Here is a 58,582-nt window from a genome sequence, read left to right as displayed (position 1 = left end):
CATAAATATCGACCCACTTCCTACCTTCATGGCATGCAAGCATCTTCATACAGTCTCTATCATTTCTAATAGGCTAAATGAATTTGAATTGGCTTATATTGCAACAAATAATATGACCGATCTCCTTATCCAAAATATTCTACAATACCCTCTATCTCAAAATATGAAACATAATCTTTTTTAAAATTATAATAAAATCCTAACTTTTCATTAATGTACCTCTTATGAAGCCTATTAAAACATCTATCCATGATGCACTCAAAAAGAAACCACACTATCTAGGATCTGACGTAACTACGAGAATACAAAAACAGTGATATAAAGAAATATACATATATATGAAGTCAAAACAAGCAATACATTCACATGCTAAGCACTAATATTGGAGTGGAATAAATTATATTTTGTGTAAGTATGAGTACACTAATTTAATATTATATGAATTAATCGTGCTTGCAGTACCCATATTTTCTACATTGCTCATAGTGATCACAGTGTCTACAATATTTATTGATTTAATATTCTACAACTCTTTAATGTAACAAATACCTGTAATAGCAATCAAAGTACATGCAAAAGAATAAAAAATCAATACAAATAATTCATTACACGTCGTGAACATGCGAATAAAAAAATCTAATTATACAAACCCTAAATTTGAAAAATCATATATACAAATCATCAAGAATAAACTTCAAGTAAATGCAAATGAAATATAATATAAATCATCAATAAATGTTCAGATTATTATAACATATATATCCCCTACATTTTAATATTTCGATTGCTTATTGTATTTGATGAAATGGAATAATCTCCAAAAAATCCAATTTGAAGATTGGAGTGAAACCTCTATTCCAACTTCTCCAGAGCAACACTCTAAACAAAACAACATATCATAAGGAGGAATTTGGTTGAAAGGGATGGTAAAAGTAATGAAGAAAAGTTGAAAAAAAGGTGAAAAATCCTTCGACTAAAAAGGACTGACACATGTAGTTCACATAATAAAGGATATTTTGTTACTCCCCTTCATCTATGTCAGCTTCTATCTACTCTAAAAAAAGGAGAAAATAACTGTGTTAGCAGGTAACTAGCCACATAGGCACTGGATGACATCTCTAGCTCGAATAGAGAAGTCTCTAAGTGACATTGCAATAATATATAAAATGAAGGATAGACTTTACAACAATTAGATGTATATAGGGGTCATTCTAAACTGATATAAATGCAAAAGTTATTATTTCTTTTTACTCGAGAATACATGACAGAGCATGTAAATTGAATTTTCACTAGATGAATTATATTTCATATGTTTTATAACATAGTAAATTTATATTTTTTATATTTTGAAGATTAGATTATAGTAAGCATGGTATCATAATAGGCTAAATAAATGAAAATATATAAATTTTAGTTTCTAGATATTTTTAATAGTATAGATAATATTCAATTGTGTTACTATTTATTGTCGTATTTACTTAATGCATAAGTTTTTGTTGACCAAAATGGATAACTTCTTCATTTCTAAGTCCTTTAATGGTATAGATTATGAAGAATGAGATGAATCTTTGATTTTTGGATTTGAGAGAAGTAAATATAATATACTTTTGCAAGTGTATTAGCACTTATCATTGAAAATGAATAATGGAAGGCTTTACATTGATTACTTGAGTCATCAGATATGATCTATTATCTTTACACTATTAAATGATATTTTTTTACTTCTTTTTTTTGCGGTAACTAGTTTAAAGATAGTTGATTATATCACATATCATCAGGTTGGAACCCTCATCATCCTGTCTAGACTAACTTCACACATGGTAATATACTTGATATAATTGTATAAATATGTTAGAATGTATTTATAAATAATGCAAACTAAGAAGCCAAATACATAATGGTACATGATTGATAGCGGAGTTCAATAGTTGGTGCACTGTTTAGGAGAAAACTAAAGCATAATCAAAATACATTAATTGAAGCTGCTAAAAAAAAATCTTAAAGATTATTTAATGCTTCAATCTCACAAATGGCTAAAATGGAAGCATTATCTTGATTCTCTTCATAGCTTAGAATCCTCGTGAAACACTATAAACAAATTAAAGAACATTGGATCTATTTGGATGTTAGAAGATTTTATTGCACACAAGATCTTCCGATGAGGAACTTTCATTAAAAATGGGAAGTTTATGGAGTTTGAGGCCATTGGTGATTGCATGTCTCTAATTTTCAAGGATAGTTAACCGAATGAAGAAATAGAAGTTAGTTATGTTTTGGGCTTTTCTATCTTTTTCTACCGCTTTGAATTCAAATGCATCAATGTAATTATAATTCATTGCTAGAAGATCTCATCTGACCAATAGTATCTTCCAGCAACCAAGCAAGGCTATGGAGATCGAGATATTAAATAAAAAAAAGAAAGAAAGAAAAGAAGAGCATCTCTATTATGCCTATTAAATGGAAAGAAAGAAAAAGTTAGACCGCTCTCCAAAAAATCAAGAAAATTGAAAGAAGTTCCTAGAAAAAACTAGAAAAAAAAATAAGGGAAAGCATGGCTTAGACTTTTATTGGGTATTTTACATAGAAACACTTTTGACTTGGACTGTTAATTGAGATTTCCATTAAAGACAAAAATGGGATTTCCATAAAAATATGAATGTGTGTTTTAATTAAAACTATGTTCAACTTGGACTCTTATTAAGTATTTTACATAAAAACACTTGATAAGAAATAATCTAGATTTCCATGAAAAATAAGAGAAGTTACAGGTTTGTAAGACAAGTCGCATGAAATATAACACCCGTGTTAGATGTATTTATACTAGCATGTGGATATTCTCTATGCACACCTATTAAAAATAAATTAGGTAAAAATAATAAATAATTTTAGATAAATAAGAACATAAAAATTAAAATAGGAGATAGAGGTTGGAGGTGGATGAACTTGTTAGAGTGGTAGAGGAGAAATAAGTTTGTTAGAGAAAGAAGTTTTTCAAGATAAGAGAGAAATTTGAGGCATTACAAAGATCCCAAAATGTTAAGTATTCTTTTTTCGAAAGTACCCAGCCGATGATTGTTATATAATAAAATTTTATTTGGGATCAAATAATATTTGCTAGACTTAAAGAACCTCCCAAATGCTCTTTTTAATACAGAAAAGATCCTGCATAAATGAATATAAGAAGTTTTATAGTCTTGCTTGAAAAAAATATTGCAATAATGTCCTGAATTAAAAGATGCAAATTAGGATTTTAAAAATTGAGACGTCAATTATCTTGATGGGTGATGACGATTGAGATGAATAAAGATATCAGTTCATCTTCATTAAGATGAAATGTGAACCAAGGATGATATAAGATTTTTCAAAATCTTGGCCATTATTATGGATTTGTTTGATTCACAAAAATAGAGGGAGGAAGCAATTCTTAGAAAGTAGAGAGGAGTCATCTAGTTTGGTTAGAATTTTAAGAGAAAAGAGGATGGAAAGCTCTTGTCATGAGAAAATATTTTTCATATTTTGTGGAGAGTTGAATCTATGGAAGAGGTGGATTTTGGGACTTTCTATGAGATAAAAATTGATGATCCTTTTTTTTTTCCAAAATATCTTTTTAAGTTCATGACTACAATTTTAATATTTTATGTTAATATAATATAATATAATTTATATTATATTAATATTATAATATATTAATATTAATTAAATATTTATATGAACATAATATATTTATTAATATCAATCTAATATTTATATTAATATATTAATATTTATATCAATTTAGTATTATATTTAGATATATATTAATAAATTTATTATATTAAATATTAATATAATATTAATACATATATTAGTATTATATAATATTATAAAATATTATGATTAATGTTATATTATAATATATTGATATTATATTTATATTAATATAAATATATTACTATTTATATAAAATTTAGAAGTAAAAATATATGATTTTATATCTATTAAGGGTATAATAGGTATTTTATATAATTTTTATTGAAAAATAAATGTTCAACCAAACATAGATCACTCTGAAATAAGCTACTTTTTCATGGCCAATCAAGCATGCTAAAATCATATATTCAAGAAGTAACTTTCTAGAAAGAAATTCTAATGAATTAAACAAGTCTTATAAATTCGAGATACTGGAATTTCGACTAGCATAGTAGATCTTGGATTACCAACCATTTTCAAACTTTGATTTTCATCTATCAACTAAATACTCTTTTTTTAAGAAAAAATAAATTGTGATAGAAGAATATTGATAAATATTTGTATACCCATCGGCCTATATTTTAAAATCAATTCATATCAACAAAGATGATAGGTATTGAACATTGACATCACCCTTGATTTAAGCCAAATCTTAGTGCAAACTCAGTCTTTGAGTGGTTGTCTAAAGTTTGTCATCTTAATCTATAATTTTCTAAATATCAATTTTATGATCTTTTTGGTGGGGATAACAATGGGTTAGGGCTGGCAAAAAATTCTCAATATATACCTAAATCGTCTCTATTCAAGTTTAAAGAAAACCATCCACATCTAATTTTTTTATTTTTATGGACCCATAGTCACCCTGCCAACCCAAATAGTGCTTCACTCATTGATTATATATTTTAAAAAATGAAATGAAAATAGGATAAAATATTAAAAGTTTAGGATTGGATATCCTAATGAAGTGAAAGATTGAGGAGAAATATTCAGATGTTGAATAAACTAGATGAATTCTAAAAGTATGTAATTTCTTTCACTTTTTTCAAATATATTTTATATATATCTTCTTAACATTAATTATGAAGTCGTCCTGATAATTTGGAACAATCCTTTACTAAGCCATGTCATGGAGGTAGATGATGATTTTTCTTTTAATAGAAGAACTTAGAGGAAGTAAGGCACTATCCCCAAGGGTTTGATTGAGGTGCATGGATCCTCTGCAGTGCATCACATGATGCAGTGCATGGTGCACGCCATCCATCGTACGATGGACAACACACATACGGTCACGTGCAGCCATCCATCATACGATGGATGGTGTGTGTGATGCACCGCATCATGCAGTGCATCACGATATCGCAGAGAATCCATGCCTAAGAGGTTAGTGACCCACAAGATACTCGACCAACCTTTGGTGGGGTGTCAATTAATATAGCCTAGTTTCCCACCCAGCTTGTTGCTGTGCATAGTTGAAGGTAGTTTCACATGTTTGCTCAGCTTTGAAAGAGGTGAGTTTTGCATGACCCTATCCCGTTGTGGAGTTAGTCTCCCATGTTTGGAGAGCTTGCCTTTTCCCTTGGTATTTTCTCCTTCTCCCAACTCACTGAAGGTATAGCGTCGGATCATTGATGGCATATTAAGATGGTTGAGCTTTAGAAGTGAGGTGCGGATGTTGCTATTATCCAAAGAAGACATCCATTCTCACAGTAGGAAGGAAGCGAGGTCTGTGGTAAGGGTGGCTTCTTTTGCCTCAAAATGATAGATTCTATGGTTCCCTTCATTTCAAATACACCAGCACCCAATTCAGATGAGTATCTCAACACTTGGTCTCATTATCTTGATAGTGTTGATAAGATAAACTTAATTTGAATTAGAAATTCAAGTTGGATAGTTATGGATAGATAGAGATAAGGATGTTATCTTAATAGAGTTGGTTGTTATCCTATTTTCGTAAAAAAAGTCTGATTGTTTCATTCCTTCAGGGTCTCATTCTTTTTTTTTTTCCCTTCTTTTCTCTTATTTTAAGATTTCTTCTTTTATCAATTTAGTATCAGCCAAATCGAGATTACGAATGGTATGCAGCTTGAAGTACCACGCCTCATGAAGAAGAATTATGAAAACTGAAGCATTTAAATGAAGGCCCTACTTGGATCGCATGACATCTGAGAGGTGGTCAAAGAGGCTATGTTGAGCCTTAAGATGATAAGATGATTCGACGCTACAGGTGGGGGAACACGATACCCTATGAGATTCAAGGAGGAAAGACAAGGTTACTCTTCCTCATCTATCAAGGCATATATGAAACCAATTTTGAGAAGATCTCTGCCGCAAGAACAAAGGCCTATAAAGGTATTGATAAGGTAAAAAAAATTGCCTTCAAATGCTGCAAGGAGAATTTGAAACCTTACAGATGAAGAAATCTGAGAGTATCTCGAACATATCACTAGACTTCTGATGATCCTAAATCAACTTCAGAGGAATGACGAGAAGTTGGAAGACATCCAGATAATTGAAAAAATTTTGCGATCATTAGATGATAAATTTGATTATATTGTTATAGCTGTTGAAGAATCGAAAGATCTTGAGAAATGTTGGTAGATAAGCTTATGGGATCATTGTAAGCTTACGAGCATCGCATCAATAAGAAGAAGCAGGAAGTACTGGAACATGCTCTTCAAATAAAGCTCTTATTAAAAAAAGCACAGGAAAGCTCAAAGGGTGATGGAAACCCAAGCAATTAGAGCCATGGTAGAGGTCGAGGTTACTATAGAGGCTATGAGCGAGGTCATGGTAGTGGAAAAGGAGGACGAGGCAGAGATAAAGTAAATCAAAATAATAGATATGGGAGATCAGATATAAAAAGTTAGAGGTATAAATCTAAGGTTCAATGTTATACTTATAAAAAATATAGACATTATTCCTCTATATATTTTTATAATAAAAATAATCAAGTTGAAGAAGCAGTTAATTATGTTAGCACTACAAAAAAATTGACTATTAGTGACTGCTAATTACCATCGCTAATAGCCAGTTTGTCATCACTAATGTAAGCCATCACTAAAAATCCAATGAAAATATCCTAGTCACTAATTGCCATTATTAGTGATGGCAGAATTACCATCACTAATAATGATAATTAGCGACAGTGTTGCCGTCGCTAATAGTTTTTAAATTTTTTAATTAAAATAAAAAAAAAAACTATTAATGATGGCTTAACCATCACTAATGCCGTTGCTAATAATTTTTTATTTTTTTAATTAAAATTTTAAAAAAATTATTAACGATGGTAGTGCCATCGCTAATGTGTTGCTAATAATTTTTATTTTTTTAAAAAATTTATAATTAAATATTTTAAAATTTATTTTAAATTATTTTTTAAAATTATTATAAATAAAATAATAATTATTTAATATAATTATAAATAAAAAATTAATTATATTATATTAAAAATATAAATTATATAATTTTATAAATCTGCTTTATAAGTTTAAAAATTACATATATATAAAAAAAATAAGTAGCATATCGATGTAGCATCTCTATGAGTGAGCATCTTAACAAATTGAAATCTAAAAAATAGATACAAAAAGAAAATATACTAGAAAAATTATGTATAGGAATGCAATCAAGATAATAAAATGACACTGAGTGACATAAACCAATTAGGATGATTATAAAAACTATAACATATTTCAACATATAAAAGAAAAAAAGCAAATCATTAGATGCTAGCATTAACAAGATAGAGATTTTAATGATTTGCTAGCTCATGCATGCTTTTGATGTAATAAATAAAAATAAAAAATAAAAAATAACATATATACAAATTGATGCTCAACACATCATAACTAATTATTCCACATCATCCAATTTAATGTCTAAAATTAAGAAATATGAAGTTAATATGAATATCTGAGAGAAAAGTTTATCCTTTTCGAGATATCAGGATCGGCATAGATAACAACAGCCCTTCCAATAATAAATTTGGTCCACTGAGAGGAATACAAAAGAGAATAAATATGAAAGAGTTTAAAAGATAGAAAGAATAATATCTCATTAAAAACATATTAAACATAAGAAAAAAATAAATAACATGCTTGTCAACAATGCTAAAATTAACAGTCCTGAAACATCAAACCAAAATCAATAAACATCTAGTATTCTAGTAACCAGCTATGCATAATGCTTCACTAAAGCTGCTCAAGTATAAGTAAAACACTACTTTAATACCAAGTTGTTATTTTTAAATATTATGGAAACAATACTACAACATTATAAAGTGATCATGACAAATAGATCATACTATCTTCACCAGCAGTCACATTTTCAAGATCACCAGCATGGGGTTCTCATCTTAGGTGCCCCATGTTCTTCCTAGTAGGATTAAAATGTAGCCCTGCATTTGAAAAGAACATTAGAATAATTCACAAATCAAGCATTTTAATCATAGATAATATTGAATCTCAAAATAAGAGCTCACTACTAGTAGACATGCAATCTTTGGCGGTGTCACCAAGAGCGTGAACATAGAATCCATGGGGCCTTGAGCCCAGAGATGTTTGCAATAATCTTAGTAGGATCATGATCGGGACTCGGGGAGACAGGAGGTGGCCAGGGGCTCGAGGAGGCGGTCGGGTGCTCGCAATAGAGGCTCAGGGAGGTGAGAGGTGGCCAGGGTCTTGCGACCAAAAGCTTGGGAGGGGGAGGTGGCTGGAGGCTCGAGGAGGCAGGAGGTGGTCGAGGGATCTGGGATGCGGTCGAGGACTCGGGAGGCAGGAGGCGGTGGGGGCTCGAGGAGTCAGGAGGTGGTCGAGGGCTGGGGAGGGGGGGTAGCTGGGGGCTTGCAGTTGGGGGAGGCGATCGGAGGCTCGCAGCTGGGGGCTTGGGAGGAGGCGGCCAGAGGATCGATCCAGCAAGGGAGGCAGCGAGGCCCGATCTGACAAGAAAAAGGTGGCGGGGGCCGATTCGACAAGGGGAGGGGTGGGAGGTGATCCAGCAAGGGGAGGCGGTGGGGGGCCGATCCAGTAAGGGGAGCAGTAGGGGGAGGTGGTGGGGGGCCCGATCTGATAAGAGGATGGGAGGCCGATCCGATAAGGAGAGGCAGTGGAGGCTCAATCTGGCAAGGAGAGCGATGAAGGGAGAAGGGGGAGGTGGTCGACAGCCCGATCCAGCAAGAGGGGCTGATCGTTATTCTTCTTGAAATATGATATACTTTTAATATTTAAAGTTTATCTTTATCATTCATTATTTAAATAATTATCATTAGAGTATCATCATAAAAGATCATCTCGATCCGATAGCCCTAGCTATGTCAATCAATAAAATTTAATTTCAATGATCATGAACGACCGCATGATGATCTGATAGATAGAGATCACCGATGGTCCGAAAATTTACAACGATGATCTCGATGCTATCTAGAGCACACCATCAAAATTTTACTTTGATCAGCTATTATTATCATGGTCAATTTAGCATAGGATGATTTCGATCGTTAAATAAAAAATGAGTGATCAAAAAGCAAAACAGCATCCGATTAAGATGATTTTTTAGCTACTACTTTAATTATTTGTACGTGGTGATCGCAAAATTCAAATTGTGCATATATGAACCATCCACGTTAAGCAGATCTTACAAAAGCATAAGTATAATTACTTAAGGCTTTAAGAATGAGTATCTAAAGATGTATAGTTTTGGATCATTCATATATGTACGGTTTGAATTTTATGATCATCACTATATAAACGATCAAAGTAGTAGCAAAATCATTTATCTAAAAAATTATCTTATAATCAGACATCGTTTGACCTTTTGATTACTCATCTTTTATTTAACGGTCTAAATCAGCTCATGCTAAATTGACTATGATAATGATGTTCGATTGAAATACAATTTTGATAGTATATTATAAATATCATCAAGATCATCATTGTAAATTTTCAGATCCATCGATGGTCTCTATCTATCAGATCATCATACAATCGTTCGTGATCGTCGAAATCGAATTTTATTAATCAACATAGCTAGGGCTATCAGGTCGAAGTAGTCTTTTATGATGATACTATAACGATAATCATTTAGATAATGAATGGTGAAGATAGACTTTAAATTTAAAATTATATCATATTCACAGAAAAAAAAAAATATAGATTATTAATGATGGTAAATGCCATTGCTAATACGCTTCCTACCGTCGCTAATAATTTTAATAAATAAAAAAATTATTAGAGATGGTAATAACCGTCACTAATACTCTTTTGCTGTCACTAATAAGTTTAATAAATAATTTTTTTTTGCAATGGCTAAATCCAGACTAATAGTACAATCATTGATGATTATTAGTGACGACAATGGCCATCACTAATAATCTTTTCATCATTGTTAATAAATTTAATAAATATTTTAATAAATTTTATAAATTATTATCGATGGAAGTGTTGCCATCGATAATGCCATCGCTAATATCCTTTATTAGCGACAGTAAAAATACTGTCGCTAATGGCCATCGCTAATACCTTAATTTCTTATAGTGTAGGAAAATAGAAGAGGATCCTTTATTATTATTAGCTTATAAAGGAGATGAAGCCAGCGAGCAAAAAAGTTGGTATTTAGATAGCAGGGCAACTAATCACTTATGCAATCATAGAAGTATGTTTGCAGAGTTAGATAAATTGGTAGAAGAACAAGTCTCTTTTGGAGATTCTTCAAAGGTTTCGGTGAAGCGAAAGATAAAATTTTGATCTATCTCGAAGATAATAGACATTAATTTATTCTTGATGTGTATTATATTTTGAATATAAAGGATAATATTTTGAGTTTGGGACAACTGCTTGAAAAAGAATATGATATCCATATGAAAAATAAGAAGCTTTATTTGAGAAATAATATGAATGACTTGATTGCCCAAGTGGAGATATCAAAGAACAGGATGTTCATCCTTGATATCAAGAATGATGTCATCAAGTGCTTGAAAGTTTGTGTAAAAGATGCCTCATGGTTGTGGCACTTGAGGTTCGGTATCTCCACTTCGTTGATCTCAATATATTATCAAACAAGTAGATGGTCCACGGCTTACCTCATATCACCCACCCCGACCAGTTGTGCAAAGGTTGTGTTCTCAGCAAACAACCTAAAAGATATTTTCCACATGAGGTGAGATATAGAGCAAAGAAGCCGCTTGAACTCATTCACACAGATGTATGTGAATCTATTGTCCCTTCATCATTTGATAAGCATCAATATCTTCTAACTTTTATTGATGACTATACAAGAAAAACCAGGGTATATTTTTTGAACGAGAAAGTAGAAATTTTTAATATGTTCAAGAAGTTCAAGGCAATTGTTGAAAATGAGAGTGACTATTCTATCAAAGTCGTTCACTCAGATCAAGGCAGCAAGTTCACCTCCAATTTATTTGAAGTATTTTGTGAAGAGAATAGGATTCGGCATCAACTGACTACCCTTACTTGCCCCAGCAAAATGGCATAGCGGAGAGGAAGAACCGACTATTCTTAATATGGTGCGAAGCATTATTAAAACCAAAAATTTATCGAACAAGTTCTGGGTCGAGGCGGTAGCTTGCACTATCTATATTTTGAATCGGTGTCCTACAACAAGTTTGGAGAATAAAACCCCACAAGAAGCATGGATGGGAAGGAAGCCTAACATCTGCATATGAAGGTCTTCGGATGTGTAGCTTATACGCATATTCCGGAGCAAAGGAGAACCAAGCTAGATGACTAAACTCAAAACTCATCTTTATCAGGTACAATACTAAATTCAAAGCTTATAATTATTTGATCCTAACAATTTAAAAATTGTGATTAGCAGAGATGTGGAGTTCAATGAGGAAGATGAACGGAGTTAGCACAATAAGGTTGGCTAGATCATGAGAGAAGAGCCTGCTTAGATTGAAGTTAAAAATCTTATCCACCACTATACCGCCATCAACATCAATACCTTTACCGACATCATCATCATCCACTTCATTGGATTCATCATCGAATGGGAGTCCAAGAGCACTACAAAAGATAAGAAGTCTAAAAGAACTATATGAGATAAAGATGAAGTACACTTTATTTGCCTCTTGCATATTGTGAGTCTATTAAGTATGAAGATGCATAAAAATGAAAAGTGGAAGCATGCCATGGATGAAAAGATAAAAGTTATCGAGAAAAACCGCATATGAGAATTGACTGCTCTTCCTAAAGGAGAAAAAGCTATAGGAGTGAAGTGGGTATATAAAGTGAAAAGAATGCAAAAGGCATAGTGAAGAGATATAAAACCATATTAGAAGCTAAAGGATACAAGCAGAAGGTTAGAATTGACTATGATGAGGTATTTACCTCTGTTATTCATATAAAACTATTCGCTTAATTTTATCTATTACAGCACAATATAAATGGCTGATTTTCTAAATGGATATAAATTTACTTTTCTGAATGACTATTGATGAGGAGATCTACGTGGAGTAACCGACATATTATATGATAAAGGGACATGGATCAAAGGTCTACAAATTAAATAAGGTATTGTATGATCTAAATCAAGCACCAAAGGCATCGAATGCAAGAATTAATGCACATTTCAAAAAAAATGGCTACATCTAGTGTCCATATAAAAGCACCCTTTACATAAAATCTAATGGAGAGGATATTTTATTAATTTCTTTATATGTAGATGATTTGATTTTTATAGATAACAAACCAGTAATGTTCAAAGAATTCAAGCAAGCCATGATTTGGGAGCTCGAGATGACGGACAATGGCCTCATGTCATACTTTCCTAAGATTGAAGTCATGCAAAACAAAGAGGGCATTTTTATATCTTAGGAGGTCTATGAAAGGGGATACCGAAAAGATTCGAGATGGAGGATTGCAAGCCATTTGCACACCGTTGAATGTGGGATCAAATTATCAAAGCACGACTATGGAGCGACAATCAACTTGACATATTTCAAGAGTCTTGTTGGGAGCTTGAGATACTTGATATGTACAAGACTGGACATCTTATATGGTGTGGGGCTAATTAGTCACTTTATGGAGGAGCCAAAGTCAACATATTTAAAGCCTGTAAAGCGAGTTATGTGCTACACTAAAGATGCTCTCAATCACGAACTTTTTTGTTCAATTTCTAACGATTTTCGTTTAGATGGCTACTCAGACAGTGATTGGAGTGGAGATCTAGAAGACCGAAAAAGCACGATCGGATTCACATTTTGTTTGGATGACATCGTATTTACATAAATTTCAAAGAAACAATCGATAGTGGCACTTTCAACACATGAAACTGAATATGTTGCGGCCTCTTCATGTGTATGCTATGCCATATGGCTACGAAATCTTTTGAAGGCAATACAACAACTACAAGATGATGCTATTAGAATCTATATTGACAATAAATCGATAATTACACTAATCAAGAATCCAATCTATCATGAACGAAGCAAGCATATTGATGTACGTTTTTATTTTATTTGAGATCAAGTCAAGAAGAATGAGATAGAATTGGAGTAAATCAATTTCGGAGATCAAATTGCAGATATTTTCACAATACCCCTCAACTCTGAAGTATTTTGCAGATTGAAAGATTCACTTGGAGTCATTGATACAAAGAATTAAGTTTAAGAGGAGATGTTGATAAGATAAACTTAATTTGAATTAGAAATTTAATTTTGAATTAGAAATTCAAATTGGATAGGTATGGATAGATAGAAACAAAGATGTTATCCCAATAGAATTGGTTGCTATCCTATTTTATCTGTTTGATATTTTAAATTAATTTTTAAGGCTATATATATTATGTATTGTATGGAATAAAATCAATCCATTAAAAAAAAAAAAAAAAAAAGATGACGTTGTTTTATTCTTTCCAAATCTCATTCTTTTTTCTTCTTTTCCCTTTATTTTAGGGTTTCTTTTTTTATCAGACAGATGGTGACGATCTCCACGAGTGCCAGAGGTCATGGTACTTTTCTGGGAGGTGAGGGATGTTGAGCTTGCCGAGGTAGGTAGTTCCATACAGATGAAGTACAGTTACAGGGCGTCATCAAATGGTCAACAGTTTCCCGGCTAGATCATGGGGACGGGATGATGGTCCGTGGAACCCTTTCTTTTCCAAATTTTCAAATACGAGTATCCTGTTATGATAGCAAAGCCGGTTGAATAATTTGACTTTCTCTGGAATGGGAAGCTTCCATATCGTGGAGCCAAAGGGTGATGTTAGTCCACCATGGATTAGGAAGTGACAGCATTGCTTGAATGTGAAGGCTTTTGATGCAGACCACTTCCATATCCGACTGTCAGTGGATGGGGAGAGTTGAACTGATAGCAGCATGGCATTCAGAGTCTGGACTTTGGATCTGACTGTCGAGGGAATGGGTTCCTGAAGTTGGTGCGCCGGTCCCTTTGCATGAGGAAGCTAGCGACGCTGACTGCTTGGTTATTGGCGAACGTGAATAGGTTGTGGCATATCAAAGTTGATGGGATCGGTGCTGGCCCAAGAGTCGAACCAAAAGGATGTTTGTTGGCCACTGCCTATGGATGCAGATGAACTCTGCTGGAAGTAGTTGCTGAGTTTTAGTATTCCTCTCTAGAAGGAAGAAGCCATCTAAAGCAAATGAGAGAGAGTCTGAGACAATGGGTTTCGATGGTAATATGGTGTGGGGACCATGGTTTTCCTTGGTTTGAATAGAATTTCCACCACCACTCCGTTAACAGCGATTGGTTGAGGGTAGTTAGGTTGGATGTGCCATGACCGCAGAGTTTTATGAGGTGACATACTAGAGACCATTTTGCTATTGTTGCACTGTCCCTGGTCTGCCCACAGGAAGTTCCTATAGAATTTGTTGATCTGGTGAATGACTTTGGTAGGAAGTTTGAAGACCGACATCCAGATCCAGTATGTAGGTACCGCTTGAAGCACCAAGTTGATGAGCATCTTTCTCATGACCATCATGAGAGGTATTCTTGGATATTTTTTCTAATAAGAGCTTATTTCGATGTTTGAGCCCAAAATCTCTTGGGATATTCATGGATTGAACCAGTACAACTAGAAAAAATCAGTTAATTTCGATTAGATTTATGTTTATAAATACCCATGGATCTTTGAAGTGGACTGGCCTGGATCTCATAGCAAGAAAAAAAATCTCAATATGGATCTTTTTTTTTGCTAGGATTTGAGCCAGTCTACTCCAAAGGTCCCTAGATATTTGTGAACATAAGTCTAACTTATGATGGTTTTTCTATTTGTGCTAACCCAATACATCAATCCTATAGGATTTTGGGCCTAGACATTCAAACAGGCCCTAAGATGTTCCATTCACTTAGGCTTAGAGTTGAGTGGTGGAGGGAGATTCCTAGATAATTGATTGGGAGATGCGCCACTTGGCACCTGAACATACTGGTAAGCAGGTTTTCTCCGTTTGAGAAGCCAAGACCCACCGTTTCTGACTTGTGGAAGTTTATTTTGAGCCCAACTAAAAGCTCATAGGAGTATAAAATCAGCTGTAGGATGTTTGGTTGGTCCCTTGGAGGCATTGCAGAAGATCAACATGTCATGGATGTATTGCAAGCATTATATTTGGCCAGTTGATTCATAGGAGGCAATCCCAATGATGAGGTTCTCAGAACCTACCACCATTGGGATTTTGCAGAGACAGTACACCACCAAGATAAACGACATACGAGACGTTTCAATCCACTTCTATGCAGAATTACCTTTTTGCTTACTATTGATTTGGGATTTTTGTGGGTATACTGAAATATTGGATTTTACTTGATATTTATATGTATACCCTTCTAATTAATTGTTTAGTATGTTTATCTTTTTTTCTTTTTTTTTTTTTTTTTGTATATGTGCCCACTCCATCTAACACCGTTAAAAAATTAACAGATTTAAATTAAATAATCAAAATACCCTTAAAGGGTAGATATGAAAAAAAAAAATATATTTTTAAGGTTATACATGCAAATATAGAACTTTGCAATGATACTTATGTAATTTTACATATTTAGAAGGATATATATGTATAAAGAATATGAAAAGAATTCAAACATATTAATTAATATTGTAGCCTTCATAATTCTATATTTATTAATTAATGTCATAGCCGGTTGACTTGGAAAAGCATATGACTAGGTCTTAGTTATCCAATTTCACCTTCATCAATTATTTGCTTACTAATATGCAGTAACTGTTGCTGATTCTCCTTTATAGGTTGACTCCTAACAATAGCATGGCATGCGAAGGCACTATCTGATTTTTTATATGGTTGGGTTTTCTAAAAGAATTTGCAAAACAAGTCAAATCTCCATTCTTCAGCATCATTGTTATCTAACGAGAAAATAGCTTCCGATGATAAATGCTCCAAGCCTAGAACTAGTCGTTCACCATGTGTATTGGTATTGGGTTACATTTGAATACTTCTGCAACAACCTCAAAAGATAAGACCGATCACTCAAGAGACATTGGTCTTTGGGAACAATTAATTAGCATGCCATGACCTGTTGGCCCCTTTGCCCCAACAATATCTGGGTAGAAAAGCAAGTCCTTGGAAAAGGATATGAGTTCTACCAGAAATGAAGTCCAGAACCTTCAGATTATGGATGACGGGGCATCTCCTTACATGCTTGGTAGGATTTGACAACAGTGGTCCCAAATTTTGAACCTGCAAGGGTTGATCTACGCTCAAAGTCATGTTGTCTTTTATGAACTGATATGATAATATTTCAAGGTAATTAACCAAAATATAAATATAAGTGGAATTTATGTTTGTCAATTGATAATTGCCAGGATCACAGCAGAAAATTCAAGGTAGCTCAAATGGGTCATTGACTTCAATACTAAATGATGATAGCTCTCGGATGTAGCAAAAAATATCATCTTGCTTATTATAGAATAAAATAAATTATTAGAAAAGAAATTAGATCCATATCAATATAATCTCTACTGCTCCAGCAAAACATGCGATCAAATCTCCAATTAAATTAAATATAAGAATTAACTCTATATCAATAAATAAATTATATTCGATAATAATTGTGACTATGATCCAAATAACTTGAAATCAAATTAACTACAAAAATTATAATATGTATATCAATCGCATACCAAACAAGATTGTGGATAGGCATTATCTTCTCCAATTGAAGCTTCCATTCTTTTAGCTTGCTTGCAAAGTCTTCTTTATTTTTTTGCCCTCTCAGTACTACGAACACTACATGTGTACATCCCGTAATTGACACTCTTTCTCTTGAATTATTTTTCTTAGGTCTAGCTGTAATATTTCAATGATAAGTGATAAATGACAAACATCATTAAGTTAGAGTAGTGCAATATATTACCTCCTAGATTTTTTTAATGCAGACGATAAGGATACTAAAGCTTGAGATTCCTCTACTAGATTTTTGCAATTTTTTGCATGATGCCCAAGCTCACCACAGCACTTGCATCTGAGCATCTTCTTCGATGTATTTTTATATATACTCCTAATTCTCTTCTTTTTTGATATTTTTGGAGATCTTAGATTGAGAATAGGGGGCAGCACCCTATACCCAATATCAATTTTTATGTATTGGATCTTGTCAGATAATGATCCAACTTTTAATGCATAAGTAGTATTGTACTTTACATCAGTGAAGTACTCCGAGATATAATTTTTTAATTTTGTACCTCTCATACTATAAATGAAAGCTGCAGAATGTATACAAAAAAATAACTGACACCTATCACAAACGACAAGAGCACCTTTATTTATTGAGGATTATTTTATATCTTTCATTAGTCTCAATTATTTTTGCTTTGTAATCACTTGTTTTGTAAATATTATAATCATCCAACTTAAGACAATGTCCCTTATATATTTAATTGCCATAGGAATCAAATTTCTCTTCCAATGAGTAGTTATTCTCCTTCTTGCTTCCCTCTTCACCATAATTGCTAGTTTTACAACATTCCAATAAGTCAATTATTGATCTATGTCTAGCCTCAGAAACCTAGATATTGAATGACTCTAAAAGATTGTTTGTTATATAGGAACACTTAGCCACAATACCAAATTTAGATATAGTCCATAAACCAATATTTTTAGCATTAAGATACTTGAATGCCTCCAAGCTAGCCTCCTTAATTTGATTCATGATATCATCATGTTGAACATTTTTGTATTCCCTTGTAGCTCCCAATACTTCAATTTTAAGTCAGTGTCCTAGGAACTTTGTTTGAAAGATTTTGTACAGATGCCTCATGCATTTTCTATGTTTTGCTTGGGGGTATATCTATTGTACCACTTCTTCTAGTCCCTTTTCTCAATTTGATGCAAATCCTAGGCCTTCTGGGGTTTTAATTGATTCTTTAAGTGCCTTCAAAAATCAAGTCCAGCTATTACTATTTCAGATTATATTATATACCAAAGACAACTGAAAATAAATCATTATATTTATCAAGTGCTGTAGCAACTATCATCATACCTCTAAACTTTTTCTTTAAGTGGTAGCCATCCAAATCTTTGAAAGGCCTACAACTAGCTAAGAAGCCCGTAATGCACGCCCATAGATAGATAAAGAAGCATGAAAGTTATGCTTATCACCAATCATATCTGATTTTAGCTTTACTACATTACCTGAGTTTTTTCTCAAAAGCTCCTCCTTGAAATCCTCCATTCTCTCAAAAGAATCTATCCAATTACCATGATTCAAGGATATGGCGAGCTCTTTTCCTTATCAAACTATGTAATATGAAAATTCAAGATGATGGAACTACAACAATCTCCTTCTTTGTTTAATTGGAATAAGTCACCTTCTTTTCTTAGCCAACCAATCATCTTATCATGTAGCCATCTTATTCGCACACTTATTCACAGATGAGCATATATGAGGCTCGTTCAATTTTTTGACCTACACATGTAAACAAAGCAATATATTAGTCCATGCAATATTTTTCATACACATTATAGAATAAAAGATTAATATTTCAACTATAATACCTGCAATATATGACCATCATATAGTAGTAAAGCATGTAGCCTCCAATTATAAGTTTAATCTTTGCAAGTCACTATCATTTTACTTGGTTCACTTTTGAGAACTCTTATAGTAAATTTATTTTTATAGAATATTGGCTTAATGCCATCTTCAACTATTCTCAACTTGCATATTTTGCCTCTATGACCATGTTAGGATCCTCATTATCTATCTTGTATATCTCTCTCTCCTATTCTATGATATTTTTATCATCATCATCGTCAGAATCAGTATTATAAATACTATGATAATTGCTTTTAGAATCATAAATTTTAGTATCTATTTCTTACTCTTCTGAAAATATTGTTTCATCATTTATCCCAATATAGTCATTTTTTTCAATAGCAGTAATTGGGTTATCAATGCTTATGGTAGCTAGAGGCTCACTTTGATTTTGCCTTTTGTTCTCTCTTAGCTCATCCGCTTGAACTTATCATATTATAGTTGCAATACTTCTATATGTTTCAATTTGATCTTAGTTGCCTAATATTGATTAAGAAACTCATATCAAAAGTATAATGAGGAAGCTGTGGGCGATGGTATCAAAAGTTTTCTCAAAAATCATAAATGGTATCTTTTAACTTGGCTCTCTTATAATGATGTATGACTTTAGTTGCTGCAAGATAACTTTCAAAGATGAGCCTATTTGTGATGAAGGCCAATTAAGTTGGGGATATCAAGAAATTGATTACTTGGCTTAGTCTTGTAGAGAGGACCTTAGAGACTATTTTGATGATTCTATGTTTAATGGTGATTGGTCAGAAGTCTATCACCACGGGGTTGTTGGTCCTTTTTAGTATAAAGACAATGAGGTTGTAATTGAGTCAAGAAATATATATCAATCTTTTGGATGTATAAGTTACTGAACAAGAGGAGAATATGGGCCTTGATGGTGTCCCAAATCTTTTGGTAGAAGGAGATGGAAAAACCTTCTGGACTAGGTGATTTGTCCTTAGCAAGACTAAAGATCACTTGCCTTCTTGTTCTAAGAATTGTTCATCAAATGTGAAGAGGTTGAGATGATCCTCAGGAAACAATCTATCCCAATATACATCAATTTGGTTGTGTGCTTCAGACCTAGGAGAGATGAGCAATAGTTAAAAAGATTTTTTTATGTCTGTCTATTTTTGGTGTAGGCTATTCCCATGCTGAACTTCATTAGTTAGATTTCTTCGCCTTCTATTGCATGCAGCAATGTGAAAAAACTTTGAGTTGCGGTTGCTTTCACAGATCCATTGCTTTCTTAAATATTATTTTCAATACACCTTTTACTGATAAAAGCAATTCAAGCTGCGATTTCACATTCGGTTTCTCCTCTCTTTCTTCTGAAGAAAGAGATCTCAATTCTTCTTCCTATCTGGAGTGTTTATCCTGTAGTTGATATGCCTTATCCTTTATGAGATATTCTCAACATTTTCATTGTACTATGTGCATAATTTAGCATGCATTATCAAAGTTTTGTCACTAGGTTGGCTATTGGATTTCTAGAACTCGAAAATGTTTCCCATCAATGATTGATTTGGTCATTGCTGCGAGGATTACTCTTAAAGTTCATTCGATCCATGGTGACCCATTTAGGTTGCAGGGCCATGATTAGTTTTAAAAAATTCCATTCAATGATAAAACATTTATTGTCGAAACTCATTTGGAAGAAGATTGCATTGTTTTCTTTTAAAAAATATTATATGATTTTTCCTAGTAAATGGAGTAATCCTAATAGGACTCAAACATGAGAGTTAAGATATCTTCAATTGCATTACTATCAAATATGAAACTATATTCTAATGAGAATCAAAAATAAAATATTTTCATAGAAACCTCTAATATAGAAGTATCGATCTCTAACCTCATAGTATGGGAACTCCTAATATCCTTCAACTATATATGAGTGGCTATATTTCTTTCCATAATATCCCTAATTAGATATTTCAATCACCAAAACCACTGAATTAGATTTTTCTTTAGTGATTTAAATCATGCTAAGCTTCTATAAAAAGGGAAATGTAGGTGGATTCTAAGGAGTCTAAGGAGGTGGGATTTCAATAATTTTATATTAAGTCTCTCTTGTCCATCAAAAATCCAAAGTTGTGGTGATAAAGTGGTATCTTTCTAAACTTATCGATCTCACAATAGTTGTATTAGGTTTCTCTTAGGTAGGATTGAAAATGGGTTAAATACTAGCATATCATTATCTATATTTATTTTATTTAATGAATATAGATACAGATACAGATGTTGGTTGGATGTAAAAATTTTGATCCATATTTGATTTAAATGGATATGAATATAAGTAGGATACTAAAATTATAGATATAAATATGGATATAAGTCGAATGATTAAACTTTATGATCATAAAATAAAAAATATAGATGATGAATTAAATTAATAGCATGTTAATATAGTCATTTATTTTTTCTAAAAATTCATGAGTGCTACATAAAATTGAATAGAATTACGAATAGAATCAAATATTCAGATACAAATAGATAGTTGTCCATCTATATGCATATCTATTTTTCTTTAACAGATATAGATATTAGTTAGATGTTTAAATTTTTATCTATATCTAGATAGATTTGAATATAAAAATGAATCTGGATGAATATTATCTAACACACTTTCACCCTTACACTTAAGAGATACAAAATATGCTAAACTTTTGTAGAAAAGGATCTTAATATTGATGAACTTTGAGAAATCCAATGAGAGAGCTTTTGTTGAGCTTGGATATTCCAATGTTTCAATTCTCATAGTAGAATTTATTAGATTTATTTCTTTTATTTGTGTTAAGAATTAGATTTTATTTTTATAAATCATACATTTATAAATATTGATCTTATTTTTTTTGGTAACTAAATAATGATCTCATTTGATGAACTGAGAAGGAACCCAAGGAGAGAGTTGTCATGGACCTAGGATTTCCATATTTATACATGTAAAGAGTCCCAAATCCTTTAAAATATTGATCATAGCAAATTAGAAATATAACATTAAATAAATATTAAATAACAATATCTTGCCAAATATTTGTCTAGCTCTTTCACTAACTTTTGTTCTCTACTAGCAAATTCCTTGTACAACTAAATAACTAATAACTTCATCTCTGAAATGAACTCGGAGAATGCCCATTCACCTGTCCCTCCGTAATTGTTTACCTAATGGTCCTTCTCAAATTATAGAATTATGAAAAGATTCTTCTGTTCCCTCCACATTTTTGATGCTTTTAAGTTCCCACCAAATGGAGGACAATTAAAAGGGTTATACATCTGTTCAAAATTAACAATCTTATAGCATTGCTAACTATTAAATAAAAAATCTCCACTTGGATATCAAGATAAACCTATGCATCGAATCTCATATTTGACAGTCAACCTTCCTCAACTAAATAACTTCAGCACCACACTAGAAACACAAATGGAGGAATAGGTAGACAACTTTATAAATTATTTCTAAACGAGGATCTTTCTATAAAATCTATTGTTTCTAAACTAAAATTTTATGAAAAAGGATCCTGATATCAATGAATTTTGAGCTAGGACTTTCCAACTTTTCAATGCTCCTGGTAGAATTTATTAGATTTATTTCTTTTATTTGTGGTAAGAATTAGATTTAATTCTATAAATCATACATCTTTAAATAGTGGTCTCATTTTTTTCTAGTAACTAAATAATGATCTCATTTGATGGACTGAAAAGGAACCCAAGATGAGAGCTCTTGTGAAATTAGGATTTTCATAATTTACATACATAAAAGAGTCCCAAATCCTTTAAAATGTTGATCATAGCAAATTAGGAATATAATATTAAATAAATCTTAAATAATAATATTTAGCCAAATATTTATCTCTTTCACTATCTTTCATTCCTGACTAGCAAAGTCTTTGTACAACTAAATAATGAACAACTTCATTTCTAAAACAAACTCAGATAATGTTTGTTCACCTCTTCCTCTGAAATTATTCACTTAAGTAGTCCTTCTCAAATGACAAAATTAAGAAAGTGTTCTATTACCCTCCATATTTCTAGTGCTTTTAAGGTCCCACCAAATGAAGAATAATAAGAAAACCTTACACATCCATTCCAAATTTAGAATCCTACAACATTACTAACTACCAAATCAAAAATCTCCACTTGGATATGAAGATAAACCCATGCATCAAATCTCATATCCGGCTAAATAACTTTAGTACTACACTAGAAACCCAAATGGGAAAATAGGTGGATGCTTTTATAAATTATTTTCAAACGAGGATCTTCCAGTAAAATCCATTCATTTCCAAATGAAATTTCATAGAAAAGGATCCTCATATGAATGAACTTTGAGAAGTCCAATGAGAGAGTTCTTCTTGAGCTAGGGTGTTCCAACTTTTCAATTCCCTTGGTAGAAGTTATTAGATTTATTTCTTTTATTTGTGGTGTGAATTAGATTTAATTCTATAAATCATATTTATTTAAATAGTGATCTCATTTTTTTTGGTAACCAAATAGTAATCTCATTTGATGGATTGAAAAGGAACCCAAGGAGAGAGAGCTCTCGTGAAATTAGGATATACATACTTATTTACATAAAGGATTTCTAAATCCTATAAAATGTTGATCATAGCAAATTAGGAACATAATGTATTAAATAAATCTTAAATAATTATATCATGTCAAATATTTATTCTTTCACGGCCTTCCATTCCTTGCAAGCAAAGTCCTTGCACAACTAAATAACTAATATCTTTGTCTTTGAAATGAACTTAGACAACATCAGTTCACCTATTATCCTAGAACCATTCACTTAATCGGCATTTCTCGAATGACAAAATTAAGAAAGGGTTCTTCTATTATCCTCTATATTTTTAGTGCTTTTAGGTTCCCATAAATGGAGGACAATCAGAAAACCTTGCATGTCTATTACAATTTAACAATCCTATAGCATTACTAACTATCAAATCAAAAATCTCCACCTAAATATCAAAATAAAATCATTCATCAAATGTCACATCCGACGATCATCTTTCTCAACTAGATAACTTCAGCGGCATATTAAAAACACAAAATGAGGGATTAGGTTGATGCATCTATAAATTATTTCTAAATTAAGGGCTTTCTATAAAATTTGTTTGTTTCCAAACTGAAATATACTAAATTTTCGTAAGAAAGGATCCTAATATTGATGGACTTTGAAGAGTCTGATGAGAGGGCTTTTCTTGAGCTAGGACCTTCCAACTTTTCAATTCCCTTAATAGAATTGATTAGATTTCTTTCTTTTTCGGTGGTAAGAATTAGATTTTATTTCTATAAATCATGTAATTCTTTAAATAGTGATCTCATTTTTTTTTAACTAAATAATGATCTTGTTTGATAGATTAAAAAGGAATTGAAGGAAAGAGCTCTAGTGAAATTAGGATTTCTATATTTATGTATATGAAGGAGTTCCAAATCCTTCAAAATTTTGATCATAGCAAATTAGGAATATAATATATGGAAATAATTATACCTCGCCGAATAGTTGTCTCTTTCAATGCATCTTTCATTCCCTAAGTTCTTGTGCAATTAAAAAACTAAATAATTTCGTTTCCAAAGTGAACTCGGAGAATGTCTGTTCACCTGTCCCTCCCGAATCATTCATTTAACTAGCCCTTTAAAAATGACAAAAAGGATTCTTCTATTTCCCTCCATATTTTTAGCATTTTTGAGTTCCTACAAAATGAAGGACAATCAAAAGAACGTTGCACGTCTATTCCAAATTAACAATCCTATAGCATTATTAACTACCAAATCAAAAATCTCCACCTGGACATCAAGATAAATCTATCCATCAAATCTCACATTCAACGGTTAATTTTCCTCAACTAAAGGAACTTGAATGGCACACTGGAAACATGAAGAGGGGAAATAGGTGGGCACATTTGTAACTAATCTCTAAATGAGGAGCTTGTTGTAAAATTTGTTCATTTCCTATCTAAAATATGCAAAACTTTTATAGAAAAGGATTCTAATATCGATGAGCTTTGAGGAGTCCAATGAGAGGGCTCTTCTTGATAGAGGATCTTCCAACATTTCAATTCTCCTAATAGAGTTGATTAGACTTTTTTTTTTTTATTTGTGGTAAGAATTAGATTCTATTTCTATAAATTATACTTCTTTAAATAGTGATTTCTTTTAAACTAAATAATGATCTGGTTTGATGGAGTGAAAAGGAACCCAAGAAGAGAGAGCTCTCATGAAATTAAGATTTTCATATTTATATACATATATATATATAAAGGAGTCTGGATCCTTCAAATATTGATCATAGCAAATTAAAAATATAATATATTAAATAATTCTTAAATCATTATATTTGGCCGAATTATTCTCTTTTACTGCCTTGTGTTCCCTACTAGCAAAGTCTTTGCATAATTAAATAATAACTAAATAACTTTGACTTTGAAACGAAGTTGGATAACGCCTGTTCATCCATCCCTCCAGAATTATTCAAGGCAGACCCATGCATCAAATCTCGATTCGACGGTCAGCCTCCCCAACTAAATAACTTCGCCGGCGCACAGAAAAGACAGAGAGGGGCATGGGCGGACGTCTTTGTAAATTATTTCCAAACTTCGGGCTTCATCCAAAATTTCGTCGTTACCAAACTGCCTGAACCGCCTCTTCTCTCCCTCCATTGCGGGCCCACGTCCGCTGGATTCTCGGACGCTTTGCATCACAACCGCACTCGATGTTCGACACGTGAAAACATTCGAAGTCGTGTTTCAGGAAATTACGTAATCTACTGAAATTACGACTGCCGATGTCCTCCGTGTATTGCGTCTTTTCTCCAATAGGATTTAAGTTTTCCGCTTGGAAGCCTACCGAGAGCATTCCACCATTCTCCCTCTCCCATTGAAACTGGGATACCGCGTTCTTGAACCGCTATTAAAACGAAACCCTCTCGCCTTCTCTTCTCCACATATTTCGTGCTTTTCTTTCTTCGTGCTCTCTCATGGGTTCGGTTGTGGAGGCAAACGAGGCGGCGGAGAGGTCTCCCGGAACCGCGGTGCCGGCGGCGGCGGTGGCGATCGATCTTACCATGGGCGACACCGAGCCCAACGTGGGCGACGATGGAGACGAGGGGCTGGGGAAGAGGGCTAAGGCTTTCGGGGAGCGACTGCCGATGAAGCGGCCCAAGTTGGAAGTGGAGGACAGCCTTATAAACATGCTGCCACTCGGTTTCCTTGACCCCCTCACGCCGGAGATCCAGCCGATGTCGATGCCGGCGCCGATCCCCATGCCGATGCCGATATCTGTTGCATTGCCGGCGACGTCGGTGGCACGGGTTTGCCGGAAGTTCTGGCAGGCAGGAGAGTACGAGGGGCTGCCGATGGACGACTCGGCTTCCTTTTCTGGTATTCTTGATTTCTTTCTCTTAATTTTTTTTCCCTTTGGAAAAGGTTTCATTAAACTTTTCCCAATCTTTTTTTTTTAATGCCGTAATTTCTAGTAGAATTAGATTACTAGTGACTTGCTCGGGTTTGCAATGTTGGAAGATTATTGGCGTACTATTGAATGCTATAAATACTAATTTTGTGGGTGAAAGTCTTTATCAACACAAAAATTGTTTTCGTGGAAAGAAAAGCAGGGAGTGTTATAAAGTTGACACAGAATTATTGTTATAATTAACTTACAAAATTGCTACTTTGGTAAGGATCACAGGTGATTGTAGCATTTAATATTTCTCCATACAAATCATTAGCTTTTTGATTATCATGTTTTGGAGTGTTACCACGAAACAAGTAATGTATGATTAATAGTATTCGGGTATCTTTGAACTGAATATGTAGTAAGACAGTTTTGCTAGTCCTATTTGTCTTTTTTATGCACATATTAATTGGTCAGAAAGCTTAAAGTCAATGCCTTATTTTGGCAGCTGGTATGGATCATGTGAGGGTTCACCCCAAGTTCCTACACTCAAATGCTACAAGTCATAAATGGGCTCTTGGAGGTAATACTTAACTAGTATATCCTATCTTTAATTTGTTTTGCCCTATATTGATATGCCTTTCTGTATTTATAGCTATAGCTTCCATCTGTTGCATATATATTTTATAATGATATATGCACACTATTCTATACTGAAGACTTGTTAGGCATTTAGCTAGCATGTATATTTACTTTTGATAGCCATATGTCGCATACCATTAGGAATCTTTTACTCTATATTGATATGTTGCATTTACTCTTTCAAGGATGGCGGTGTAGTATACATATCAGATTTTTTTAATTTTTTTTTAAAAATTATATCTATACGTAGTATAATTATCAGGAAATTTTTTACTCCTTTAAGGGTGGCTCCTTCTAGACAAACCTCCTGGTTGTTCCTACACCCCTACCTCCCTTACCACTGGCAGTCATTTAGGGGCCTTATTTGGTGATCCAAGCTACCTCCCTCTAGATGATGAAGCTTATCCCCCATCATCTCACTAGCCGACCTTGAACCCTATTATTTTGGGGTCATATTTGGTATTCAAAGTTTGCATTGATTTGGTACCACTCTCATGGCTGCATCAAAATAGTACTTTACCATTAGATGTCTAATCAACTGCTGCACCGCAACACATTTTGGGGAGAAGCATTTAACTCTAGTTCGAGTAGCATTTCACTTCTAGCCGGAACTCATCCATTGATTCTTTTACATTAGTGGGTTTGGACCTTAGATTAGTTTTACCCAAGCTTCATCCTAGTCATGGCAAGATCATCTAGGTTTTGGTTCATAAATAGTGATAATTGCCCTATGAAGACTAGGTTTCGCTATGGCTCTAGCAGGTTCCCTTAATCAAGCCACTGCATATGAGTTGTTGGCTCATTCTTTAACATGCATATGGTCAGAGATCACATTCCTTTCTCACTCCTTGGGAGCAAATAGTTTCATGTTTTATTTCACTCCCTGATGGAGGTTATTTTTTCCTTCACCGTACTACATTATCATCACCTAGGAGTATTTAGCCTTCGAGGGTGGTCCATGCTGATTCACATGAGATTCCATGTGTCCTATGCTACTCAAGCCAGAGCGTGAGCTAGTGTGCTTTTAGCTGCTAGACTTTCATCATCTAAGGGTGCAACGTTCCACCGCTTTGCCTAGTAGTACAACACTTGTATTGCTCTTCCACAACCCTATTTTTATGGTTTAGCTTGCTCTTATTTCACTCACTATTACTACAAGAACACACACACATACATATACATAATTACACACACACACACACATATATGTATGTATGCATGCACGCATATATATATATATATATACATATATATATATATGTACATACATACATATATGTATGTACGTACGCACGTACATGTATGTACGTACTTACATGTACATACGTACGTACATACATGTATACATATATACATACATACATATACATTGTACGTACGTACGTACATATACATGCATACACACACACACATATTATATATATATACATGTATGTACGCACATACATCTATATATATATATATATATATATATATATGTATATGTATACATGTATGTACGTACATACATGTATACATATACATATATATATATATATATATATATATATATATATATGTATATGTATGTAAATGTATACATGTATGTACGTACATACATATATACATATATCCATACATATACATATACATACATATACACACACACACACACACACACACACACACACACACACACACATATATATATATATATATATATACATACACACATATATATATATATACACATACATATATATATATATATACATACACACATACATACATATACACATACATACATATATACATATATATATATATATATATATATATATATATATATATATATATATTTATTTATTTATTTATTTATATATATATATATACATACACATACATACATATATATATGCATGCACTTGGATCTGTTCACCTCTCCAATCATTCGATCAGTGCACATCTTGAAGCCACCAAATTGCTGTTAATAGGTCTGGTGCATTAGGAAAGAAAGAGAAATATTTATTAATGGGATGGGATGTGCCGCCCACCCTTGCACCATCCCTTAGGATGCACCCTATCCACACACTCTTTCTCTCTCTCCTTCTCTCTCCTCCACCCAATAGAAATAAACACCCAGGTGTCCAAGATAATCACTAACCGCACAATGATAAACACCTAGTCTATGAGAATAAATACAACCATCACAAAAATAAATAGAAAAAGATCTAGCAATCATTGGTCAGGTGAGTGCTGCTTTGCAGTAAACAACAGTAGAGGAGGATAAACAGAAAGTTTGGAGAAAGTAGACACTAAGTGCTTGAAAGTAAACACTGACCTGCTAGGAGTGAACACTAACTTTATAGAAATAAACACTAAGGCGCCAATGATAAACACTAACTATCAGATGGTAAACATCTAGTCTTCAGAAATAAATACAAATGTGCAGAAATAAAAACAATCTGGCCTAGGGAGGGGCAGGAGAGAGAACCACTGTGTGTAGATGTGGCGTATATTGAGGGATGGGCACAGGCTTGGGTGTTATGTCATGTTCCAGCCCATTAAGGCATGATTGCTGCACTGAAAGAGGAGGAAAAAGGCATGAGTTCTGTCCCATCCCATTAGTGCTGTCTTTTTTTGTGTTTTAGATTTACAGTGGGGGCCGCTGTTAATTGCTGGTTTATAGGGTTCAAGATGCATGCCGATGTAATGGCCGGAGAGGCGACTGGATCTGGGTTTGGCTGCACTCAAGAGTAGCCATCTCTATATCTCTCTCTTTCTATACATATACATTTAGATTCATGCATACACACATACATACATACATCCATACATACATATATGCCGAGCTATTCTCTCTCTCTCTATATCTTAATGATATATATAGAGCTGTTCTATACTGAATACTTGTTTGGCTTTTAGTTGGAATGTATCTGTACTTTTCATAGCTATGTGTATATATTTTTATGTTGGAAATTATGCACAGAAATCATGGAATGTGAATGGTTAGATTGTCATACTCATTAGCTTACTGAATTTTCCTTTTTTCTATCCCAACAGCATTGGCTGAGCTTTTGGACAATTCTTTGGATGAGGTACCTGAATTTGTCAACTTCTTGAACCATACAAATGGTGCATATGTGTACTTTTTCACTTTGTCTTATGAATTATTTGTTTTTACTTTCAGGTTTGTAATGGAGCTACATTTGTGAATGTGGATATGTTGGAGAATAGAAAAGATGGAACGAAAATGTTGCTAATTGAAGGTATGAAGTTTTTCCTCTTTACTAGTTAAGATTAAATTTGGTAACTACCTCAAACTTGCTTTATTGTTGGGTCATGCAATCTTCATTCAATTACTTCATCTTTGGGGTGATGGAATATTTTTATTTTGTTTTTGTTTGTGCACATGTATTGTTGTCACCATGTCGTAAGCTTATCAAGTCATCATATACTATCATTTATTTTAGCATCATGTGACAGGAAAGTGCATGTGCCATTTACAAGGAGAGTATGATGTTTAAAGCATGCTTTGTGTATAAATTTATCATTATGAGCAAAAGATGGGTGTAGTATGGATGAGAGTGCTACATGTGGAACCAGTACAGTAAAGGAAACTTTTGAGTAGCAACTATAGAGGATATAATGCTTCAAATATGTTTATCTTAAGCCTCTGTTTGATGAGGGAGCTGAATGTTTGGTTAAGAGAAGTTTTAAGAGAAAATTTATATATGTGCAGAAAAATGATTTTGCAAATTTTTTGTGCCATGTTTTTCACATAGTCTTTTATATTTATACAGATGATGGAGGTGGAATGGATCCAGATGGAATGCGGCAATGCATGTCTTTGGGCTATTCATTGAAAAGCAAATCAGCAAATACTATTGGACAATGTGAGTCTTATTTCTAGCACAAAAAACTGTATTCATTTGTTTTCGTTAGAAGATTTTGTGCTAAAACATAGTGTTCCTTTTTATTCATTTTTTTTGTGTTGTGATTGTTTAGATGGAAATGGCTTTAAGACAAGTACAATGAGGCTTGGGGCTGATGCCATTGTCTTCTCTCGTAGTTGTGGAAAAGATGGGCGAAGGTTGTTTTCTTACTCAAACATTATGTATTATGCAATGTCTACCTATTTTGCCACTTTACCAAATAATCTGTTTTAGCTTGTACAAAAGCCTACACCACATGGATTTGGATACAGGTGTATGTGTGTAATTTTCATATCCTTCTATGATCTAAGAATTTCTTGTTGCGCACCTGTACGCAAGTGTCATACCCATACCCATCTCTACGTGGTGGGTTTTGTAGTTTGAAGTAAATCAAGGAGTTTCCGTACCATAAACAAAAGTACTTTTTATTGTTATGTAAAATTAAATTGAATTGAAATCAAATTAGCATTAAGTAATGTTAGGCTGTTACTTTGCTTTACAAATGGTAAATTAAGACCATTCCAGGATTTTGAGGCCTAATACCTGTGGATAAATGAAAAATATCCTTACCTACCCTAATGTGATGTCCACTTTGAGGGTCAAGTTCAGCTCCTGGCAAGCTTAACTTCAAACTCAAGTCCAAGATTTAGCTTAGGATTGCAAGTTCCTTAATTTAGTATAGCATTCATGTCTCATGAAATCTATGTGAACTTTTACTTAAGCTATCAAAGAGTTTCGAGATACCAATCTCTTCAAAGCTTTCTCTCAAACTGCTGTAAAGAGTGTCGAGTGTCCCCAAACATGTATCGAGTCGGTTGTCTAAGGCTGCTCATGTGTCAGATCTAACATGAAGTAGTTAGGGCTGTCACATTGGGATGCATGATCATTTAATTCTGCATGTACAGCAATCTTACAAGTGCTTGTTTGCTTGTATGAGCTGTGCAATGTTTGCCCACATGTACATGTGTACATCCATGTGCAATTTTCACTTTCAACAACACATATGAGCATATGCTCCTCAAGCTTGAGCTCCTAGTTTTCAGAAATGGCAATCATGACTGCTTGATTTATTCCTATCCAATTATTGAACTGATGTTAGACTGAGCCACATAGGGTCCCACCAAGGCCTCTTCTTGGATAGCCAAGTAGGTCTGCGACAAATCATGACATCCTGGGTTGCAGCAAGGGAAAATTTTGTGTGTGCTTTGGTGCAACTCAAGTGGGCACCTTAGTGGAATATGGATTGCATGGTGCACCATAGAATCACTCATGGTGTCCTTGGCCCTTGGTTTGCTGTTGAGCATGTTGATTGACAAGTAGAAGGCTATGTAGATTCAGTGGAAACACCAGTAAAGCCATTTTTTCGTAATATGGTTTTGACTGAAATGCTATTGTCCTATGTTGTTCTATGAGACTCATGCTTGTCCTCTCATCTGCTTTTGAGTTGTGGTTAGCCTTTTCTCTTCCTATTTTCATTGTGCACTCACCAATAAAAGCCATTTTTCTGTAATAAGGTTTTGACTGAAATGCTATTGTCCAATGTTTCTTTCATGTGCTTTTGAGTTGTGGTTAACTTTTGCTCTTCCTATCGAGTACTCTAGTGTATTTCTGCGATAAATATAAGAGATGATCCATGATCAAATAGGTGAATTCATAAAGGATACAAGTACAACTGTTGTGTTCCATATGATTGATTATTAAGGTCTAAAATCATTAGAAACTTTAGTCATTTCTATTTTTACGATATCCTAAAGGGTCAAAGGAAGCTCTCCTATTCATAAATGTGGATGCATTAAGACATCAGGCTCAAGTATTTACCACTATTTGGTATATATCATGTTATCAATATATGTAAACAAGTATAAAAGGTGTTTAATTGGTTGGTTATTCTAGCTTATTTGTTGTTTGAAACCTTTGTCTTGGAATTATGTTAATGGATTGCTTTATTGCTTCTAGTAGGATCAAATTCCTTTTATCCTGATGTCTTCAATCCTCAAATGGCCTTGTGTCTAGTGGTGTGATGATGCCTCTTCTTGAGCTCCTTGATTGGGTTATGTTTCAGTATAATGGTTCATCATGTCTTCCAGTCTCGGGTGTACCAGGTGTTGGTGCTACAAGCTGACCTTATCGATGTTGTACTAGGATGTATTGGTACAAGTACGGACTGGTATTGTGAATGATGCAATCAAGCCCTAAAATATGGCTTGTGAACATTGCCATTGAGCCTTTGCTAGAAGAAGAACTCTCAGCCATTTCACCTCTATAACAATACTAGTAGAGCTATAAAAAAATAATTTTGCTGTTGATTTAGTTAAGTAGGTTTACTTTTCCTATTTCAACAAGATGATGCATCCTTCAGGGGTGGACATAGCTATTCACTAGATTCGATCAAAATCATCATTTGTATTAGCATAATTATAACCACCAAGTGCAAGTTGACAGTGCCCTTCATATTCCTTATTGATCCTCTAATTGTCCTTTTGGTGAACATGCTCTATATTGTTTGGATACAGGTCAATATTTTTCTACATTCATTATATCTGGCCTTGCAATGTTGTTGATTACATTAGGCTTTGAATAAACTTGCAGCACTTAATTTGATTCTTTCATGGTCCAACATTGTCTCTTAATTTATCTTTAGAGTAAAATGGATTTCTTAATGTGTCATTGTCCATAGTCCACCCTAAACCCAAATATCCATGCAAGTTGGGGTTGCTAATACTCATAATTACTACAGAGTTGGAACTGGAAATGACAAAGATTTGCAGTACTGTATTGGGCATATCATACAATATCAATATTGAACCGATACTCAATACAGGTGGCATACCGAGGGTTCAGTACGAACATTGCAAACCTTGGTTGCATGTATATTTTAGTCTGTGGGATATAAAAACCTGGATGTCTATACTTTATCATGATTTTCACATTTTATAGTTGTATTATATATATATATATATATATTATATATATATATATATATATATATATATATATATATAATAAATAGCTTTGATGAGTTTTTAATTGGTAATATGTGGACAAGGTGGGACAGAGGAGCATGCATGAAGGGTTCTTCGATGACTAATTATTCTTCAAGAAACATAGTTAATTTAGTAAATCCTTATTATTCTATGGTTTTGTTGGAGTATTTTCAGGGGATTTCCTAATAAAATTAAATATGTTGTAGTTTATGGGCATGTCTTTGCTTTGAAATAAATCTAACTCATAGTGCTCGCCACATGTGCAATTAGATCAACATTAAGCAGGGTATACCAGGGGAGTTATGCTGGTTTGTAGATTTCCTACTTCTCTAGGCAAGAGATAGTTTTATGGAAAGAATTAGGGTGAAAACCTAGTATGGTTTGGATGTGCAAACTGTGACCAACTTTGGAGTTTGCTCTTCAGGTATCTTGAATATACTAAGATATCTTCATTTCTGAATTTACAATGTCTTGTTGCATGACTTGATCATGATCAGACTCTGCTATGTATGTTGATTTGATGCAAGGTTTTCAAGCTCAATAACAGACCCCATATTGAGTGTCTTTACACCAGTGTCGTATAGTACATACATCGTTACCAACACTCAATTCAGGGACATACCCAGTCTCAGTACCCTACTCGTAAACTATGGAACATTCAAGATTTCAAAGCTTCATTTGATGTGATGTAGGGTTACATATTGAACTAATCCAAATAATCTGCTGCATTTGGTTGATAAATACCAATTACTATGACGTGCATGCTTAGGCGTCAAAAAATTCGCTATGAGCATCATTGCTTCTCATGGATCATTTTTTGAGTATCATTATTCTGTTTGAATTTTAGCATATTCACTGATGAATTTTGATGATTCTCATCATTTATAGCACCTTATAATTCAGAATCATTCTATTACTGATTATACTGTTCTTTTTTTTTTTGGGGGGGGGGGGGGGGGGACGGGGGGGTCTGTTCCCTTTACTAATTTTTCTCTTCTTCTCTTGACTAAATGCTCATATTATCTGAGAGATTTCGCTTTACCTCTTACCAGATTTGACCGATGTTTCCTCTTTTTTGTTGTTTTAAAATTTTAAATTGATGTTAGTCTACATTGTTTTAGTGATATTAAATCATTGGTATGTGATCCTTGATTCTCTTTTTCTTTAAAATAAGAATTAACTAACATGTTTCAGTTTTTGTTTTCTAGGCCCACACAGAGCATTGGAATATTGTCCTACACATTTTTGAGGACCACAGGAAAAGAAGATATCATAGTTCCTATTGTAAGCGTATTGGAGGATCCTTAAATTGTTATCAATTATTTTGAAATTACTGATAGAATGACTTATGCAAGATTCTCATCCTGCCAATATCTGAGATACATATTTGAAGTAGATACCAACTCGTTAATGTTTAATATGAAATTTGTGCATATACAGTCTCTCAAGTGTAACATGGGTTGCAATTGATTTGCAACACTTCTACAACTTTACATTGTCCTCACATATTCATGGTGGAATCTTTTTGGGAAACTAACCTCATTCATTTTTTTCCAAAATTTGGAATCACTTGAAATGCTCAGAAAAATTGCTGTAAAATATATGCATGCATATTGTATATGAGTGCATTCATGTGATAAGTCCCAGAAACCATTTTAAATCATTTTCCCATGTTCTTTTCAGTTTGGCAAGTGTGGGCGTGGGCTTGCTCAGCTTGAAGCAGAGAGAGGCTGTTAGTTGAGCTTTGCTCTGGACAACCTACTGTGTGACGTTTAATATGATTGCTCAAGTGTATAATTTGAACTAGTATTAACTATGCAGTTGTGATATCAAAACAACCATGACAAGCATTTTGTTGTAAACTTCTATGAAAATGAGATAACATAGCTTGATTTTAGAAATCAAGACTTTGTATTCTCTTGAGAATATTTTGTGTCTGGATAATCATGTATCAAACTCCTTCATATGATGTAGGTCCATTAAAGCTAGATATTGTATTTTATGCTTGGTGCCTATTGTTGCATATTTTATGAGGTGTTCTTGTCATCTAGGTCATATTGAATCTTGCAGCTTTGTAATATGTACTTCTTCAATACTTGGCTGTAAGTTATTTTTGTGGAAATATATATATCCTACAAGTTTTTTACTTTGTGAGACGCTGTATCCCTGAGGGCTAACCTCATTGTATTTTGGGTTTGTAATCTCGATACACTTTTGTTAGGCCTTGGGATGGGAATGGATCAGGCTACATTGGAATAGCAGCTCCTATTTCCAAGCCTCCTTAGTTTGGTCTGGTCCATTATAATGGGATCCAAATTTCTCAGACTTTTACATAAACTAGCCTATCAAATTGACTGGCATTTAGACTAGGATATAGAACATGGCAGGGTATATGGGTGTCATAGTTGGTTTCCTTTTGCAACCTTTATGTATGAATGTTAATGTAAGCATTCGTGGTTTACGTTTATGGTTTATAAATTTGTTGTCCATGTTGTTGTCAATTTGTTAAGAGGCTTAATTGTCATGCATTTTTGTTTCTTGCAGATTGATTATGAGAAAGAAGGAGAAACTTGGAGTAAGATGACATGGTGTCCTTCAGTTTGGAATAATAATTTAGAAACTATTATACAGTGGTCTCCATATTTCAGTGAAGCTGATCTTCTTGAACAGGTGAATCTCCCTTTTCACATTTGATGATTATAGATGAGGTTGGATTTTTTCATGCTACAACCACATCTTTAACACTCTTCAGTTTCACTATTACATGCTCATCTAAATGCTTCAGGCTTAGTAATCATTCGATTAGCTATATTATTGGGAAGGATGGAGAATAAGTAATTGTAGTTACTTTTCTTTTCCTTTTCCTCAAAATAAAAGTTGATAGATAATGAGCTTATTTAATGTTTCACCTTTTGAAATAAAAAATCTAACCCCTCCAACCCTTGCCAAAAGAAAAAGGTGTGTGAAGTGAACCATGATGCACAGTGGTTCAGATTATTAATCGACAATAATAAGGGATAAAAAGAGGGAAAAAGAAGAAGGCAATGGAGAATGGACAATAATGATCGATGTATCTCCACTTGAGTATACTGCTGGATCTATAGGTTCATGAGGTGGTGCAGCCCATCTGTTTTTTCATTTTAATATTTACTGGTTAGGACAGAAATATGACAAACATTAGATATATACTTCCATTTTGGATGAGATTTCAGTTCCATTAGAACAAATGAATGTTAATTCATATTTGTGATGATTATTATACAACAGGTCTATCCAAGTTGGGTGGTGTAGTTTCTTTATAGTTCTTGTATGGGTAATTCATATACTAGCAACTAATATAACTATCTTTAAGTTCAATCCTTTTTGTGTTATCTCTTTTGCATTTTTTGGCATTAACATGAAACTGAGATTTGTCAAATTTACTATATTAAATAACTTTTTTCCATTATTTTTAATGCCATTCGTGCAGTTTAGTTCAATGTCCCATCAGGGAACACGAATAGTTATATACAATTTATGGGAGGATGACCAAGGAGAGCTGGAACTTGATTTTGGTGCTGACATTCATGTGAGTCTTTGTCACTGCACTTCTTATGCTGAATCTTCATCTCTTCTCATTGGATTTTGAAATGAATAGTAGCTGACTAGCTGTTGTTATATACTAAAGTGTAATCAAGTTTTTTGATGTGATGTCTGCTTCAAGAGCTGGATAGCTTCATTTGTTGCATGTATCATCAATTAGTTGGTTGTCCTCTTATTTTCACTCTAATTAGTAACTAGAGTTTATGCTTACTCTGTTTTTCAATGACGGCAGGACATCCAGATTAGAGGTGTTAACCGAGATGAGAGAAAGATAGAAATGTCCAAGCAGCTCCCTAATTCCAGGCATTTCCTGACATATCGGCATTCGCTAAGGGTATTCTGTACTTTTCTTTGTCAATCATCTTAATACAAACACCATCACCTTGCTCTTTGGCAAATTACAATATTTTTATAAAATCTGTGTGACTCTGTCTGTCTTCATACTTGTACCATCAATTTTAAAGATTTTAATAATTCCTGCTACTTCTTTCCTATCTAGCATTTCCCTTTAGCCTTTGTTTCAGATCTTTGCTTCTCATTGGTCATGTTAAAGGAAGATCCATGTTTAAATATTTTTTCCTTCCTCGCTGGTCATTGAGCCAAAGGCTAGAATGGTCATATTCACCTACTACTTGATGTCTTCATGATGATGTGCAGAACTTTATCTGTTTGCGTTGCCTTGTTTGACCTTTTGTCTTAATTTCTGTTCATGAATCTCACTCAGTCATCACATGCATCTGGGATGCAAATTATTGACAATTATTTGTTGCAATTCCTCTAGTGCAATCAGGACTCTGAAGGTGCTGCAGCAGCATACTATGTGTGTGTATATATATTTTGTGTGTGTGTATATATGTGTATATATATGTATGTATGTATGTATCTTCCATATATCTGTGTATTCTATGTAGTTCTTACCTAGATTGTCTTTTCTCTAACTAAGAACAGAAAAGTTTGCTTGTGTATTTTCTTCTTTATCATAAAATATTTATTTTGTATAAAAGTGACCTATATCTCTGCACTGTTGTTGAAATTTATTGGTACTTTGTGGATGCCACTGGCTTAAAGTAGCACTTTCTTACATCCCTTTTAGTGCATCTAACATTGCCAACATGTTTGTGCACCAAATAAAACTAAAAGCAAGACTGGAGATAATACTGGAACAAAAATAGGTCCAAACAAATGTCCAAAACCTCATAATGTCACTACATGTACTGATATGCTTGATTGTGAAGATAAGTTTCTGGATCTAGAGTTCCTAAATAGGTTGAAAGATCCCTATGCAAAAAAAGAAAAATAAGGGGGAAATGGCCTTCTTTAATCTGATTGAGGTATGACGTGGTGTGTATTGCCCTAGCTTTCCCCTTATGACAGCCTGTTCAATCCTCTTTATGTAGCATATTGAGCTTGGTTTAACCCCCTTTGATAATTTGAGAAAATATTAAACTAGTAAGAAAAGTAATCCAGGTTCTGCAGCACATTAGGTGAAAGATCAGTGAGGCTCTAAACTCTAAAGTTTAACTTAATAGGCACAATAAAGTGATAATAATGCGGTTGCATGAGCCAGAGAGGAGGAAGAACATGGTTTGTTAGTCCCGATGGTGTATCCTTTCTACACTGGTGTTCCATAGTTTATTCATTCCTAGAACAACATTGCATCCTATGACAACCTTATCATGAATTTACCTGTTCATCCTTCTGATGTGAATGGGCACTCTCATCTAATTCAATGTTTCGCTGCCATTTGCAGAGTTACGCATCGATTCTTTATCTCAGAATTCCACCTAGTTTCAGAATGATTCTACGTGGTAAAGAAATTGAACACCACAATCTTGTGGATGATATGATGCTAAAGCATGAAGTCATCTACAAGCCCCAACCAGGTGCCGATGGACTTCTCAAGGATTCAAATGTAATCCATCTTTGACTTTGTGCCCTTCATCTGCTTGAAATGCTTTGGCACTAATGGTTGTCAATTTGACTGGTTATCCTATTTCAATTAGATGGTTGCTGTTGTGACGGTTGGTTTTGTGAAGGATGCAAAAGATCATATTGATGTTCAAGGATTTAATGTCTATCACAAGAATCGACTAATAAAGGTGCGTTTTGTTATTCTTCTTCTGCTAATATAGAGATTCTCAAGGTATTTCCTTTCTTGGTTTGAAAGTCTTAAATTTATTTTAGAGGTCCATTGAATTTAGAAGAAAACATAGATGTCAAAACTATATAGTGGAGGCATCATGTCAAGGATTCAGGTCCCAACGGAATGCCCCATGAGATATCGGAACGAAAAACCATCCATGTGTCGGGACAGAGCCATCCCGCTAGCATCCTATCATCACGATCGGGATATCTTGGGACATCCTTTGACCCAAGTGTTGGGACGGGCCAGGACAGTGGTGTGTTTCGTTCCATGAGAAAACCGAGACAGGCCCATCTCATGGGATTTAAAACCTTGCATCATGTCTTCAAGATCAGTTTCAGTAAACCAAGATAGAGTGAAACAAGCTTTTGGGGGGTTATTTTCAGTGTTTTGGCTGAAACACTGAACTTGGTTTAATTGGCTAGCATGCTGTCTCATGACCTTGAGGTTATTAAGTGGATACTTCTCAGCATGAAAGGAAATAGTGATTGTATGTGAAATATAGAATTTGATGTGATCAAGAATTTTCCCTTGTCAATCATCATTTTCTTTTGCACTAACTTTTGCTTTTGACATGTCTTATCATGCACCTCTTCTTGTTCTCTTATAGCCTTTTTGGAGGGTCTGGAATGCTGCAGGAAGTGATGGACGTGGAGTTATAGGTACTTCATTTTCAACTATCTATTTTCACAAAACATTGGTATATGAAATTTTTTCTAAAATTTTCATTACAGGTGTCTTGGAGGCAAATTTTGTAGAACCAGCTCATGACAAACAAGATTTTGAGCGCACAACTGTGCTATCAAGGCTTGAAGCACGTTTGGTTAAGTTTCAGAAAGAATACTGGTTTGTCCTTATATTTGTCATTTTGTCTTGAGGATATTTAGCATTATGGTATTGTTTTATAATAATAAATGCTATCTTATGTTTTAAACTGCCTTCAGGTCAAAAAACTGCCATCACATTGGCTATGCTGCACGGTGTAAAAAGAAACTTGTAAATAATGCAGAAGATAGAGGTACTAAAGCAATGCATTTACCTTATTGATATTAATCCACAGTTTATTTGGTGAATCTTTTTTGACAATTTTCAACGTTAGTTATGGGGAAGATTCCAGTTGCAGATCAAATACTTTCATATTTTTTGCTACTATGATGTGTTTTATCTTTTTGACAGCAAGATCTCCCGAAGCTCCTCATCAACCATCATTTAGGCATTCTAGAAAGGAAACTTCTCCAAGCAATGTGACTCCTGATGTCAGCAAATCAAAAGATTTTAAGCAGCAAAATGCCAAGAAATTTTCTTTACCCTCAAACCACAATATGGGAAAAGCTGACACTCCACCTGTTGGATCAGCAAAAATGGGGAATTTGAGAAGTGTGAATGGACATGAATCTTTTGTGAAGGAAAATGGAGTAAATGGTGCTGAAGGGCTTGAAAATATGTCCCATTTTCACAATCAAATTTTCATGAAATACCGCATGCTTTAGCTGATCTGAGTGATTCTGAGGCTGAACACATACCTGGTAGGAGATCTGAACATGAATTGGATGGTTCAAAGGCATCTCCTCAGAAATCCTTGCAAAAATATACAAAGGTGATACCTAAGGCCTTAATCAAAATGTCGATCATTTTCAACTTCATATCATGTGCATTTTGATGAAATAAAACTTCATTGAATGCTTCATAAGAAATTGTGTCAGATTGTAAATCTGACCAATGACTGACCGTAATTTCTAACTTGTGTTTTTATGCTCTCAATTGAGGGATATTGTTTCTTGCTGACGTTGTCTTTGTTCTATTGCTCAGCATCATATTCAATCTTATATTTTTCTCATTATTGTGAATTTGATGTTATCTTTGATATGAGTAGGGGTGGCAATTTTTGACACGACATGTGAATTCAACACGAACACGACACGGAAAAATCTGGTTCCGATTTAAGCTTATGCGGGTTTGGGTTAAAAACGGGTTGACACGATTATGACCCGCAAAATCCATGTCATTTGCGGGTTGACTTGCGAATCCGAAATAGACCCGCATAACTTATTTAACATTTTTGTAAATTTATGCAAAAGAAAGGTTATTTCTGTCAAGTTCATAACAATCTAAACCCTAACAGCACCTAACCATTCTAATCTAACAAAAAAAGCATGCTTTAATTTATAAATACTAATATTCTTTTGCAGTTTAGCTGAACCCCCAAAAACAATCAGGTTTATTTAATTTTTTTCAGATTTTTATGTCAATTTTGTTAATCGTGTCATAAATGTGTCATGTTCGTGTCGATCCGACACAACCCGTTTGCGGGTGACCTGTTTAATAAGTAGTCCATGTGTGAATTGTGAATTCCAATCTATTTAATAATCATGTCGTGTTTGTGTTTAGATTATATGGGTCGTGTCGTAAACGGGTTGACCCGTTTATGACCCGCCAACACGAATTGCCACCCATATGAGCTTGATGAACAAAATAACTCAAACCTTTATTTGGCTCGAATTATATTCCTCATTACAGATTTAGGATCCCAACTTGAACACAACCAATAATAATGGATCTGTATGAGTTCATTCTTGTAAATTGATATGGATAGTTGTTGACTTTACCGATATTTTTCAATAGCATAATTGTAAAAGTTGCAATGTAATATCATTGGAGAAATAATGGCATGCAATAGTGTATGCATTGAACTGAATTGCCGATCTATATCCAATCATTAATTTCATATATATCAAAATGTTTTTGCTCTAGAAAAGCAACTAAGATAAGAATATAGTTCAACCATTATTTTAGGCCTTGTTTGGGATTGTTGTTGGTAGTAGAGTTTTTAATAAAAAATTATTTGTTGTTTGGTAACTATATTTTTAAAGTATTGTGGAATTTATATGTCTGAGAAAGTGCCTTTTGTATGAGAAAATGGCAATTAATGATATTGCATAGTATTGTGTAGCATGATATGATGTGATATTACATATTATTACCTATTAAAATACTATATTGAAAGAAAAAGCTCAAAAGATATTCAATTCATTAATGAGATCCGATCTCTTAAAATAGATAAGAAACAAGTACACAAGGAAAGAAGTAAATACTTGAAAAGCAAGTACATAGTATGTTAAAGATACACTAAGTTTAGAGACATACTAAATATGTCCTTCCTATATAAGGCCTTATTAAATTAGCATAATTCTAACACTCCCTCTCAAGTTGGAGCATATATTCAAACATGCCCAGCTTGTTGCATATATAGTTGAAAATACCAAAAGATAGAGACTTAGGTCCTGTTTGAGATTGTTGTTGGCATTAGAGTTTTTACAACTTTTGGAAGTAGAGCTTTTGAGAAGTAGAGTGTTTACAAAAAAACTATTGGTTGTTTGATAATTATATTTATAAAGTGCTTTGGAACATTAACGTATGTTTGGTAATTAAAATAAAAAAGTGCTTTTAATATGATAAAATGATAATAAAAATATTGCATAGTATTGTATAGTGGAGAATAATATAATATAATATAATATAACATAATATTATTATCATACAATACTATTGTTATAATTATAAATAATTTATAATATGATATAATATATTAGTTATAGTATAATATAATAATAGATTATTATAATATAATTATATTATATTATTATTAAAATATTATTATGTTATTATCGTATTTAATAGTATAATAATATTATAATAGATTTTATTATATGTCTATAACATAAATATTATTACATTTTAAAATATTATTTTATTATATAATATTATTATCATATAATGTAATATAAGATAATATTATAATATAATATATATTGTAATATAATATAATTATAATTATGATGTAATATATAATGTAATATAATATAATGTATTATAATCTAATCTAATAATAAATTATAGTATAACAGATTATATTATATTATTATAATGTAATAATATTATATTTTTAATAAATATTGTTATATCAAATTATATTGTAATACTATAATAATATTATAATAGATTATATTATATATTTATAATATATCATAATATTAATTTATTATTATATTATATTAGATTTTAGTATAATAATATAATATGATATAATAAGATGTAATTATAGATTTGTTAGTGGGTATTTTGGTCATTATAAAAATTTCATTTAAATCAACACAGCTTTCAATATTAGTTAGAAAGTATTTTTGGAGAAAACTTCAAAATACAGCTTTTCCAAGTAGATCTTTTCAGCTTTTTGATAAAGTCAAAACAGCTTTTTAATTTTTTACTAAACATCACTATACCATCCAAAAGTATTTTTTGAGGGTTAGAAAGTGCTTTCTGACACTCTAAAAGCTTAACCAAATAGGGTCTTAGTCAAAATATCAACTACTTACAACATAATGTGGATAAAGCTAGCCGATCATCATAGGTAGGATCTTTGAAATTTGAAAGATCTTCAGCTAGGTATCGCATCTTTCGTTGGACACCAATAAATAATTTGAATGATTGGGCCCACAAAAATAGTGTCATTGAGCTTTAATGTAGTCGCCGTTAGATTTCTTATTGCAACATTAGAACCAGTAGTCAAAGGTGTCGAGAGTTATTTGTTGTCGTGATTTAAGGATGCCGTAGTAGTCGGAGAGGAGGACAAAAATATCCAAACAGTAAAAGAAAGAAGGATATACCTATATATGGTAGTCAGAGAAATCACGGATAGTGTATGGCTTCCATGATTAATAGATAGCCAGAAAGATAGCCAAAAAATTTTTACATGACATAGGAAAGAAATTTATATTGATTTATCCAAGAACAGATTGCTCCTCGAGATGCACAAAATGTTCCTTAGCCAATCTTGTAGAATCATAAGCAAATTTCAGCAAATAGCAAGCAGAAGTATTAGTTAGACCTTCAAGATGTCAAAGGATGGATTGCTATATCAAACAAATTGATTTCAAGTCTGCAGTAGTAAGGATCCAACAAAGACAAAAATCCAAAGTCCTAGGCGGCGGTTAGGGTTTCAGCAAGAACCAAAGGCAACCATCGCCAGAGATCTCTAATGGTGGAGGAAGAGGGCGATGAAGAAGGCTGACAAGGAGATGGGAAGTGGCGGCGGAGGTGGTTTAAAAGGTTGTGAAAAGAGAGGAGATAGGTAGGGTTTTTGAGAAGGAAGTTGGAACTTTGGTGCGGCTAGGGCTTTGAAGGTTGCCGGTGAAGAAGAGGGGCTACAACATGGGCTGCTGCAGTGAGGGCTGCTGCGGTTAGGAGGGACTGTTTCATCCTATTGTGGAAGGAGGGGCGACAGAGGGCTAGGGTTGTGGAGAGGGTTGAAAAGAAAAGCTCAAAAGAAATTCAATTCATTAATGAGATTCCATCTCTTTAAATAGATGAGAAATAAGTATATAAGGAAAGAATTACATACTTGAAAAGCAAGTACATATCATGTTTAGAGATATACTAAGTTTAAAGACATGCTAAATATATCCTTCCTATATAAGTACTTATTAAATAAGCATAATTCTAATAATTATAATGTAATATGATTCAATATAATATTGTAATACAATGTATCATAATAATATAATATAATGTAATATGATATAATTATAATATAATATGATATTATATAGTATAGTATAATATTGTAATATGATATGATACGATATGATAAAATATAATATAGTAATACATTATTACATATTAAAATATAGTTATATAATATTATTAAAATATAATATAATATTCTAATATAATGCAATATAATATAATATAGTATGGTGTAATAATAATAATATAGCTATGCATTGTTATATCATTATAATAATATGATGTAATACGATAATGTGATAATACAATATAATTCAATATTTTAGCATCGGTATTTTGGTCACTATGAAAATTTCATCAAACCAAACACAACTTCCTGATATTAGCCAAGTAGAGCTTTTGCATTGAAGCCCCAAACACCACCAAATTGCACAGGAATGCTTTTGGAGGGCCAAAAAACACTTTTTAGCTCTCCAAAAGCATTACCAAATGGAGCCTTAATTGTTGCTTTATACTTATATTCTATAATATGTTGAGAATTATGGGGTACAATTGGATTTCTAATTGGTTTATTGGGTTTATTGCATTTGGTAAGATGATCTGAATTTTTATAATATTTGTTGCTTTACCTGTTTATTTGGAAATTGTTGTGGATACTGGTTATGTCAACATGAGCAATGTTGTTTGGATCTTGGTGAAGACAATTTTCATACAAATCTGACCTTGTAATCAAAATATTTGGTCTAGGACTCTGACCTAACTAAATATGTACAATATTTGGGCATGTATTGTGATGGAGTTTGATCTGGCCTGTGGCTGTGAAATTGTCTGTGATGATTATATGATGTGCAAGAATTGCACTTTAAAATGGTTAATTGCATTCTTATCCACCTAATGAGATTCATCACATAATACTGTGGAATTTGCAGGCAACTAATGCAAAATGCAATGGACACGGGACTGGTTTCGAGTACACCAATCTTAGCATTGAGAAACTAACTCATGAGAATGAGGCATTGAAGAAAAGGTGTATTATTTTCTATATTATATAACAAATTTGCTTGTCTTTTGGGGACAAGTTATTTACTGATTGGTTTTATTCTCAAATATTATAGAATGAAGGAGTTAGAGGGCTTGTTAGATGAACTGCAATATGAGAGGGACAGAAATACATCACTGACAAAGCAAGTAAGTGTCATGCTTTTTCTGTCACTTTAGTCTTTTTTGCAAATTTTTGCTTCTTGTATGTGAAATATGTAATCAGTAAGATTAATTCATTGTAAGGAGCTTTACATTTAATCTTTCTGATGCAAATTTGATTTTGTATGATGTGTGACTGGATAAGCTATCCAACAGAGCTGCAGTAATCTATTTTACATGTATTTTCTAGTTGCTTGACTCTTGATGAGTTGGCTATGTTATATTTCTTCAATAATTTTCTTTTTCATCATCTGTTGCTACTGGACCTGCCTAGATGCTTGGATAGTGGAGCAATTTGGTCATGACCTCCTGGCCCACTTAGAAATTAGATTGCCTTTCATAATGTGTAGTTTTAATGATAATGGTATGGTAGCATGTTCTTATATCTGCATTAGCATTAGTAATCATTAAATAGTTGAGAATTACATATGTCGGCAACTATAGATGTAACAATATTCTGAGATAGCTACAGATAAGGATGGAGTATTTATGCATTGCCCAAATAATAGTGATAGAAGATAGAGGATGATCAATTACTTCCACTCTCCTCTATGTATGTCTTGGAGAAAGGATGAGACAAATTTTGGCTTAAAATTGATGTGTAATTGCATCATTTGGGAGGGATAAGGATATCTGTTGGTAGAAGTGGGGAGGGATGAGGATATCTGTTGGCAAATATTGTGGACAGATGTAGGGTTATGATTAGTGCTTGGGGGATAACAGCACCTATCACCCGCTGAGGCAATATAACTAAGGTCAAGACAAGACCCATAATTTCTAAAAGCCCATTTGGATGATTTATCTGGATGGTTGAACCTCTCAAACCAGTCCAATTCAGTGGTTCACCAGTGGGATCTGAAGAAGGGGTTTTCTCAATGCACAACCCAATTTGTGTGTGGGTGTACTGATAAGTTTGCAGACTTGAGGTTAAAGCAGTCAATTCCTAGTTATGTTGGTGTTGAACTGAGGATTGGTCCTGAACTTGCTAACTTCCAATTGGTCATGGGTGCTTGAACAAGAAATTTCCAAAAGGTTATGTAGTCTTAATTGATCAAAGCAAGAATTAATGTTGAATTGGTGTTGGGGAGACTTTAGAACATGATGGACTAAAGATAAACTGACAAGAAGCACTTGAATGTTTTCTATAAAACACTAGAGGGATGATACAAGAGAATGCGATAGATGAAGATGTTTACACCATTATTAGACATGTAAGTTGAAGTTAAAAAGGCACAATCAGAGGGATGGTAAACCATAGATACACACCTCAGAGGCTTGAATATAGGGTGTATTACATGCATGGCATTTGTTGAAATAGATGCATGTACAAGGAATGGATCTATCATAGACGACAAGTTCAATGCTTTTGTAAGACTAGAACTAGCAGGTAGAATGAGGAAATAAGAGGAAGTGTAAAAGTTGCATGGCATTGCAGAATAGAGATGGTATGGCTATACATAGTGAAAGATTTGATGGGGCCTCTATGAAGAAGGGGTGCATGCACCAGCATTTGGGGGAGAGAACAACAGCATAGGGCCTTGTGAGACTTTTGGCTGGAGGGGGTGATGGAAGATTCTTGAAGCTTGTAGTTTATTTTTTTCTTTTCTTCTTTTGTTCTTTTGAGAATATATTAGAGCAAGCCTAATCACCTTCATTAAGGTAATGGGAGAAAGGATAAAAGCTAAGGAAGCAAACTGTATAAAAAGAAAGAAAAGGAGGAAAAGAGGAAGAAACAGAAATAAATCTATAGAGGGAAAAGACACGATGATCAACAACTCAACAACCTTCCTTAAGACAGCCCTTAAAACCCTTACAAACAAATACATGAAGCTTAGGAGTAGTTTTTACCCTTACATGAGCTTATGTTGATTTTGAGATCAGGCCACAAGTGGCTTGTGCTTCGCATATGTGCATATAGTTAGTGCAAGAGGTAAAGAAATAAGATAGTACTTCTAGCAATTATATTAATAGGTGTTAAATAAAAGTTTTACCATAGCAAGACTGTTTTCCTTTAATATTATTTCGTGCTTTTGACTACATTTGTGGTTAGAGTTTCTCATCAATAAACTAGTTTTACCGTCATCACAATATAAGTTGGGATTTTCGACATCATAGGTTTCTCTTGTAGCAGTCAGTTGCCAATAAAAAAATATTGTAAATTAAGATTTGCTAAACCAGTATCAGGGCTCATATCAATCGGTGACCAGTTCATTACGATACTTGTATGTACTATACCAAGCCGAGGTGTATTGGAGATGAAAGATGAGAGGAGTGGAGTAACCCTAACCTTGGGAGTAGAATCGAAGGAAGAGAGATGACAAAGGGGAGAAAGAGGAAGGAGAGAAGGGGGGAGAAATGTATTGATGGATCGGCATTGGTGTTGATCTCCCGAGAACCATGCTGGATAGAGGGAGATGGTGTCGAGGTCGATTGAGAGAGAGACTATCCAAATTGTCGATGTAGCGAGAGGGCATTTGTGTCAGTGTTGATAGACATAGATTGCTTAGAGGGAGAGATCACAAGGGGGGAGAGACAAGAGAGAGAGATTGCTGGGCAAGAGAGATCACAGAGATAGAAGAATTGAGAGGGAGAGCCAGAAAATTCTATATAAGTAGTATCAGCAAATTACTAAATGATTTCATATGAATGCTTCCTCTTTTTCTTGAATTAAGGGATTCTTCACTCGAAGCTTGCTTATAAATTGTATGCTTATATGCTCAATGTGCATAGGTATGTGCATGTAGGCTTTGAATCGAAATAAGGTGACAAAGTTGTATTTTCATTCTATGATATATTTCCTAATGGTTTTCCTTTCCGAATAACCAGCTGGAAGCAGTACAAAATAAGCTAGAAGAGGCAAGCAAAGAACAAGATGCTTTAATTGACATATTTCAAGATGAAAGAAATCGGCAGGAGAAAGTCAGGATAACTTGAGGAAAGAATTAAAGGTCTTGTCTTGTGTGTCACTTAATATTTGGCCTATTTTGCTTTGAATTGATAATTTTTCATTATTATAGATTTTGATCAGCTAATTGTCCTTTTTATAGGCTGCTTTGGCTACCATACAAGATTTGTCAGAAAAGCAGAATTTTAACAAGAATAATGTCAAACTGGAAGAATAGGTTCTGGTGAAGTTGAAGATTGCACTCCCTTATGACAACCATTATTTGTTCAAGACTCGATAATGGCTTACGATAATCCAGCATTCCTCTCAATTCCCAGTGATCACTAAATGATCAGTGAAGCATTAGTGACTGCAGCAGTAACTGGTGTTCCAACATGTATAATTCATGATTTTCTGAGTCGTCTCCAAACTTGTTGCAATTGAGAAGTGATCAGTACATGCTCCAAATTTTGGAATTGATTTTGATCATAATAGTTAGTTTGTACAGCTCCTAAACTTAACACTGAATTCATTCAAGGATGGTTCAATTTTTTTTGCCCATGCCCTTTTTTCCCCTTTTGTTCTCTTACCTATGTGAGTTCTTGTACATGGGCGGGAAAAAATGTTTTGGATATACATGTGTTACTAAAATAATATAATTTAGATTAAAACAATTATTTGATTTAAAGGTTAGTGGTGTCAATTACTTGCTAGTTATTTTTAGTGTTCTTGCGCAAGTTTTTTTTATTTTTTCCTTTATCACCTTTGCATAAAAGGTTCAGCTCAGCAGCTGCTTTATTCTTTGGTCGTGATCCATGCATGGCCGGGTTAAGCATATTGGGCCAACTCTGTAAGGCATTTGTATTCTTGATTGGATCCGAAAGTAGATCTTTCACGGACGAAAGCTCTTTGTTCTGGGAATCACCACAAAGCAAAATTATAAGAGCTTGAACCTTTAAAGCTTCCTTGAAGGAAATCATCAAAATAGAATATGCATGGTAGAAAAGATTTATCATGTTAAAACGCACCGGTAAGAGAAGACAGCAGAATTTATGAGAGAGAGGTATTGGACTGGTCTATCTAGTGGAAATGCAAGATGTACATCTATCTAATCTGAACCACACACTTCCAATTAGTTTATAGGTCTATGTTGATTGGTTGCAAGTCCTAATAAAAAAAAAGAGTATCATTGTTTGTTCTGCATCATTGAGTTTTGTTAGAATCCCACGAATCTCAAACAAATCTGGCAAAATAAGTCAAAATCATATTGATCTTATAGAATCAAACCAAGATCTCGATAATCAAGGGTCAACTATGATCTTGGTAAAATTTATCAAAGAAATTTGTCACAATCAGCAGTACTATCTTTGAATATTTACATCTGATTTTTCTCTTTTATTGTATATATTCTATAATTGTTTACTATTTTTGTACAGCCACACTTATCATTTTTGTATGGTTATACTTATCATTTTTTTGATTCATTATATTTAAATATTAATCCATATTTGGAAGAAATAAAATAAGATTATATTCTTTCCGATAGTATTAGAGCTCTCGTCCTTTGACATTTTCTTCTTCATCAACCTTTATTGTTGAGTTATTGATCTTCATCGTCGATCGTTCCTGATCCTATCTTTATTGCCGATCAAATCTTCCTTAGTTATTTCTATCTTTGCTATTCATATCCAGTTGTTTCTTATTTTAATTTTTTTTGTTTCTTCGATCTTGTAAAAAATAATGTAAATCTCTGAAAGTGTGGCCAGTAATTCTATTAGGCCAACTTTTGGATCTTTACCGAATAGACCAAATGGAGAGCTCCAAAATATGAATCCTTCTTATCATTTTGATGGAAAGAATTATCTCCAATGGTCGTAGATTGTTAAGACATTCCTTAAGAGAGGAGAAAAATTTCACCATTTGAACGAGGCTGGACCTAGTGCTGATGATCCAAAGTTTCCTGCATGGGATGAGGAAGACTTGATGATCATGTTCTAGCTATAGAATTTAATGCAACCCGATATCAATAAGAACTGTATGTTTTTTTTTACTGCTAGAGCTATATGGGAAATGGTTCGTCAAACATACTCTAAGATACAGGATGCTGTTGGAACTATGAGATCAAGATGAAGATTTTCATCATCAAACAAGGTATTTTTTCGATTATGGAATATTAAAATTTGATAAATGATTTTTTGGCTTGAATTAGATCACTATCAAGATATTAAGATGCTATGCAGTGAGGATATCAAAATCCTTTTGAGCTTGGTGGAATGGGATCAAATTTTTAAATTTCTTACAGGACTTAAGTGAGGGTTCAGATTCTTGGGAAAGAACGGCTGCCATCATTGAATGAAGTATTCTCCACTATACGTGCTAAGGAAAGTCAGTGGATTGTCATGCTGGAATCAGACTTCCGAAGGCTCAGCTATGGTCGCTATGAAAGCTACAAATAGAGAAAATAAGTCTAATAACTTTGGATAAAGGCAGGGTGACAAAATCATTAATAATCATTCCTCTAAACAATCTAATCGAGATGGACTGTGGTGCACCTATTGTAAAAAGCACCACAATATAAAAAAAAAACTGTTTCAAGCTTCATGGCAAAGCACAAATTCTTAGTCGAAATGGAGGATTTAAAAGATAGCATAGAAGTCAGTCCAACTTCATGAACAAGGAAGGTATCTCTCAAGAAAAATCAATCTCTGATGGCAATGAATTCAAAGAATTCAACAAGAAAGAAATTGAAAAACTATGAGATTTTCTTAAATCCCTCTCTAATTTATCTAGTTCATGTTCATTGGCTCAATCTGGTAAGTGCTTTATTTTTGAAATCTTTAATGCTGACACTCCACCCACTTTGACTCTTGGCTCATAGGCTCCGAAGTCACTAATCAAATGACACATAACTCTACGAAATTTGAAACTTATAAATCATATTCAAGGAATAAGAAAATTACTATTACTGATGGTTCTCCTATAACCATTGTGGGCCAGGGCACCATAAATTTGACTCCTCTCTATCTACAAAATGTGCTATATGTTCCTAAACTATCCACCAATCTTGTTTCCATTCATCAACATACCAAAGACTTAAACTACTAGATAATCTTTTTTTCCATTCATTTGTCTTCCAAGACCAGGTTATGGGGAGGATGATTGGATTTGCTAAAGAACGGAATGGTCTCTACTATCTTGAAGAAGTCAGTGGTTCTATGGATAAAGGTACTCGGTTAACCCTCTCCTGCTCTTCGCGAAGTGATTCTTTCATTAATTCTGGCTTCTCAAATAAATCTAAAATTTGACTTCACCACTTTTGTCTCAGTCATCTACCTTTTCAGCTGCTTAAGATCATGTTTCCTTTACTTTTCAAAAATGTTACTGTTGAAAGTTTTCATGGTGGCACCTGTGAAATTGCTAAACATCATCTTGTATCATTTTCTTTGAGTAATACAAAGTCCTTTCAATCTTTTTTCTTAGTGCATACTGATGTTTGGGGCCCATCTAAAATTTCTAATTTTATTGGGGCTAAGTGGATTGTGTCTTTTATTGATGACTGTACTAGAACTATATGGCTATATCTAATGAAGGAGAAGTCTGAAGTAAGCAATATCTTTTTCATTTTTCATAAAATGATAAAAACTCAGTTCGAAATTTTTATAAAATAAGTTAGATTTGATAATACAAGGGATTACTTTAATCATACTCTCTCTACTTTTTTTCAGAAAGAGAGAATTATCTATAAGTCTTCTTGTGTTGACACATCCCAATAAAATAGGATGGTTGAGCAAAAAAATAGACACTTACTCAATATTACCCCGATACTTCTGCTTCAGTCCAATATTCCAAAAAGATTCTGGGGAGAGGCAGTCCTAACAATAGCTAACTTAATAAATAGGGTACCTTCTCATCTCCTAGGTAATAAAAGTCCTATTCAAGTATTATTAGAACTTCATCCTGAGTTTTACTTTTTCAATAACCTACCATTTAGAGTGTTTGGATGTGTCTCCTATATCCATGTTCACCAACAAAATAGGGGCAATTCGATCCTAGAGATGTATGTTTGTGGGGTACTCAAATACCAAAGAGGACTACAAATATTATCATCCTTCAATCCGAAAGGTGTTTATCTCCATGGATGTCATCTTTAGTGAAACTGAATCATTCTTTTAACCTCTACATTTCTATCTTCAGGGGTACAGTTCAAAAGAAGATATGAAATGGAGAGGATTTCTCATTAGTGATTTTGGTGGTACTCAGTTGCCTTCTTCTTTTTCACCTCAGACATCATCTCAGCCATCCTCTATTTCTTGCCAACCTACATCATCTCAATCATTCTCTATTCTTTGCCAACCTGCATCAAAATTTGACATCATTGTCTAGGAAGGGCACCTGCGAAAATCAGATCCGAAACTATCTGAACTACTATAGTATTCAAGAAGGAAGAAGTCCATTCCAGAATTGATACAAGTCCATGAGTCTGAACTAGAATCAGATAAATAAACCATTCTCTCTTCTTCCTTTATCAACGAGTCTAATCCTAAGGAATCTATCCCTCAAGATTTGGACCTACCAATTGCTTTAAGAAAAGTCATCAGAAAATACACCCAACATCTAATTTCACAGTTTGTATCCTTCTATAGACTATCCCCACAACATAGAAGTTTCCTCACTATCCTAAATTCAATGACATCCCTAAGACCATACAAGAGGCATCAAAGGATAGGAATTGGGTACAAGTGATGAAAGAGAAAATGAATGCATTAGAGAAGAATAAGATGTGGGGGATTGTTACTCTACTTAAAGAAAAGTAACCAGTAGGATACAAATAGGTTTACACATTGAAATATAAAGCTGATGGATCTCTTGAGAGGTACAAAGCTAGATTAGTAGCAAAAGGGTATACTCCAAACTATGGGGTGGATTATCAAGAAACCTTTGCCCTGTGACAAAGATGAATACTGTACGAATATTACTATCCCTTGCTGCTATGTTTGGTTAGTGTCTACAATAATTTGATATTAAGAATATATTTCCACATAGAGACTTGGAAGAGGAGATTTTCATGGAGCCACCATTCGGATTTAATAAAAATTTTGAAGCAGATAAGGTCTGTCGGTTGAAAAAAGTACTGTTTGGTTTGAAATATTCTTCTAGAGCATGGTTTGAAAGATTTATAAAGGCTATATTGAAAATGACATCCAAACAAAGTCAAGGAGACCATATATTGTTTATCAAACATTCAATTAAAAGTGAAGTTACAGTTCTACTGGTGTATGTAGATGATATCATTATGACGAAAATGATGCAATTGAAAAAGAATTTCTTTAAAAATATCTGGCTCAAGAGTTTGAAATTAAAGAACTTCGAAAGCTGAAGTACTTCTTAGGCATTGAAGTGGCATATTCTAGAAAGATCATTTTCATATCTCAAAGAAAATATGTGCTAGATCTTAAAGAAATAGAAAATCTCGACAGCAAGACAGCAAGTACTCTTATTGATTTGAACCATAGAATAAGTAGGATAGAAAGAAGCAGTGCATTTGATAAAGGGAGATATCAAAGACTTGTTGGAAGATTAATTTATCTCTCCTATACACGATCGGATATAACTTACTTAGTGAGCATGGTAAGTCAATTTGTGCATGATTTGAAGGAGGAACACTTGCAAGTAATTTATAAAATTTTTCACTATCTCAAAGGCACATCAGGAAGAAAAAAATATTTTAGGAAAGAAAAGAACTGACTCTAAAAGCCTACATGGATGCAAACTATGCATGATCTCAAGTGGATAGAAGAACGACGTTCGATTATTATACTTTTTTGAGAGGTAATTTGGTGAGATGGAGAAGTAAAAAGTAGAATGTAGGTGCATGGTCCAATGCTGAAATCGAATTTAGAGCTATTGCTCAAAGAATTTATGAACTTTTGTGGCTGAAGATAATTTTAGATGATCTCAGAATTAAGAGAGAAGAACTATGAGATTGTACTGTGACAACAAATTTGCTATCAACATTACACATAATTTTATTCAACATAATAGAACTAAGCATATTGAAACAGATAGACATTTCATAAAAGAGAAGTTAGAGAGTGGCTTGATTAGTATTCTTTATATGCTATTAGATAGTCAGCTGGCCAATATTTTAACTAAGGGCTACCTATGACAAGATTTTAAAAAATTACTAGTAAGCTGGGAATGGAAGACATCTATTCACCAGCTTGAGGGGAGTGTTAGAATCTCATGAATATCAAGCAAATCCGATAGAATAAGATAAAATCGTATTGATCTCATAGAATCAAGCTAAGAAGGATAGAATCAAACTAAGATCTCGATAATCAAGGGTCAACTATGATCTCAACAAATAAAAAAATCTATCAAAAAAATTTATCACAACCAACAGTGCTATCTTTGAATATTCTTCTCTGATTTCTCTCTTCTTATTGTATATATTCTATAGTTGTTTACTATTTTTATATAGCCACACTTATCACTTTTGTATAGTCATATTAATCATTTTTTGTGACTCATTGTATTTAAATATTGACCCATACTAGGAGGAAATAAAATAAGATTATATTTTTTCTCAAGTTTTTTAGATGCAACTATTTTGATACTGAGAATATCATTAGATTAATGATAGCAACAAGAATTATTGTTTAAATATTATTTTATTGAATCTTGTAAGAAATGAGTGCATCGAGGAACATTAAAGTAATATTAGTGCTTTAGTTGCTTACTTAGCCTCCATCTTTGGTTTCAAATTTGAGCTTTTAGATAAACTGAAGAGTTGAATTCAAAAGTTTGGACTTAACTACAAGGAAATTAGCCATCAGAAATGTCTATTTCCAACTAAATTTTGTATTCAAACTCTTCCATTATATGGGGACAAATGTAACTCCTTATGATTCATAGTGACTGCAAACTAACTCTCACGATCTAAAGCTTGCCTTAGATGCGCTACTAGTAGTCAATATTTGGTGTTCTGGAATGAAAAGAATCAAAAAATATTCCGTTTCGAGCTCTTTCACATTTTGAGATTACAAAGTAAGTGACTCTACTACTAGAAATTTGGACATCAGGAAAATTAGATTACTCACTCAACAAATTTTTGGAGATCCTATGAAAGAGATAACAAATCTCGATCATTAATCTCTATAGCCATTTTGTTCTTGGGTCTTGCAAGCCCTATCTTTTTCTTTCCCCTTACCCTTCATGTAAGACAATTAACCACACACACACACACACATACATATATGATTAATATACATATTTTGATGGGGAGGTATGTCACCTCCTCCTCATAAATTTCAAAAAAAAGAATTAATAGATAAACTCATGCATTGGATTGGCTTGTGTCTAGTGCATCTAGCATTTGACAATTCCTAGTAATCCTTTTTTTTTTTCAATGGGTCAATGGAGGAAGTGTATGCTTCCCCCAAATAAATAGTCAATGATGAATAAATGCATTGTAGATTTGATGCTTAAGCCACACAATGGGAAATTTGAGCTTACCATCCAACTCTATTTTTGCAAGAACTTCTCTTGTATGCAATCTAGTCATCAATTAATTTCTCTAGCATAATTGCCTTCCAGATTACTTTTGTAGCAAGGGCAAAGAATACTGTCGTTGTTGGCGAATTTATAGTAAGTCAATAATGAGAAGTTTTTGACTCATGATAATTTGAGAGAATCCAACATTAGTAGTCCTTTTTGAGGGTCTATCTTTTTTTGTTCTTCTATGTAAGAGTGACACTCAAATGAAATGAGAGCATGTGAAGGATGCTTCTTGGCCAGATATGGGGATATAGGGAGGTGCGAGCTTCATGAGGTTATAGTAAATTTCTAGGTTTCACTCTGGCACTTGTACCACTAATAGTATGCCATGCTGCATGATTGGAGTCTTGAAATCGAAATCTTGAGCTTCTAGCTTTTACTTGGGAACTTCTGGTGCCATTGGGGATGTCAATGAGAATGGATACCTGAATATTTTATCCATCCCCGAACGGAATGAGATGGTTTTAATAGAAATTAAATGGAGATGATTTCTAGTGAAGGTTTTTAAAATCAAAAACCATTCGATCTTGGTTTTAGTGAATTCTCAGATTTGAAACTAAACCTGACATTGAATTTGAAGTCAAACATATCTTTTAGTACTCTTTGTGTTTAGGATAGCTTTTAGCCCTCTATCTCATTCAATTTGGACCATCCATAGACCATGGATAGATCAACAGTTAAATGAAAAAACCCTAGAGATAAGATGAAGGATCGGGTTGCGTACTGGATCGGTTTGGATCAGAGGTAGTGGATTTCAAAAATTTTTCACTGATCCGGCATGCCATACATAGATCTAAATTAGATTTAGCATGATATAAATCAATGTATAATAAAGAGAAAGGGTGATCACATCACCTTGTGTGGGTAGATGATCTCTGTAATCTAATGATCGTGATTTTGTCGAGGTCCGCTATTGAGCCGTGCACATGCCCGACCTCTACCGATATCCACTCGGACCTTCATCTAGGACTCTTTCTTTAGATTTGATCCACCTTCTTCAAGGTAGATCTGAGGGCTCTCGATCAACAACAAACTGATCTTTGGGGTGTTGGAACAACTCTTGCCGCAGCCCTTTCTTCCTTCAGTGGGATGATGCTTGAACATCTTCAAGCATTTCGAGGATCAATCCAATACCTTTGGGTGTGGGATATGGTAGCAGCCTACTGTAGGCATATGAGGAGGGAAGTGCAGGTGGAAAAGAAGCAAAGTTTCAGGTCTTATATAATGATGAGATGCCGAACCCTTTGGAAGGGATCTTTTTATAGACATAAAACCCTAATCCTCTCCAACCAACATGAAATTGCTCCCATTTGAAAACAAATTTCAGATGGGGCATCTCCTCACCTCTCCATCGAATATCCTTCTTATCCACAAGGGGCAATGCCCTTCCAAAATCCTTGAATGAAAATAAGAAGAGGGCGGATGCCCACTTCTCCATATCATTTTTTTAGGACATTCATAATAACCCATTTGAAATCAAATTGGATCTCATCCCTTATTTGAATTTAAACCCTTTCAAATTCAAATGTGGATTCAAATGGGTAACCACCATAACCTCTCATCCTCATCTATATGGGGTGCATGCCTCTGGATCTTATCTAGAAGGGGCGTGCGTCCCTTCTCTTTCGAGAACACACAAAGAAAGCAGAAAGGGGGAGGGAGACAACATTTGGCACCCCTCTTTCTCATCCCATTCTTGTGCACCCCATTTTACTTTTAAATAGGCGTGCATCTTTTGAAATTTGAATCTAATTCAAATTTAACTGAAGATGATTAAATGCAACCAACTCATTGGTGCCAAATTAAGAGCCCAAATAGATTAGGCTGAGTCTTATCTAATAGGGAGTTCAATCTTGGAGAAATTTGGATCTAATCATGTGCTAGCATGATTGCTTTAGACTTAATTGGATCAATTGAGTCCAATTAAGCAATCTTAGACCAAAATCCTTTGTTGTGTGATCCTATAGATTTAATTCTGCATGGTAATGGGACATATTATGATTTCTATCAGTAACATC

General features: G+C 33.7%; 1 protein-coding gene and 1 pseudogene across 1 annotated transcript; one reads left to right on the top strand and one right to left on the bottom strand.

The window, feature by feature from the left end:
• Positions 1–17,403: 17,403 nt before the first annotated feature.
• LOC140851225 (uncharacterized) lies at positions 17,404–25,598 on the bottom strand (annotated as a pseudogene).
• On the top strand, positions 25,575–49,651 carry LOC105061425 (protein MICRORCHIDIA 7). Its single transcript, XM_010945465.4, is given in 22 exon segments — positions 25,575–26,122; positions 26,644–26,718; positions 29,820–29,854; positions 29,947–30,025; positions 30,560–30,652; positions 30,765–30,849; positions 34,884–34,959; positions 36,220–36,345; positions 37,145–37,243; positions 37,490–37,591; positions 39,008–39,169; positions 39,261–39,356; positions 40,011–40,062; positions 40,135–40,246; positions 40,345–40,418; positions 40,577–40,849; positions 40,852–40,997; positions 45,853–45,950; positions 46,039–46,111; positions 48,950–49,043; positions 49,046–49,071; positions 49,171–49,651. Coding segments are annotated over 22 exon segments (2,454 nt in total). The 5' UTR covers positions 25,575–25,719; the 3' UTR covers positions 49,246–49,651.
• The last annotated feature ends 8,931 nt before the right edge of the window (positions 49,652–58,582 follow it).

Source organism: Elaeis guineensis, chromosome 8 (genome assembly GCF_000442705.2).
Source record: "Elaeis guineensis isolate ETL-2024a chromosome 8, EG11, whole genome shotgun sequence".
Lineage (NCBI taxonomy): Eukaryota > Viridiplantae > Streptophyta > Magnoliopsida > Arecales > Arecaceae > Elaeis > Elaeis guineensis.
This window is presented reverse-complemented; position numbering and strand designations above follow the sequence as displayed.